At 33.5% G+C, this 68,702-nt stretch overlaps 5 protein-coding genes, 1 long non-coding RNA gene and 1 other non-coding gene across 10 annotated transcripts; 3 read left to right on the top strand and 4 right to left on the bottom strand.

The window, feature by feature from the left end:
- The first annotated feature begins 16,307 nt into the window (after nucleotides 1–16,307).
- LOC7484445 (protein PLANT CADMIUM RESISTANCE 2) lies at nucleotides 16,308–17,963 on the top strand. Its single transcript, XM_024581821.2, has 4 exons — nucleotides 16,308–16,636; nucleotides 16,753–16,824; nucleotides 16,942–17,145; nucleotides 17,625–17,963. The coding sequence occupies exons 1-4, from the start codon at nucleotides 16,447–16,449 to the stop codon at nucleotides 17,702–17,704; spliced, it is 546 nt and encodes a 181-aa protein (XP_024437589.2). The 5' UTR covers nucleotides 16,308–16,446; the 3' UTR covers nucleotides 17,705–17,963.
- Nucleotides 17,964–19,274: 1,311 nt separating this feature from the next.
- Nucleotides 19,275–19,347, top strand: TRNAR-CCU (transfer RNA arginine (anticodon CCU)). The gene has a single exon. It is a non-coding gene; the product is annotated as a tRNA-Arg (tRNA).
- Nucleotides 19,348–19,651: 304 nt separating this feature from the next.
- Nucleotides 19,652–20,481, top strand: LOC127904114 (uncharacterized). The gene is made up of 2 exons (XR_008056991.1): nucleotides 19,652–20,060; nucleotides 20,288–20,481. It is a non-coding gene; the product is annotated as an uncharacterized LOC127904114 (long non-coding RNA).
- A 1,755-nt stretch (nucleotides 20,482–22,236) lies between these two features.
- Nucleotides 22,237–26,975, bottom strand: LOC7484444 (probable UDP-N-acetylglucosamine--peptide N-acetylglucosaminyltransferase SEC). The gene is made up of 10 exons (XM_002318065.4): nucleotides 26,260–26,975; nucleotides 26,082–26,174; nucleotides 25,895–25,996; nucleotides 25,578–25,745; nucleotides 25,406–25,494; nucleotides 24,545–24,666; nucleotides 24,179–24,360; nucleotides 23,612–23,896; nucleotides 22,831–22,978; nucleotides 22,237–22,731 (listed from the first exon to the last, which is right to left on the bottom strand). The coding sequence occupies exons 1-10, from the start codon at nucleotides 26,692–26,694 to the stop codon at nucleotides 22,358–22,360; spliced, it is 1,998 nt and encodes a 665-aa protein (XP_002318101.3). The 5' UTR covers nucleotides 26,695–26,975; the 3' UTR covers nucleotides 22,237–22,357.
- Nucleotides 26,976–30,820: 3,845 nt separating this feature from the next.
- Nucleotides 30,821–35,550, bottom strand: LOC7484443 (MA3 DOMAIN-CONTAINING TRANSLATION REGULATORY FACTOR 1). 4 transcript variants are annotated; one of them, XM_024582150.2, is made up of 4 exons: nucleotides 35,148–35,550; nucleotides 34,695–34,968; nucleotides 33,129–33,223; nucleotides 30,821–32,915 (listed from the first exon to the last, which is right to left on the bottom strand). In XM_024582150.2, the coding sequence occupies exons 2-4, from the start codon at nucleotides 34,933–34,935 to the stop codon at nucleotides 31,098–31,100; spliced, it is 2,154 nt and encodes a 717-aa protein (XP_024437918.2). In that variant the 5' UTR covers nucleotides 34,936–34,968; nucleotides 35,148–35,550; the 3' UTR covers nucleotides 30,821–31,097. The 4 variants fall into 4 exon arrangements, with proteins under 4 accessions (XP_024437918.2, XP_002318100.2, XP_024437916.2 ...); XM_002318064.4 differs by having other exon boundaries at nucleotides 34,695–34,973; nucleotides 35,230–35,550; XM_024582148.2 differs by having other exon boundaries at nucleotides 35,230–35,550.
- Nucleotides 35,551–45,163: 9,613 nt separating this feature from the next.
- Nucleotides 45,164–48,311, bottom strand: LOC7484442 (pentatricopeptide repeat-containing protein At5g50280, chloroplastic). The gene is made up of 2 exons (XM_002318063.4): nucleotides 47,270–48,311; nucleotides 45,164–46,636 (listed from the first exon to the last, which is right to left on the bottom strand). The coding sequence occupies exons 1-2, from the start codon at nucleotides 48,115–48,117 to the stop codon at nucleotides 45,325–45,327; spliced, it is 2,160 nt and encodes a 719-aa protein (XP_002318099.4). The 5' UTR covers nucleotides 48,118–48,311; the 3' UTR covers nucleotides 45,164–45,324.
- A 1,309-nt stretch (nucleotides 48,312–49,620) lies between these two features.
- LOC7484441 (protein STICHEL-like 2) lies at nucleotides 49,621–55,894 on the bottom strand. Its single transcript, XM_002318062.4, has 7 exons — nucleotides 55,324–55,894; nucleotides 53,218–54,893; nucleotides 52,918–53,137; nucleotides 52,203–52,388; nucleotides 51,849–52,067; nucleotides 50,364–51,106; nucleotides 49,621–49,978 (listed from the first exon to the last, which is right to left on the bottom strand). Exons 2-6 carry the CDS (start codon nucleotides 54,793–54,795, stop codon nucleotides 50,412–50,414), a joined length of 2,898 nt encoding a protein of 965 aa, XP_002318098.4. The 5' UTR covers nucleotides 54,796–54,893; nucleotides 55,324–55,894; the 3' UTR covers nucleotides 49,621–49,978; nucleotides 50,364–50,411.
- Between the last annotated feature and the right edge of the window lie 12,808 nt (nucleotides 55,895–68,702).

Below are 68,702 nucleotides of genomic sequence, written 5' to 3'. Positions count from 1 at the left end.
TAATTATATATATTAACAAAAAAAAAATTAACAGATCATGTGTGAGTTGAATAAACCCTACTTGTATTTATCCCAATCAAACTAGGGAAACCACCATTTAATGAGTGATGTTAGGTATATCCTATAGTCAAATAAAATTGTCATCCCTAAAATCTAGCTCTTTGGACCTAATTTTCAATTATTGAGGATAGGCATCTGAGATAGTTTTATTTGCCGTCTAAATGCCCATCGACGCATATTTTGATAGAATAAACATTTTAATTTTTTTTATTGATTTAAATAAAACATTTTTTATGAACATCTAGCAGGACCCACATGATGTAGGTGGTTCATTTGTCATGTTCGTTGACTGCAGAAAATCAACGTGAGAAAGGTCCATTTCCATGACCATGCCTATTTTTGTGTTTATTTTCATATTTTTGCTTCCCAAAAAGATTTATCTCTTTTTATAATTAACTTCAATAATTAAGATAGAAAATTATCTTCTCCAAAAGCCATTAAACTATAAAGAAAAAAAATAAATACTAAAATTAATATAAATACTAATTGATACGACATATTTAAATTTTTTAAAAATATAATACAAAATCAGAGATGTATAAAAAAAAATCCACTTAAACCCAATCACACATGCCATCATAAAAATAATAATACAATATTTGACAACCAGGAGACGCCGCGCAAAGAGCGTGCACCAGCTATTTTTATTTTAATTGATTGAAATAATATATATTAGTATAAAGCATGCAAAGAAACGGCCTTTTATTTTTCCTTTTTAACAAATCGATCAACCTTTATAGAGATGGATGATTTGAAGTTGCACTCTCCTTTTCAGCAGAGATCGATACTGAGGAAGCTACTGTTATGCCAAACCTTGTCCAACAAACTAAACACCATTTACTTAATAATTTATTTATTTTTTATATATATAGAGGTTATTATTTATTTATTTATTTATTATTGGCCAACGCATAGATTTTATAATACTAGCTAGTTGCATGCTAAGTCATTATTTATTAATGCGAGAAGTGAGAAATTACACAGAAGCAGATTCAACAATCATGAGAGAGTACTGTGCCCTCCTCTTTTAAATAAATAACGTGGTATCTCAACATAAATAAATAAATATAAAATACTCCATAAAATCACCATCCAATATATTTTTGTACTACGTTAGATTAGAAGCACATGAAAAGATTGCATGTGTGAAATTAGACAGAATTGTGAAAGGAAAACGAATAAAATGGGGCCTAAATTTCCAGGCAGGCAGTCACCGACCCTTCTCTTTTCTCGTGCCTGCCATTAGATGAACATTTGACCTCCGAATGTGCTAATATTAGTTTACACCAGATAATGGAAGCTCAGGTTTTTTGTTTTTTTTTTTGGGGTCGCAGTGACTTGGGAGGAAAGAGCATGGGGTTAATGAAATCACTAAACTATCAACACATCTGAAATTAGAGTCTCCTTGACATATCACAACATATATACCATGAAAGAATGGAAATACATACCAAGTTTTGCCATGGAAAGTCAGCTGTCAGTGGAATCAGGACAGGCTGCAGAAGGTTCAGGAGAAAATGGACAATGGTCGCTTCCACAGAAACCTGTTAACAATCCAAGATGGGTGAAAGAATATATGAATTTATGTACTGGAAACTGGAACAGAGGATATTGGCAAGAACTGAGGCACGTATTCACGATGTATGAAAGCACTGCATCATCTTCTGTCAAGTGATGAAACCTGGCTTTGCTAATATATCTAGAGAGAATAGTTGCACAGTGAAGTCACTGTCTTGCCAGATAAAGGGAGAGCTGGGAACCCTAGCATTCTTTTATCCCATTTCCTGTCACAATATTAGTATTCTTTTATCCCATTTCCTTCTCCTTTGAAATGATTTCTCTTCCTCTTTCCAACCATTATTTGGGTGCATGTTAACACAGAATCAAGTGTTCGTCTAAGCTTGAAAACTTCAGAAATGGCATGAGGTGATAAGGCAAGCCATGACCCATATCACTGAAAACAAGAAATGTACGAGAAGAAAAAACCATGAAGTTCGATGCTCAATAGAGGTTCCATCTCTTTGGCATGAGTACCCCACCTGCTTTTCCTCACGGGAAGAGCTTGTGTCATCTTTGATCTCTCCAGGGTTTTTTGGTGCACCTTTTGATCCAGCAGCAGGCATCCATACTTCCTATCAAAAATCTTCAGTTAGATTGCTTACTATACACATACTTATCAAAAGTTCATTCAACCTAGGATTAGCATGTGCCTAAAACAAATTGATATGCCATAAATGATATTTAAACTATCATCCACACAAATGAAAGAGACCCACCAGAGAAGAAGAAGATCACTAAATCAATATGAAAATGTAAAGCTCCTTCTCATTAATTCAATTGGAAGAGAGAAAATATTCGTCAGTTTTTTTTTTTTTTTTAATATCACTAGTACTCTTCTCATGGACTTAACCTTTTGTGTCACTATTATGTATAAAAGTACAAAACTTCTCTACCCTCAGGTAACATATGCACACACAATCTCCTTCAATTTCTTTGGATACAAAATAATAGCGTTGTCATTCTTGTTGTCCTTAGAGATTGAGCATTCTTATCCTTAGAGGTTGAGCATGAGCACTAAGAAGATCGCATTTTTCCCTTTCAAGATAAGTTGTACAATCATATTAGAGATATAATCGATCCCTTACAAGGCAAATATACAATCGCACTAAGCACTACCAGAAATTCGCTAAATACCAACGGATTTACCGACGGAATATTTTCTGTCGGTATTTTGAGGTCGAAATTACCGACGGCCACTTTCCGTCCGTAATTCAGTCGGTAACAACCGACGAAAACTTTTCCGTCCGTAATTCAGTCGGTAAATACCGACGGAAAATTTCCGTCGGTATTTACCGACTGAATTACGGACGGAAAAGTTTCCGAATTTAAAAAAAGGCGGGTCACTGACGTGGAGGTTTTGGCGGGTTTTTTTTTTTCCGACGAAATCACCGACGGATTCAAAAAGACTGCCCGTACAGTGCCCGTAAAGTGACGTGACCGGTTCACCGTTTAAATTTCTGACGGACTCACCGAGGGATTTGAAATGGCAGATCCGTACGGTGACATGTCTATGTTTCCGTCAGAATCACCGGCGTAATAACCGACGGAGTGTCCGTCGGTAAAACCGTCGGAAAAAGTTAATATATGACAGCTCTGCCGACCCTCTCATCCCCTATTTCTCCTTCTTCTTCCTCATCCCAACTCTCCCCATCTGCAAACAACCAGCCCCCCCTCCCCAAAAAAAAAAAATCTTCCTCATATCAGCACAACAAGTTATATTTCTTGAAGTTTTGTGGTCACAGCATCCGCGCGTGTTCTGATTTACCGACGAATTTTATCAATTTTTGTAAGTAATTATATCTTTTTAAATTTTAACATTTAATTAAATGTCAATTTTATTGTTTTTTTAGTATATGTATTTTGTTAGTAGATGTACATGTTTTATTGTTATTTCTCAAACAAACTTGTAGTATATGAATGTATAATTTTGTACCTGTTATGGTTTGTTTTAGATTTTGTAAGATTGTATTTGTTTGTAAATTGTTATTTCTTTATGGAATTACCGAATTACATGTGCTATTTTGAAATAATTAATAGCTTGCTTAATGGGCCCGTTTAAAGTTTTATCAATGGTATTGCGGAGTGGTAATTTCTGTAAATTTATATTTTTTAATTCGTATGAACGTTGATAAATGATAATGAATATTTAATATTTATGAGAAGTTGTGATTGGTTTGTTGGATAATCTCGAGTTAAAGTAATATTTGTACAAGTTTATTTACCTAACTTAGTTAATTAATACATGATGTCATCATAATTTTATAGAGGTTCGATATAAGTCATGGATGATCGTTCATGGATGTATCGAGATTCACCCCAAGGATTGCGGAGGATGGATTATTGTAATGGGGTTCAGGGTTTTATTAATTTCGTAACATCTATTCCCAGAAATTTTACTGGAGGCAGTATTAGGTGTCCATGCAAGAAGTGTGAAAATAAAAAGTATCTGCATCCAGATGTTGTAATGATGCATCTTCTACACAAAGGGTTTATGGAGAATTACCAATGTTGGTATGCACATGGAGAAGTATTTGTTAGCGAGAGTGAGAGGAGAATGGAAGAAACGGTGGTTGGGTCTACTTCTAGTGCTAGTAACGTGCATGAAACGGCAAATGACAACACTAATCCTTACAGAAATATGGTTATGGATGCAATGAGAATGAATCAAGGTAATGGCAGTCAATGTCCAATCGTAGAAGAAGAACCTAATGTAGATGCAACTAGGTTTTTTGATTTGTTGAAAGATTCTGACGAACCATTATGGGATGGCTGCACGAACCACAGTAAATTATCGGCCGTAGCACAGGTGTTCACCATCAAGTCAGATCACGGGTTGAGTGAGGCCGGGTATGACAAGATTATTGAATGGGCAAGAAGCATTTTACCTGAAGGGAACAGGCTGAAAGAGAACTTCTATGCTGCGAAGTCCATGATGAAACCCCTCGGTTTAGGATACCAGAAAATTGACATGTGCCCTAACTTCTGCATGTTATACTACCTTGAAAATGCTGAGATGACCGAGTGCATGACATGCGGGCATTCCTGTTACAAACCTAGAACTGGCAGGGGAAAGACTCTAGTGGCATATAAAAAACTTAGATACTTCCCGATCACACCTAGACTGCAGAGGTTATTCATGTCACCAAGGACTGCTGAGCACATGACATGGCACCAAGCACACCATGCGGTTGATGGAGTGATGGTTCATCCTTCTGACGGCGAAGCGTGGAAACGCTTTAACAGTGTTCATCCTCACTTTTCAGCTGAATCAAAGAATGTGCGTCTTGGGTTGTGTACAGACGGATTCAACCCATTTGGGTCATTTGCTACTCCTTATTCTTGTTGGCCAGTCATACTCACAGTTTATAACTTGCCACCGGGAATGTGAATGAGGTCGGAGTTCATGTTTTTATCTACTGTCATACCCGGTCCAAGAAGCCCGGGGCGGAATATAGATGTTTGTCTTCGACCGTTGATTGATGAGTTGGCGCAGTTGTGGTCCTCCGGAGCTCTGACTTATGATATATCGAGGAAACAAAATTTCCTTATGAGGGCGGTATTGATGTGGACTATCAATGATTTTCCAGCTTATGGAATGCTTTCTGGTTGGAGCACGCATGGGAAACTCGCATGTCCATACTGCATGGAAAACAACAAGGCATTCACGCTAGCAAATGGAGGTAAAGCTTCTTTTTTTGACTGTCACCGTCGCTTCTTGCCACTTCATCACAGGTACAGAAAGAACAGAAAAGATTTCTTTGTTGGCAGAGTTGAAAAAGATGTTGCATCCCCGCGTCTTTCTGGTGAAGAATTGCATGATGTTGTCTCAGAGTACGGTGACATTGTGTTTGGCCTTCAATCAGGAAAGCAAAAGTTTCCTGGTTTTGGTTTGACCCATAATTGGGTAAAGCGAAGTATCTTTTTTGAGCTTCCTTATTGGAAGACCAATCTGCTTCGCCATAACCTTGACGTCATGCACATCGAAAAGAACATGTTTGAGAATATTTTCAACACCGTCATGGATGTGAAGGGGAAGACAAAGGACAACATCAAGGCTAGATTGGATATAGCTTTATACTGTAACTGAAAAAATATGGAGTTGGTTTATGATGAGTCACGGGTCGCAAAACCAAGATCAAGCTTCGTGTTAGAGAAAAACGCACAACTGCTAGTCTACAAATGGCTTAAGAGTCTGCGTTTTCCGGATGGACATGCATCGAACATATCAAGGCTGGTTAATATAGAGGACTGCAGATTGTATGGAATGAAGAGTCATGACTGCCACGTGTTTATGCAAACACTCATCCTATTAGCTTTTCGTGATTTGTTGCCAAAGGGATTATGGGATGCACTCACGGAGATCGGTCATTTCTTCAGAGATATATGCTCCAGCAAGTTGAATGTTGATCACATTGAGAGGCTTCAAACGAATATCGTCGAGACACTATGCAAACTTGAGATGATATTCCCTCCATCATTTTTTGACTCAATGGAGCATCTCCCTATACATCTACCGTTCGAGGCAAAAGCTGGAGGACCGGTCCAATATAGATGGATGTACCCATTCGAACGGTTAGATATTACAGTTGCAATGTAATTCATATATAAAAGTATTTTATATGTTTTTCTTAATTGAAAATACTTGATTAATATTTCAATGCAGGTACTTGTTTAATCTCAAGAAAAAGGTTAAGAACAAGGCGCATGTTGAGGCTTCGATATGTGAGGCCTATATTGTTGAGGAGATCTCAACATTTATCTCGTACTATTTCGTACCTCATCTGAGAACGAGAATCAATCGCGTTCCACGGCATGATGATGGCGGTGAAGTGCCTTCCAGTGGGAACTTGTCAATATTCTCCAATACTGGACGACCCACACCTAAAAATGCCGTAAGAGGAAGATATTTGTCGGAAATAGAGTTCAAACAAGCACACAACTATGTTCTATTTAACTGTGATGAGCTGAGACCTTTTATTCAGTAAGTTTATACTAATTAAACTTTGTTAGTAATATACTGTTAATTATATATTGTAATATCATACACTCATTATCACTTGCAGGCAACATTGTCAATATTTGCTCTCCAATAACTCACAGCTGATTGAATCCCAGATCTTTCAATTACAAGATGAGCAGTTTGCCACGTGGTTCAGAACACATGTAAGCACTATCACAAACTCATTCTAACTTGCAAAATTACTGTACGTATGCATGTCATTACGAGATTCTCGTTCATTTACTGTTTATTGATGTACATTACATGCAAGGTTTATCAAATGGGAAGGAGTGCACCTAAGTCATTGTCTTTACTAAGCCTGGGGCCTGAAAGAAAATGTAAGTGCTACAACGGGTATTTTGTCAATGGATATGTTTTCCATACTGAAGAATACGGGCAAGGAAGAAAGACATACAACAACGGTGTTTGTGTTAAGGGATCCACTAGTAGTGAGTTAGAAGTTGACTACTATGGTAGATTAGAAGAGGTCGTCGAACTGCAATATCATAACGAGCAGAATATAGTGTTTTTATTCAAATGCTATTGGTATGACACGACTGACAGAGGAATCAGAGTTGATCCGCACTATGGTCTGGTCGAAATCAACTCAAAAGCTAGACTCCGCAACATAAACGATGTCTTTGTTTTCGCAAAGCAATGTCAACAAGTTTATTACACATACACCCCTTCATTTAGAAAGGATCGATCAAGAGTGGATTGGTTGTCCGTTTTAAAAACGAAACCCCGGGGTCGTGTCGAGGTTGTTCAGGATGAGAACGAAAACACAAGTGTGCGAGATGAAGTCTTTCAAGTTAGTGAGGTGGTTAAACCATATCGAGTTGCTCCTTCAATTGAATTGGAAGAAAATTCAAATTTTCGTGTTTTCGATGATAGTCTTGTTGATGTTGACGCAGATGAGTTAAATTTTGTTTTGAGCTCTAGCGGACAACCAAATATCGATGAAGAAGATGATATTCATATTGAAGATTGCGATGAAGGTGATGACAATTCAATTGATGACGAAGAAGAAGAAAATTCTAACTAACTACCAAAATGAAGCCCTATGTAAAACCCTTTTTTACATGTAATTTAGATTATGAATGATATATATATTTTGAAACACAAAATATTTCTAACTTGAAATAATTAGTTGAAATGCCACAATTATGATGGATGATATATTTTGTGACATGAAATAATTACTTGAAATGCCACCCGATCACCGACGGCTACACCGACGGAATTAGTCTGTCGGCATTTCACAGAGAGTTCGAAAATAATTACTTGAAATGCCACCAGATCACCGACGGCCACACCGACGGCCTTAAGTCCGTCGGCATTTCACAGAGAGTTCGAAAATAATTACTTGAAATGCCACCCAATTACAGACGGCCACACCGACGGAATTAGTCCGTCAGTGTTTCACAGAGAGTTCGAAAATAATTACTTGAAATGCCACCAAATCACCGACGGCCACACCGATGAATTTAAATATGTCGGTAAGTTGTCGGCGGTTCAATTTTACCGACAACATTACCGACGGACTGCGTGAATTTCAAAGGGTTGCGCATTAAATGCGCCTCTGACCGCATAATATTTCCGACGGCATTACCGACGGGCCACGAAAAATATGGAGGGTCATTAAAAATTTTGGTGCGAAATTCAAAATTTGCCGACGGATTTTTAACACATCACCGACGGAATAAATTATAATAATAATTAATTTTATATCCGTCGGTGAATCCGTCGGTAAAACTGCCATATAAGTTCAAGTGACCGCCCGTTCAGTTCATTTTTTCTTCTCCTTCGTTTCTCACCTTAAGCTTTTGATTTTTTTCCTCTCCATTCTTCAAAGCTTTCACCTCCAATCTCTAGCAAGTTTTCTTCATCATCTTCATCAGTTTAAAAGGTTAGTGTTTTCTCTATTTCATTTTACTTTGATAGTTTTTTTTTGCTATTTTTTTGGTTATTTTTTTTGTTTTGGTGTATTTTTTGTAATGTAGATAAAGTCTATAGTTTTTTTTTATTCATTGCTAAAGTATATAGTTTTTTTTTGAATTTTTTGAATATTTTTTATTGTTGTATTGGCATAATTATTATTAGTTAATTTGTTGAATTTTTATTGTTACTGTTGAATTTACCATAAAATTAGTAATTGAATATGTTGGAATAATTATTAATTTTACTTTATTATTGCATGATTTGTGTTTAATTTGTTCCATTTATTTTGATTGTTATTCTAGAGTTTTTTTTTTAATTTATTGTTTTGTTGTATTGGCATAATTATTGAATAATTACTTGAATTGAATTGTAATTGTTAATGTTGAATTTACCGTATAATTAGTAATTGAATATGTTGGAATAATTATTAGTTTTACTCTATTATTGCATGCTTTGTGTTTAATTTTTTCCATTTATTTTGATTGTTATTCTAGAGTTTTTTTTTTATTTATTGTTTTGTTGTATTGGCATAATTATTGAATAATTACTTGAATTGTAATTCTTAATGTTGAATTTACCTTAGAATTAGTAATTGAATATGTTGGAATAATTAGTATAGATTGGGTAAATTGGTTGTGGCTATTGTTAATATGTGCAGGTTTGTGGATTTGGGTAGTATCCGGTATAGGGGAGGTGCTGTCGAATTTTTTTTTTACATTTGAATTTAATTATATAATTATTTGTATCAAATTGTGTAGATGCGTAGAACAAAAACCAGAGCTGGTCGCTCAGGTGCGGTCGCAGCTAGTTCGTCTAGCAGCGAGGATGATATTTCCTTAGGTGCCTCTCAAGAAGAGGCACCTACACCACCTGCGCCATCAACCGATGCTGCCTCTTCCAGCGGTACTTCACAGCGCAGAGGCGGTGTGCCTTCGCAGCGGAATCAATTTACCCGCAAGTACGAGGCACAGTGGAAGGACGACCTTTAAATGTAAGTTTGTTAAGGTTTTAGTTTTTTTTAAAAAAAATTACAACATAATTTATCAAGTAATCACTATTGAATTTATTTCATTTATTTTCAGGTTCACAAACATTGAAGCCGCCCGAGTAATATCATCGGCGTTTAAATCGTCGATGGAGATTCCATTGTTTCAATGGAGTCAGATATCCAAGCATCCTGAATGGATGCCTCAAATCAATGCATGGTTTAACAGGTTTGAGGTTGGTATTAATTTATAATTTTCAGCTTATTAATATAATTGTATTATTTTTATTTAAACTTGTTTATTTATACAAAGCACAAATTCTGCTGGGACATTGAGCATAAAGCTGTTGTGAGGAGGGTGTGGGAAAATCACGCGGCAACTAGGTAAGATCGAAAACAATACAGGATTTTTTTTAGACAAAAATTTATGTTTCGAAATGTAATTTTTGGTTGCGTGATTTTTGGTATGAAGCACAGAAAAAGGCAAAAAAAAACCGCGAGGGATAGGGGTTTCCAAGGCTGGAACGATGTTGCGGTTTGGAGGGATTTCAAACCGATATACATCCCGGAAGATATATGGCCGCACTATCTTGAGCACGTGACGTCTGAGCGGTTCACACGACGCTCACAGTCCGGTGCTGGCAACCGGCATCGGCCAATTCATGGCGGGGTGACAACTCACACTGGCGGCTTCGTTCCGTTTGCTGCACATGCGAAACGGATGGTAAGATTAATTTAAATGAAATATATCGTTAAATTTAGTTGTTGTTAATATATCTTTTTTCATTATAGGCTGCGTCTCTTGGACGTGAGCCGAGCCCGATGGAGCTGTTTGTGGAGACGCACGTGCGGAGTCAAGACCGCCAGAAGGGGGCGCAACAGTTCGTTGATAACCGTGCTCAGCATTTCGTGGTATGTTTGTTCAACCATTTTATTTTGTAAGTTATTATGTTTATTGTATTGAATATGATGATTACTTTTTTTTTTTTTTCAGGAGACCTATAATAATCGGTTGAGGGAGAGATACGGGGACGATACTTTGACCAATCCGGAATTCGATTTGGATTTGTGGATGGAGGTTGGCGCGTCAGGTGGACCAGATAAAAATCGGGTTTACGGGCTCTCCAACACTACGGCCGACAACTTGCGGTCGACCCGTAGTGTTTCAACCGTTGGGAGCTCCCAATCAATAGCGAGCTCCCAATCTAAGGAGTTCGTGGCTTTGCAGCAACTCAACGAGAAATACGACAACCTACAAGCGGAGTATGCACAACTCAAAGCGTCTCATGCACAACAAAGAGCGGAGTCTGAGCAATTCAAAGCGTCTCAAGCACAACAAAAAACGGAGTATGAAGCGGCTCAGGAACAACAAAAAGCGGCTTATGACCAGCTTTATGAAATGATTATGAAATTGTCAAATAACGGAACATGTGCGCCTAATCCTTTTTGGCCGTATAACCACCAGCCTCCGCCAGGATCTCCTCCTCCTCCTCAAGCTCCATCATCTTTATATTAATTTGTAATCAACATTATTTACCTTTAAAACTTCATTTATTATTTTTCTTGAAACATATTCAGTTTGTAATGAATATTATTTAACTTTGTTTTTTTTTTATGTTTAATAAAAATTTTATTTGCATAATTGGTTTGTATAACAATTAATTTATATAGTTTTATATTATATATCCTAAATAAATTTTTAAAAACAAATTAAGAAAAAAACTATTACCAAGGATTTTACCGACGGATGAATTTGGTCGGTATTTTAAACTTTCACCGACAGACGTACCGACGGACTTAATCCGTCGCCATTTAACAGTAGCTTCCACCAGTACCGACGAATTTACAGACGGACATATAACGTCGATATTTTCAATTTCACCGACCGATGTAACGACGGATATTTTCCGTCGGTAATTTCAATTTCACCGATGGAATGGAAATCCGTCGGTAGATTTCAAGCGGGAATCTTTTTTTTTTGGCGCGCACGTTCCGTCTGTAAAACCGTCGGTAAATGATTTTTTTGTTTTTCCGACTGATATACCGACGGAATGAGGAATCACCGACGAAGATAAAGCCGACGGACGTATTCCATCGGTGATGACGTCGGTAAAAAAATCACCGACGAACTTCTAATCACACACCGACGGAATTTTGCTGTCGGTAAAACTGTGAAATCTTGTAGTGAAGGAGACTTGAGCCTATCTTGTCCTTGAGAGGTTGTGAGGCGATTGACCTGGGGAGATGATCTCAATCCCCTTTGATTATGGCATTGTCATTTCTATCCTTGAAGTTTATGCAAAAGCAATAGGGAGATCACATATTTCCTCTCCAAGGTAAGATGTGCAATCGCACTAGGAAGACAATTGATCCCTTACAAGGAGAATATGCAATCGCATGCACTAGGGAGACTTGGGTCTATCTTGTTCTTGAAAGGCTGCAGGGTGATTCCCTAAGGATATGGTCTTAATCCCCATTGCTGATGGCATTGTCATTGTCATTCTCATCCTTGGAGGTTGTGCAGGAGAACTAGGGAGATCACATATGTCCCCTTCAAGGTAAATTATACAATCGCACTAGGAAGACAATCAATCCCTTCCAAGGTAAATGTGCAATCGCACTAGGGAGACTTGGTTTATCTTGTCCTTGAAAGGTTTTAGGGTGATTGCCCCAAGGAGATGGTTTCAATCCCCTTTGCTGATGACATTGTCATTCCCATCATTGGAGGTTGTGTAGAGCACTAGGGAGATCACGTCTTTCACCTTCAAGATAAACTACGCAATCATACAAGGGAGACAATTAATCCCTTCCAAGGAAAATATGCAATCACAATAGAAAGACTTGGTTTATCCCGTCCTTGGAAGGTTGTGGGGCGATTGCCCTAGGAGATGGTTTCAATCATTATAAACCCTGGATAAATTGAAAATAATAATATAATAAAAATTGAGGTCTAATGCAATGAAATAAGAAAAATAAAAGAAAATGAGATAATAAGATAAAAAAGAAGAGTTTTTGGTTGAAAATGCATATTTTTCCAACACCAAAAATGGTTGGACCGTTTTCAAAATGGTCAAACCATTTTGACTATTGTCTCTGATATAACGCGATGGAATGTGCAAGAGGAAAAAAGGGCAAATTCATTTCCTCTTCTGTTCTTCCACCTTGAATGACTAGAAAGTGATGGTTATGAGTAAATAAAGAGTGTTTTGAAAGAGAAAAACACAGTTTACCCTAGAAATTTAGAGAGATCAAGTAAAAGAAAAGCTAAGTTAGAGTAAGATAGTAAAGAGGGAAGAGGAAAAGAGAGAAGCTTGGAAAAAAATCTTGATGGATTGACTTTCAAAATACATTTAGCAACCAGGTAAGGTGTTCGAAACCTTTTCGTATCAATTTGAACAAGTGTTTAATGATTTGATGTAAAATTGGCAATATTTGAATTAGGGTTCTTGAGATGAAATTTGAGAGAAATTGAAATTAGTTGTTAATTATTATTAAAGATAATTAAATGACTAGAGAAAGCAAAAAATTTATTAAATTGAAAAAAAAATGGATGGGTAATGAAACTTAAGGGTCAGTGATGGAGAATCAAAAAGGGATGTTTGATGAACTTGTGTTATTCTTGTAAATTATGTTGAAATTATGATAACCAAACATGTAGGTAATAGTTTAGATGATTAATCCTATTTTTACATAATAAATGTTAATTTTGTTTTAGGATTTCTATGTTTTTGAGAAATTGATGAAATTAGAGTGAATTATATTTATGTAATACTTCTAGTGATGTGGTGAAGGGTTGATTATCGATTTGATGAGGAAATTATGGTTAATTGGACATAAAAACATACCCCCACCTAAAAAGAAGCATTCTATCAATTGAAGAAATTAGGAGTAGTGAGTTGTTTGAATAAGTTAATATTTAAAAAGGGTAGAACTTGCAATGAATTAATCATGGGATGATTAATTGGTAACTGGGTTTTGAGGATTTTAAGTAGAAAACATATCCTTCTCTTTTTGGTATTAACGACCAAAGATAAATGAATGATATTGTAGTAATAATTATTTATGTATTGATTTGTGTATAAAATGAAGTTAATACAAAGATATGAGACATTTAACATTGAGCTATTAAAATTGAAAAAGAGATTGTACAAGGGGTACCAAGACGGGATCTCACACATAGAGCTCATACATCAAGTAGGTGCTCGACACCTTATTAATTTGGCTCAGTTTAAAATTATTATAAATATCGAAGTAGATTCCTTAGTATTCATATTTCATATTAATATCTAATATGAGATTGTTGCCTTATTCTGGGCTGGATAATTGGTTCCTTCGTTTAAGGATTAATGCCTTATTCTGGGTTGGATGACTAGTTCTTGGTTTAAGAACTAGTGCCCTGCTCTGGGCTGGATAATTGGTTTCTTAGTTTAAGAATTAATGCTTTGTTCTAGGGTAGATGATAAGTTCTTGGTTTAAGAACTAGTGTCATGTTCTAAGCTGGATAATTAGTTTATTGGTTTAAGGATTAGTGTCTTGTTTAGGATTGTGAAACTGAATATCCTGGATGAGGGTTTATTACCCGAGTCCGGGTTAAGGAGCAAATCTTTTGGATATATAGGGGATTGATAAAATTAATAAGAATATGAATTAAGTTATTTATTAACCTAATTGTTAATGGAAATGTATACCTTAGTTACTTAGTAAATTCATTAAATTGTATATAAAAAAAATGTTATGTTATATTAATTAATTAATTAATTAATTGTGATATAAAATAATTTCGGGGTCGTCACAGCTTTGTCGGGATTAGTAGATTATAGAGCCCTTATTGTATCTTATAAGAACTTAACCGATGTTGCATATTTTGTGTAATTTTGGGATGATAACATATATGTTAAATATTTAATGTAATTATTATTATGCTAGGAATTTTATGAGATGTTGAACTTAAATATTAGTTAAATATATGATTACCTTAAGCAGAATTTTTCCTTGATAATGTTTGTATTAACTCTAGACATAATAGTTAAATGATACTCAATTTAAATTATATGTTATCATATTCTGATTATTTTTGTGGATGAATCTTAATTTAATTCATGTAGTAGTTAAATGTGTGATACAAAATATAATTGATGTGATGAAATGAATTGTTATGTGATAAGTCCAAGAAGATTGGATAATGATTGGAACGTGAATTGATTGTTTGTTGAAGAATAACAAGTTTAGTTGATAACTTAGGATATTTCGGTATAGAAAAGATTCTGCTAAAAATTTCAGTAGATTCTCAAATAAAAAAAATTCACAATGTTTTCAAATTTATTACATAAAAATTGTACCTAAATAACTAGGGATGTTACAACCCCTTTTATTGATGTTGTCATTCCTATCTTTAAAGGTTACGGAGGAGCATTAGGGAAATCATGTTTGTCTTCTCCCCTCCAAGGTAAGTTATGCAATCACACTAAGAAAACAATCGATCCATTCCAAGAAAAATATGCAATTGCACCAGAAAAAGTAAATCATTTCTATCTTTGGAAGATTTGGGAGGCTTACGCTCTGGAAAGATTATATTTATCCCCATTATTGATGCAATGTGTATTTCATCATTTGTGAAAGTGTAATCACAACTTTTTTTCTGTTATTAAACTTGGCTCTGCTTGGCCTATGAGTTGATCCGCCCTTAACATGGGCTAGGTGTCAAAAAAAAGTCAAATTAGAGTTGACCTAATTTGACTTAATCAATATGACAGGTCAACTTGTGAATCGATCAAAACCCGTTTCAATTTTTTATTTTTTTTGCAAAATGATATGGCCTCCCATGACTGCCCATGTACATTTATTATTTTTATTTTTTTATAAATAAATACTAGCAATATTTATCTAAGTTTTAAATGTGGTTGTAGAGGGAGGAAAAAAAAAAGGATAGACAGAGTCTAAGAAAAGAAGTAACCAATGGCCTAACTTAATTATTTGCAAATAATAAACCTTGAATTTTGTAGTGTCTAGATATCAGTTTAAAAAGTCTTATGATCAATGATTTGTTTTTAAATTTAGGTTCTAAATCAGGATTCCAATTTCCAACCTAAATCCCAATCCCTCTAGTCTTGTAATAAGAGGCAGTATCAAGCACAACTATTAGGTGCAATAATAATTTAAAGGACAAAGAAAAAATTTATCGACTCATTTTATCAAGGCAATTCAAATAATTGTTGGGCTGCTGCATTTCTCTTGCTTTGATTCAGAATAAAAAATATTTTTATATATCAATCAAGATTAAAATTCTTTCAAAGGTAAAGAAGAGAGTATACTTCTTCAACTAAGATGCTAGTCCATTGGAATTGACTCTGCTGCATTAGTCAATGTCTTGTCAGAAACCTAACCCTATGTCTGCTACTGGCTGGTTGCCATCAGAATCATTTCCAGGTGATGAAGGAGAAGGCTCATGTTTATTTCTCCTACCGCAACAACACGTAATATATCAATATTCAATCATGAAGCAAGAACAATATGATAAAGAAAAGTCTTGGTCAGCTTAAAAACATTCATGGACTAATCTTCCAAGCAGCTAAACAAGTAGACATCGTACAGGAATTTGGATTGATGAAGATAAAATAAATGCTTGAGTCATCACTCAGAAATTAGATAGATTATAAGGAAATGAGGGTAGAGATCATTATACAGTTTCCTGAAAGTTAAAAGAGCAAGGGGTTATGGTTTTTATTTTTTGCTGTAGGATTTAAAAATGGACAGTTGGTTGGCAAGTTGTGTATTAATTAAATATTATAAGGAAATCCTCAGGAAAAAAGAAAAAAAAACTATTACAAGGACTTGTTCCTGACAGATATAAGACAGGGATCTGAAGTTCCATTTCCCAACTTTACTTGATTTCATAAACAAAATGTATCCTCCAGTAAATGACCAGCCAAGATATCCAGTAGATGTTCATCAAGGCCCAATGCTTGTTTCAGGAGCTCCTACTCCCAATCCTATGTACACTTATGCTCTGCATATGGCCGTGGGGCATGCTCCTGGTGTGGCAAGGAAGTGGTCTACTGGTCTCTGCCATTGCTGTGATGATCCTGCAAATTGTGAGCATGTGAAAACTTAACTACAAACACAACTTTTTTCTAGCTAAGACGATCAATTACTCTCACTTGTATTTTTTTCTTTAGTTAATAACTAGCATTTTATTTCATTTTATTAGGTTTGATCACTTGCTTTTGTCCTTGCATCACATTTGGACAGATTGCTGAAATTGTGAATAGGGGATCTACAAGTAAGCCAAGAAAATCAATCAGCTGGTTTTAATTCTTCAAATATTTTCATTTTTTCCCTCTTTCTGTTGTAATATCATTCATCTCATAAACTACATGTTTACTGGGAGGAATTGCAGCTTGTTTTATTAGTGGAGCAGTATATGCGCTATTGCTGGGTTTTGCATGCTTGTACTCCTGTTGCTATCGCTCAAAATTGAGGGGCCAATATGACTTGGAGGAGGCCCCTTGTGTGGATTGCCTAGTGCACTTCTGCTGTGAGACTTGCGCGTTGAGTCAAGAGTATAGAGAGCTCAAGAATCGTGGATTTGATATGGGGATAGGTACTATGTTCATACCTGTTCAGACATTTACAGGCTTTCTGTTTCATCAACCTTTCAAAAACTAGGAGCATATAAATTTGACTGGAAAACTCTTGCCCTAATGAGCCCTTCCTTCCATCTTGGCCATATGCAAGAAATATTGAGTCCCAGGTCACATTGGAATATTCTGACCTTTAGTTTACGATAGCCCAGAGCTACCAGATGTTCACCGACAGAGTGTTGGATAGCAAAATGTTGAATACGTGAAATGATATTTTAGCTGATGATAAACTTGGTCTACATTTACTGGTGTTTGTGTTCATAAACGTCACCAGTTAAGTTTGTCGAGAGAATTATACAAATTAAGCCCTCGTTTAGGTATCCTGAAAGGCATGGATGCACGCATCTGCATTTTTTTACTCATTGGCTTTCTGGTTTTCTTTCATTAAATCTGATCTTGAGTTTCTTTGTTGGATGGAAATTATGGGACCAAAATGAAGGCTGGGAAGCCAATATGGCTAGATTTCAACAGCGTGGAATCACAATGGCTCCAATTGCGCCCCCAGGCATGACAAGATGACAGAGACCCTCCAGTTCAGTTCAGTTCTGTTTTTTTCTCCCACAGCAACAACTGATGCCAATGCTGCTGCCTATCTGCTTCTGCTATCGCGCTTGTTCTTGCAACATTTATGTCTTGTATATCGGTTTGCTTATTTGGGCTCTAGAGTGTTTACTTGCATATATCATTTTCACATCGGCTACAAGAATTGTGAAAGTTGTGTCATCATATTATCCAGGAAAGGAAAATCTCCCATGATAAAGCTGGTGATTGTTCTTCAGCGAGTGCATAGAAATTAGCAAGTGTTTATGATCATGGATCAACCAAATAATGCTCTACAAAATCTTCAATTTAACTAGATTCACCTAATAATTCCCGAAATTCTCAATTGATTAAGAACAAGAACACAAAGTAGGATGATAAGGGTCAAATGAAGTTGTAAGAACAAAAATAAAGATTGACAGAGGCTGAAGCTAAGAGTCGACATTGACACCAACCAATGAAGAAGAGATTTTTGTAAATATCTGGCACGGCTTACTTCTGGTGAAAAGCTCCTTCACTGAAAATGCTTAGCATGCCTTACCCAATCCAATCAATTAAGCTCCTTCTTTCTGTTTTTTTTATGCAGGCTCATTTTTTTTATATTTCGTGTGTATATATACACACGAAATATTTAGCAAGATAGTTGCAGATGATCCAAATAAAAAATGACCTAAAATTTGAAGGACCTATAGACGTACTGTCGTATCCCTTCGTAGTTCATCAATGGGAGATGACGTTGATGAATGTAATTCATGACAAGCAAGGAACTGGTGGAAAGACATGGCACCTTGCATGTCCTTGAACATGAGCTCAAGAGCTCACCACCACCACCACCACCACCACCTTTCTTTCCATTTATTTTTCCACCAGTTTCTTGTAAGGTTTGCTGTGGGATGTCCCATGCATATTTTCATATTCTACCGTCTCATTTTCTCCATTTGTAGTTCATGTAAAAAAAACGTTGCTAACATGAACAAATTCTACTGTCTCGCTTTCTCCATTTATTCCTGGACTCCCGATGCTTCAAAAGAAAAGAGAATCAAATAGTAAAATTTAGCAAAGAGCATCTGGCACATAATTATATCTTCTCTTTAGATGAAAAGTTAATTCATCACGAATTTAGTTTCATAAATATTTAAAACGAGGAACATGAAAACTAGCTGGCAAACATAAGTAATAAAATAAATAAATAAATAAAACAACCTGGATATCATCATCAGTGTCTCCGTCTCCAACAGTTCCATATATAATCAATCACATTATATTATAAACTCGATTACAGCTTCGTGAACTTCGAGATTGAGTTGACGTAGCCCCAAGAAGCATGTGCTATCTGGCCATGTTTATTATTATTTAATCAACTAATTACTAACAATGACAAAGAAAACAAAATTAATATGATTTGAACCTATATACACTCATTTATTTCCTGGGGCATCGTGATATGAATAAAATAATCCAGAACTCACAAGAATATTGTCATTTTTATATTAATTTTTTTATTTATACTCTATTGATATAAATACTTGTAGCATTTCAGTAACAACTAGCGCCTGTAGCTCAGTGGATAGAGCGTCTGTTTCCTAAGCAGAAAGTCATAGGTTCGACCCCTATCTGGCGCGTACTTCCTTTTTGCAGATTTCGGGTTTAACTAGTCGAAGACTTTAATTTATTTTATTATTTTTTAAAAAATCATTTTATATCTATCTAATATGTGATTTATGTGTTTTATTTTTTAATGAGATTTCGGCGGAAAAATAAATAAAAAAAGGAACCAGGCTGTGGTTATAAATTATTAAATTATTTTACTGCTCACATCAAAAATAAATTTTAAAAATAAAAAATTATTATTTTAATATATTTTTAAATAATAAATATTTTAAAAAATAATCCTCGTTACCAAACATCTTTTATCCCGGAATACATTTAGTGGCGCAATGAAGGGTAAGTTCGGTACCAGAAACCGTTAAAAGGACAAACTGTTTTGCAAAGAAAAAGAAACGTAAATGGCATCATCATCAACTACAATCTCTCTTTCCCTGGCTATATTTTCTTCTACTACTGCCACTACTCCTTCCTCAACAACTCAAACTAAGACTTCCTCCATTTGCAGCTTCAGATCCCATGAAAGGAACTACTTATCTTCTTTCCCTCCTGGGCACAAGCATGTGTCAGTTACAAGACAGCAAGAACAAAAGCAGTGAGCAAGAGAAGCAGTTCAAATGGGCTCACTTGCTTAGCTTCATCTTCTGTTCTTCCATCAGCTCTTCTTTTTTATTGTGATGGCGTGCTTGTTGATACTGAAGAAGATGGCCACAGGATTTCTTTCCATGAAGTACTCTCCATTCTCTTTGATTAGTCTAATAATTCACTAGTGTAGGTAAATTTGAGTTAGTCTTTTCGGATTCTTTCAAGTGGGGGCTTTGGTTTTGGGTGGGGATTCTTGAATTGTTGGTTTGTGGTTGCTTAGTTTGTGTTGTATACTATACTAACAAGATACTCAGGAAAACAATGGGTTTGATGCGCTGCTGCTTGCTAAGTTGTCCTTATTCTTCCAAACAGGCCATGTATACATTAGCAGCCACCACTCTGGGTGTTGATCCTTCAAGGTACCATCATAGCATATGTTTCATGTCAATACAGGCGATAAAGTCATGTTTCTCTCAAGCTATATACTCATTGACTTTGGGAAGGATCAGTTCCTGTAAGCTACAATCAATTATTTGATAAGATCAACTTCATAATGCTTTTTTCAAGCTTTCTCTTGCTATGTTCTGCTTCTTGAATTGACAGGGGAATTTATGCATGTTCTTGTTATATGATGCCTAGTTTCCTAAAGCTTGCATTCATTAAGCGAGTTAGAAAGTTATCATCTCTTAAGAAATGGAGATGTACAGTAGCCTTCAAACTAAGGGATGATTTCACTATGAGGGTTTTCCCAGAACCTCTTTTTTTATTCCCAAAACCTTTCAAAATCTCAAAACAATCATGATCTGATTTATTCCCTATGAGGGTTCCTAATGCTACTGCAGCAAATTACTTAAAATTAAGGGATGCCGGAGCATATGTTGAGGCTTCGGAAGGACACTACAATACTGTTAACAAACAATTGAATTCAATTCATCGTATGATCTAGCGTTGATCAAACTCTCTTTGTTTTTTTTGTTTCCGGGTGTTATCAAACTTTATTTGTTCATTGATATTGCAGGCATGTTGTATTTTTCAATTTATGTCACAGTATTTATATCTTTTTTAGTGACTTCCCCCATGTTTTTTTAGTAGCTTCAAGTCAGGGCGTACCGTCAAGGAGCATTGGAATGAAAGGTGCTTTGTTCATGAATGATGGGTGACAGTTTTAGTCTCAAGACACCTCTTCGGAATTTCTTTGTTTTTCTTTTCTTTTCCTCTTTGTGAAGAAAGCATTTTAGATAGTGAGAAAACAAATAATAAGAAACCACACACACTTGTACTTTTTATTAATTGAATAATCTATTATTGTCTTTTTTATAAAAGTGCAAGGTCTTTTATTTATAGCTTTTACATCCTGTCTGGATTCTGGATTTTGATCGAGTTATTGAGTTTTGACCGAATTACTAGATTGTTCGGGTTAAATTTTTTTTAAAAAAAATCAAAACAACATAGTAAAAAAAAATAAAAATCAATGAGTTGTAACCAGGTCTTGCCGGATCATACCGGGTTTTTTCTTTCCTTATTTTTTCTTCAACCCAGCCCGGTTCCAGCCCCGGATCAGTCGGGTCCCGTGCCAAGCTAGGTTTTAAAACTATGCTTCCATGAGTTTATTACAAATATATTAATTTTAATTCAAGCCTTTAGTTTTTTATAATCTTACTTCAATCAAACTAATTTAGGAGGTTATCTCTGGGAATCTAGATTAGATTGGATTTCAATAAAAATAGAGATAATTAATTTAGTGTGATCCAGTTAAAAACCTAAATTAATTTGTAAACCTATCAGCCTAAAAAAACTCTGTCAACAACAATTAATTTTTTTCTATGTTATATATATATATATATATATATATATATATATATATATATATATATATATATATATATTAGATTGACATCAAAATCAGCCTCCTTAACTCAGACTTAGATTTAAAAATCATGCTAAAAGGATGAAAGAAATTAATGCATTACAATTTTTTTAGAAAAAAAAAAAAACTGTAGTCTAACGCCAAACAATACTAGACTTGCAACAACTCTTTTTTTTTTTTCATGATGGGAAAGGTCTTCCATCTATTTTTGATATATTTTTTTTTTTTACAATCTTATTGACATGTAACTAATATATGAATGAATCTCTTCAAAAATTCTGAAACGAACAAAAAAAAACTCCCTAGAATTGTTGTATTCCCCACAGGAACGGGCAGGCAAATCAACTAGTTCCCTGCTGATAGAAATTCGGAGGATATGAGAGGACAATGAAGATCTAATCTCTTAATTCTTTTTTTCCCTTGTTAATCACTAAACACTCGTTGACAATTGGAGTTGTATGAAACCAAACTGGGTTTATTATAGAGACACGTGTGCAATCATCCAACATCATTTCTGGAATTACATTTTCACAGCCATATCATCAAGCTGTTGCAATTTTGTCCTTGCTTAACTACTAATCCTGACAGCGACACGAGGACAACCCTGCACTCAATCTAGATACAGACTCTGCTTTGATCATGTTGGACTTGGCAGCATCCAGTAAAGAGTCTGCCTCGAGGGCCTTGTTGAAGCAGTACTTGGCCTCCTCCCACCGACCCTCAGCTACAAATACCAGACCAAGATTGTTAAATGCAGGAGCATAGCCAGGCTGGAGTTCAAGAGCCTTTGTAAACATAGCCTTGGCACGGTCATATTGCTTTTGCTGCCGGTAGAGATTTCCCAGGTTGGAGAATATTGTGTGTGCTTGTTCAGGTGTTGCCCGTGCCAATGCTTCCTTATAGACGGCTTCCGCTTGTGAGGGTTCTTCTGATAATTGTAGTGAGATACCTAGTGACCATACCATTTAATTGTAAGCCCATCTTGTGAAAGAAACACGATTTGAACTACAAGAAATATAGAAATAAATAATCATAAATCTGCTTGTACCCAGATTTGACCACATGTAGCAGCATTCTCTAGAGCGGGAAGCTGCAACCTTGAGATACTTCTCTGCTGCTTTAAATTGTCGGGAACAGAGATAATGCAGACCGAGTTGGTGCCACTGCACCCCATCATCAGGATCCTCAGCAATTGCCTAATTAATATAACAGTGAATAATTGAGAATTTTTATTTTAGATAAGAATTAAAAGGTATATTTTATGTAAAAGATCATGACAGGAATGATAAATATCCAATTTTTTAGTCCCGACATGTTAGATCCTGCATGAAACCTAAATCCATCCAGAAGATGGCAAGATATTCTTTCTCCGCTGCTAAAAAGTTAAGTCAGGTGCCATTGTTCATCATTTCATATTCGTTTATGGATCATAATTTTTTCTTCGCCAGGGGACAATTGTAAGCTGAAAAGGTAATACAAATGAAGAGAATGTGATCATAAATGATTTTGCAAGTATTCATAATCACTAAATAGCAAGATTAGGATGAAGCATCCTTCTTTCTTTTTTTTCTTGTTTTTTTTAAAAAATACTCCTTGTTCTGCTCTATAATTTATCAGTTCAGAGAGCATGGACCATATTACTTTTCTAAGATTAATAAGAATTCAAGTCATCATATAAAAGCACAAACTTCAGGAAAGATCAAAATGTGCATAAATTTAGTGTTCTGTGAAAGAAAGTAGAAGTTTTAAATTGTTAGTGAGAGTTACCATACTTATTTGATAGTTTCCAAATATAAGATGAATGAATTATGCAATAGGAAAAAAGGTACCTGCTTCAAGCTGAAGAGAGCACGCTCTTCCACCTCCATCAACTCATTTGATTCTGTATCAAATGCTGCAGCAATCTCGTGTTGCGCCTTGTGAACCATGCCAAGTCCAGCCCATGCAATGGGAAGATCAATTGGAACAGAATCTCCCTCTCTTAATATTGAAGCCATTTCATTTCCTGCCAAGGAAAGTTGTTCACTAGGATCTTGAGACCTTTCTGCATCCTTTATTCGGTGAACTGCCACAGCATATCGAGTAGACATACAGTTGGGCTCCAGTTTTGCTGCCTGGAAAGCAACAAGTATATCAACAAAGTAATAACTTCAGCTCCATGATTTTAACACAAAAATTGAGAAGGGAAAGAAATGTTGACATATGAATGCATCAGCAACCAGAAGAGTAGTTAATTATCTCATTTAGAAGATATTAAACATGGACGAAGCTATCCAATTGTTCATGATCAGAACTTTTATCTCTTTTTTTCCCCTGGTTTATCATAATATCAAGGAAACCAATGAACAACCTCAACAATGAAGCAATAAATGACAGTAGCAATGAGCCACTAGCACCTTCTCCAAGCACTTGCTGGCACTTCTGTGGTCACCAATCATGAAATATGCATTAGCAAGATTAGCCCAAATATGTGCTGCTTTTGGTTCCAGTTTAAGTGCAGCTAGTAAACACTCCTTTGCAACATTGATAGCTTCAGCCTGATCTACAGAAGCACCTACTCCAGCATTTGCCCCAGCACCTGAGAAGTTAGGAAGAGGGAGCAGGAGCTGTAGTCATGTGAGTTACATCAACCATATATGAATAACAAATGAAGTAGAAGTCGATTGAACTATTCAGTACATCTTAATATTCAAAGCAAGAAATTAACATAAAAAGTCAACAAAGGTCAAGATACATGAAGCTAAAACTCGATTGAAATATACCTGCAACAACCGAACCATATTTAGAAAGAAGAACGGCAGCATAGTTCACAAGGGACGAAGGATGGTTTTGATCTTTAAGGATCAAATCTTGAAAACATTTTGCTGATAGTTCCAAATTTCCACTGCAAGCAAATCAACGGATGAGAAAGATCCAATATCTTACAGAAACCATAACCATATATAGGTGTTCAATTGTACATCTCAATAAATCAAGTGATGATATTAGAGCAACCAGAAAGAGCATTCAATGAGTGAACCCAACAGTACCCAAGCAAATTAATTGATTTCAACACCATTGTAAAGCAAATGAAGATAACTAAAACGAAGAAGAGAATTTTAGGATGCCCATTCCTCATCATCGCTCACGTAAGAGATAAATGTAGAAGTTTCAAAATTCTGTCAACCATCCTTTGCAGAAAGCAACTTAGTGATACCTATAATAACTGGGATAAGATTGAAAAAAATGCCATGCTAAAAGCACATTTCAGAACCTTCAAAAAGCTTTCAAAGGAAATAAATGTGCTTTGAATCCTCTCGACAAAACTGAGATAAAGTGGTCAAGATTGCTCAGAAATGATCATAAACAGCAGATATTTTATACTCATGGCTAAAGATACCTTGCTGGATGACTTTCATCTAATTTATATAAATTATATGCTGCATTTTATGGTCTATTAGATCAAGATACCTATGATTTCTAGTCCCAGCCATTTCAAATTATTGCTGCATATTCTCAAAATATTCCTTGTTCTTTGGCTTCATCATTGAACCAATGCTGCCATTTATCTATTATCAGCAGCCAATGTTAAAACAATCGAGGTTGAGTGGATAACCAAAAGAGCATAAACAGCAATTTCTTACCTTTGCAGGAATGCAATCCCCAAGTTTGCAAGGCAATCGTAGTTGTTAGGATCAACAGCCATCAACGCAGACAAAACTGAAACAGCACTCTGAAAAGAAATGATGCAGCATACCAAGATCATGAAACATCAACTCTCATCACAAACAACAAAAAGATCATTAGTGATAATACCTGCACACGGCCAGATTTAAGAAGTATCAAACCTAGGGTGTTCCAAACAGCTACTTGTCTAATATCCGATTGCATCGACTCCTTCAATTTAAACAGAACGTCCTCAAGCTCTTGCCCTTCAAGTTCCTTCTCCAAGCTATTATCGCCACTAGTTTCAAGCAAAATACACTACAGTACACGCATTCAACAATAAGAATCACATACTTTATCGAAATAATAAATAAATAAACACAAACCTGAGCGTGGTGAATTTGAACTAACGAAAGCAATTTCACACAACAAGAAAAAACAAAATGCACTGCAAAATATAACCAAACCTGGGCGTGGTGAATTTGAACTAAGGAAAGCAAATCCGGCCGAGCTACCTCAGCCTCGCAACGAAGCAATATCTCTTCGGCCTTCTCATAAGCCAAAATCGCCTAAAAATAAAACAAAGTTAACTAACATGAAACAAATCGAATCAATCAGAGAACAAAACGAATTAATTGTGCTCCGAAAACTAACCTTTTGAGGCTGGCTTAATCTTTGGTACATTAATCCAAGTATAAAATGCGCATGTGCATTCTTCGGCATCTTCTTCGCAACATGTAACAATCCCTAAAGAAACCCAATAAAATAATTAACCAAAATTCTAACAATTCATTAAATAAAAATAAAAGGAAAATAAAAAAAGGAAACTCACCGTTTTGAGACTGCTAACTCTCTCTTCACGATAGGAAGAAGGACCTTGGTTAGGCTGGTCATTATCATTATCAGGTCCGTAATCGAGAGGGTTGTCTAATTTACTGTTACGCGAACGTGATTTACCTAATTTACTGCTTGATTTTTTGCCTTCAGTAACTTCTACGGCGGCGTTGTTATCTGCTTCTTTGGATGTTAAGTTAGGTTTGTTATCCTGTGCTTCGTCCTTTAATTTCGTGAGGTCAGATGGTGACAAATGGAGGGAATCGGTGGTGTCGGATTCAGGGGGGTTGGCGTTGAGGTCGGCTAAAATGACGAGTTTGTGAGGAGGTTGGGGAATTTTTGAGGTGGTTTCTGTGGAGTTGGCGTCTACGGTTACGAGTTCTGGTTTTATTGATTGCTGAAGGGCCCGCGCCCAGGGTTGCGGTTGCGACATTTTGCGTCGGAGGTTGGTGCGGAGGAGGAAGACGGAGGCTCTATTTTAGGTTAGAGAGAAATGTTTGGTTAGTTTGGGTACAGATATATACGTATGCAATTGGGTGTGTCCACTAGGCTGCGTTTGGACTCAACTTTGACTTTATTGAATTCAATTTGAAGATGTTCATTGAAATTTTTAAATTAAAGGTAAGGTAAGGTAAGGTGGGTATTTTACAAAAAAATAAATGACCAAAAACTTGTAAGATACTTTGACCATTTAGTTTAGTCTCTAACTAGTTACGTGATATTTTTATTTTAAAATAAAAATTGTATATAAAAGTTTTTTCAATGTATATATAGTTTAGAAAGTCTAAGTTGACATTAAAACTTTTATATATATATATATATATATATATATATATATATATATATATATATATATATATATAATTAAATAAATCGATAATTATATATGTGAATAAAAAAATAAAAATTCATTAACAATATCTAAAAATAAAACTTTAAAAATCAAAAAATAGGTATATATCAATATATTTAATTTCGAAAGACTGAATATTTACCTAGATGTGTTTGCTAAATTTGTTTATTAAAATAATTTTTTATTTAAGAAAATGATAATAGAAATAGAAACACTAATTAAATTGATCGAATAAAATAAAAGAAAAAAATAACATCATGCAAGGCTGTACATATTAGAAATATTATCTGAAAATATTTTTTATTCTAAAAAATAAAATTTATCCGTACAAAAGATTAAAAAAAAATATATGAATCAGAAAAATTCTTCATATTTAAATGTATAACTAAAACAATAATCATCATTTAAAAGAAGCTCTTCAAACAAAAACAAAATGAAAGAGAAAAGGGATACTAATTTAAATATAAATTAAACAAGTTACAGAAAAAACCATAAAAAATCATTAATTTAAAACAATAATTAGAAAAAAAAACATTAATTTAAAAATACTATCCAAAAATAAATATTTTTATTTTTTAAAATAAATTTCAATTATGCAAAACATAAAAAAAATATAGATGAATTAGAATAATCTCTTAAAAAATTAAATACATACAAAATAATTAAAAAAACCACTATTTTAAAAAAAACTAATTACAAAAAATAAAAAATTAGAGAGAAAGGGTATTAATTTAATTATAAGTTATAAAATTATTTAACAAAACACATATAAAAACAACATCATTTTTTTAAAAAGAAAAAATTGTTTGTGTGTGTGTGTGTAAAAGGCCAGACTTATGCTTGACTGCATCGACGATATGTCGTCTGCCCCAATATCTTCTAAGATGAAAAATTCCAGACAATGAGTTGTATGGTTCTTTTCAGATTACAGCCACTATGGTATTTGTAAAAATAGAGTTTGTGTTTTTTTACCCAAAAACTTTTTTTTAACCCATTTGCTTTTACCCAAAACATCTTGACAAACCAATAAATAGCCTTAAAAACCAAAAAAACTACACAAAACACTAAGATCGACCTGAAACCAAAAATCATCTCGAGTTTAGATGTGGTTTTTTAGGAAATCTTAAGGTGTAAAAACAGTTATGTGGAACTCCTCTCATCAAATGGAGCTATTTGTCACCAAGATCAACCATTTTGGTGGTTAAAATTAGTGTCGATGCTAATTTTCTCTCTCTACTATCGAAATTTGACAATCTCTCTCTATTCTCTCAAAGCAAAGATTAAAAAATAACAAAAATAAACTTTTATACCAAAAGTAAATTGCAAAACTATTGAGGAACCAGATAAATATAATTTGTAATGTTTGAGGACTGAAGTAATTTTTTGTGATAACTTTGAAACTATCACTTATTTATGATGTCTTTTCTACTTTGGTCCTTTGTTTTTCAATTTCATCATTGTCAACAAATTTGATTCAATTTTCTTTTAATTTGGCCCAAAAAGGATGCAATCGTGTAAAAAAAATTCAAAGACTAAAATAAAAAAATAAAAATTTTCAACTGCGAACCCATAATAAAATGTGAAAAGGTGACCAAAGCATGAGTGTATAGTGTTTTGGCCGCACAATATAGAGTTTTCTATAATACTTATAACTAGCCAATTGCACGTGTAAACGTGTTACACGAGAACTGAGATTCTAAGTTATTTTTTAACACAAGAAAATAATATGCTAGTATTATGAACACATTTTCTTAGATCATGAAAAACAATTAAGTGAGAAGTGAGAAGTTGATGCATGCATAATATAGATTAATAAATCATACAAATATTTATTAATGGTCACTAAAAACTAAATTGTTAAGATAAAAGATAGATATATAGGATGATATTTAATCTCATGATACGGGAAGTTCTTGAACTCTTTCTTTAATCTAATTATATAAAAATAAAAATGTATTTTCATCCCAAATGCAATAGATTAAATTTTGTAGGAAAAAAATATAATTAAATATAAATTGTTATTTTTTATTAATGTATCTTTCTTAACAAAACATACATCTTCCTTTAGCTATTTTTATTGCATAGAAACATTAATAAACTGAAATACAAAACAAATGTAGATCTATAACCAAAACCTCTGTCCTTTATCAACAAGTTGTTCTTCTTTTTTTTGACAAAATATTTATTTTATCAGAAGCTTTATTTTTTAAACAAAAGCTTATTGTAATCTAAAAAGCAAGTTTAAATAATAAAATGATGAATTGATAATTTTAACACGAATGTATTAAAAAATTATAACAATAATAATGTTGAGAAAAAATATATAAAAATGTAAGATAAAAATTTTAAAAATAGATATTTCATATGCATTTAGAAAATTATGCGTATTAAATTGATATACAACTATTCAAAAAGTAATATTTTAATATTATCATGAAAAACGTTAATATCATTTTAAAATAATTACATAATTGGATCATCATTTAGACAAATTTATTTTAAAATAATTCAATTTAAAAACATGAAAAGAAGAAAAAACAATGGGATTAAAAAAACAAAGATCCAGGCACGCATGGGCTAGATATATACACCTGGGCCCCATGAAACCCAAGCCCACTCCTTCAATCTCTTTTTTTTTTTTTTAATGGATGAATGACATGCCATTTATTTTTTATTTTAATTTGGTGAACAACTAGTCACCTGCTTGCCATCTTCTTATCACGAGATATAGCTTTAATGACTAAAAAATTGGGGTCGAAATTTTTCAACCATTTTCATCTAAAAATATATAAAAATATATACATTTTATACCTCTATAATCTCATCTCTAACTACAAAATACATTATAATTGACCTAAAAAACTCTTAATCAAATCAAACAACACATCACAAACATCAATCTACTTTTTCCAGCAATGATTGATGGTGAAAAAACCAGCCACCTAAAAGATCTCTCCTCAAAGTTTTTTGGGGACTACCCTCCCTCATCTATCATGACACGGGAACTGATACATAAAACAAAGAAGATTGGGATCGAAATGAAAATTTAAAAAGGGATCAAATTAGGAAAGAAATAAATTGAGGGACTAGAGTGTAGATTTATTTGCCTTTTGAACATTAAACATAAAAAAAGGTTGCTACTTATTGGCAATGTCCTTGTTCTTTTAATGGGCACGTGCAAACATGCAATCTAAAAAGAGAGAAAAAAAATCAAGGACAATAATAAAAAGGAACTTTTACCTTACCAAATTGAAAAAAAGAAAAACAACCTTAAAGGTATAATAAGAAAATTAGCCAATGCTATAGTGCTTATGAATAGGAAAAACGAGATAGGATAACCGTAGCTTGAAGATCAAAGATTAAGTGTCCAATAAAAAAGATTAATCAACGCTATGATGATTATGAATAAGAAAATGTGAAAGGATAAATAGTAATGCTACAATAAAAAGCTAATCTCTTTTAATTTTATATCAAAAGCAGGTGAAGTGCATTTCCTAGCAATGCCATTGGCCCTATTAAATTTCAATCAAAAATAAATTTTAAAATATAAAAAAATATTTTAAAAAACAATTCTCTGCCTAACTAAGAAATTATCATCAGCAAAACCATCCTAAAATGAGAACTAGGAACATGAGAATTATTGTGCTTCAGGGAAATCAGAGGAAGGGAAGGAAACAAGTAATCCTAACCATCATCACAGAGCATGTACAGCAACATCACAGGGAATTTATTTCCCCTCTTTTTTAACATACTCTTTTGGATGCAAGATGCGCCTAAAGCTAGGTCGTCAATAACACAAAGAAATAACCAACTTTACACACTGACTGGGATCATGAGAATCTCCATCGGATAAGCACAAAAAAGAGAGACATCAGACGGAATCTAAACATATCCTATATCTATACCTATCCACCTTTCAGCAGTACAGAGAGGCAATAGGTAACAACATACATGAGAATGACGAGAGGAAATATGCTTTCTTCTCAAGTACCTGCCATGGCGTTTGAGGAGCCGACCGCAACAGATGACCCCAAAGGTGCAAGCAGCCAACCCTTTTTCTGGGCATACTCTACATAGAAGCTAAATTTCTCCTCTGCATTCGGAATGTCAAGAGCCAGATCATCCATTCCATCCTTGATACGGTTGAAGCCTTTGGTCATCTGATTGATAGTGATCAGGCCTTCATTGAAACACACTTGGAGCAGATCCAGCATCCTGTCATTCTTCTTCTCCATTGCCATGACCAATGCCTTCTTCACCACCTCATGGTTAAAGAAAGGCATACCAAGATCACGAATACATTGGCAGGCTTCGCCAACAACACCCCCACTTTCATACTCCTCCAGTAGCTTTAAGATCTTGTCCTTTGCATCTTCCACAGCCCAGCCAGTTCCTCCTCCCCAACACCTCAAGAGCCTCTCGCCAGCATGGCGGGCAGCAATAAGTGATCGAGCCATGCGCACCGTCTCACTTCCACTGCAGTTTGGTGGCAACTTGCTGCCTATCTCCTCTAGATTCAAAGGAGCCAAGACGTCATCAATTACAGCCCTAGCTAGAAAGAGTGCAAGCTCGTTTGAAGCATCCAGAATGTCCAGCGCTGTATCTTCTGCAGATTCCAGAAGCATGACGAAACCGTTAACTATGTCATCAGTTGAAAATATCTCAATGTGAAGAGCTGACAGTAGCACAGATGCCATTTCCTTCTCCCTGTTCTTCCTGTCCATGGCAAGGGTGATGAGCTTTTTCAGGAAGATTGGGTTACACTCAGGCATTCCAAGATCTTCAAGACTTCGAATCAATTCAGGGATGTCATCTGAGAGAAAATACTCATGAATTATTGTCACAACCTCCTCCTTAAACCGCTTAACCTTTTCATATTCAGCTTGTACTTGTCCATCTTCACCTGAAGATTTCATGAATGAAGCATCAAGCCATCCTTCAGCAATAGCTTTGGGGATGAGGGATTGAAACAAGGATTTGGCAGATGGAATATCAAGAGCAAGGTCATCAAGGCTCTCTGTCAATCGAGCAAAACCCTTTGCCATTTGACTGGAACTTATCAGGCCTTCTTCGGAAGCTTCTTTCAACAGCTTCAATATAAGTGGTTCTGCAGTTCGGATCTCCATGGCAAGAACCAAAGCCCTCTTGACAACCTCATGATGAAAGAATGAAACTCCCAACTCCCTTATGCACCTGCAGGCTTCAACAGCATCTCCACTCTCCACATATTCCCTCAACAGATCCGCAATTTTTTTCTTCACTTCCTCAACAGTGATGTGGGTGCTTCCACCCCACTTCCTCTCCACAAGTTCTGCATGGTGTGGAGCTGAAAGATAGCTCTTTTCAGCAGTTTGGAGAACTTGAAATCCTTTCGAGGATTCAGGTAAGGTCTTCTTTGCTCTGGTGAGGAAAGCAGGAGGAAGGATATCATCAACCACAGCACGAGCTATGAATAAAGCAAGGATGTCAACTGCATCCAGTATGTCCACTGCAAGATCATCAGCAGACTCTAGAAGTATGACAAACCCATCTCTGATCTGGGATGGGCTGATGACATCAGCATACAGCGCAGAAAGCAAAACTGAAGCCATTTCCTTCTCCTTATCATGCCTGTCCATGGCCATGGAAACAAGTCGCTTGATAAAGTACAGATGATATTCGCTAGACCCAAGTTCTCTGAGGTCAGATGCAGCCACTTCCACATCACCAGTGCTAAAGTACTCCTCTATTATTGAAACAACAGCCTTCTTGTAGTCATCTAAGGGATCTGAGATGGTTGCCCCAACAAGCTGATACGGCTCCTGTACAATGGTAGGACAGAAGAGAGCAATCTATAAGTCATGACAGGAGAATTGACCCAAATTGTTCAGAGGTGAAGCAAACAAGAAAAAAAAAATATAGTAGCCCTACAAAACTAAGCTGCAGGCATATACATTTACCCAAAAGCCTCGACAAACCCAAAATGATTCAAAATGACTGGGGATGAATGAATCACATTTCAGGTAGAGACTTACCTCTCCACTGTCATAATTTGGATCACTCCGATCAATATGGGATTCGCCACCAGTGTCCAGCAGTTTTCCCCATGTTCCCTTACCACCAGCACCATCTTAAACCATAAAAAAAGAAGACAAACACTAATCAGCATAAAGATGTCCTGATAATCTTCTATAAAACAATGTGTGCAAGTCAAAATAATACATTTTTTTTTATCTATTATTGGCCATACTTGCAGGATTGTGTAAACAAACTAATCTAAAATGCACTAATTGGTTCTCTCTTCATTATAAGTTGGTTATTCAATGTAAACTAAAGATTAGTTTGCATTATCCAAACAGTGAGGCCTTGCTGTTCAAGAGAGTTTTACACTACAGTGGCACCAAATTGCAACACAAAAATGCATAGAGCAGTTTTTCCAGGTTCTGAATCCCAAAGGAACCATTGTCTCTCTACAGACTAGACTCCCCCCAACCCAAAAAACCCAGTTTTCCAGAGTGAAGATACTTGTATATCATCAAATATGTAGTATTTAGTTTTCTTCAATCAGCATCATCAGCGTATAACAAATATTAGACTACTCTAGAATTAATGCCCCCTTTAGAATTACCACTGCTTAGCTTTCAATTTGCCTCTAACCATCAAATGAAATGTTAACAATGAAACAAGTATTATGGCCCTTGACTAGCCTAGTGAAAGTTATATCCAGGTCATTCGCTCTGTGAAGGTTATTCGAGATCATTCAGAATAAATATTTCACGTGCTATGCTGATCAGTGTAGGCAATGAAGACAAATTAATTAATGTATCAGCACTTACTAACTCAGATCTTATAACTATCCATGCACTAAGAAGAAAACAAGACATCTCCTCAGCCAGAAATTATGGTTCTTATCATCCATAATATCCAAAAAAAGTACAGAAAATAGATGCAAAAATAAAATTATCACAGATATAAAGATAATTAATCTTCTAAATGTAGATAAAATGCTTCCAAGACACGCATAAAAAAGCTAAATTATAAAGGGGAAATCCAAAGGAAACATTCTCATCATCAAACATTCGAATGAATATTCTCACTTCAGTAAAGTGTCAAAGACCTAACAAGCTTAAACTATGTGATAATGATTATTAAATTCACTAAAGTAAGCTGCAGTGAGTCGTTTCACACTTTCTCAAACAAGAAGCTCGCTGTTTGTAGGTATTCAATCAGTTATCATATTATCTCCCAGTCATTCCATTTCACGACTATTTGCTTTTTTGATCTATCCAAACATACTTTTTCTGGAATCTAGAAAGCTAATTAAGCCATGTTCTAACCTCCATCCAACATATCCCCTTCCAATCCCTCAAATATATTTAAAATAATCTATAAAAATGTCATCCCAAAATACCATGGTATGACCACACTGGATCTTCAGACATGACCATATACAAGTATCATATAATGCTACATCCAATTTTAGATTAAACTCAAAACAAAGGAAACTACACCGCCATTAATAATATTCGAAGCTATTACTCACAAGTCATAATACAAAAATAACAATCACACAAAAAACAAGCATTCCATTTCCAACCCACCTTTCTTAACACGCACAAGCTTCCCCGAGTGCGATCTCCTGACATGCCTCACAGCAATCCCAGCATTAGTTGCTTTCCCGGCAGCAGGAACTTTTAAGTGATGTTCAGAAAACAATTGTGATGGGGATTTAGGCGACGAAGACAAACCCTTGGGAGACGATGACAAATTCTCTGCATTTTGGCTGGCTATTTTCAGCATTTTCCTCTGCTCACCCGTCAGAAATCCCTCACCCGTCGCCATTTACACTTGTTCAATTCTATACAATCCTCAAATCTAAACTACAAATCAACAAAAATAAATAAATAAATAGTAAGTAAATCTGGTAAACAATCTTATCTTATCTTCTTCTAAATGATTTTAAAAACTCATTGAATAAAAAAAATCAGTTTTTTTATATTTTATTAATATAAAAAATGATGGAAACTTAAGATTCAAAATGCTCAGTTTCTTACACTTTCCCTCCTTTTCTCAGTAACCAAACACCACTCAAAGAAAACAAGAACTGACAAAATCAGAGAGGGAGAGAGATTGAACCTTTGTACACTTGAAGAGAAAGAAGATAAAATATAAGAACCCGAGCCCGATACTTCTGTACTTGGCCCGGATCTCGAGCCAAGACAGACAGGAGAAGCAATCGGATCTCCAAACCGGACAACCTCCGATTCGAAGAATCCAAAAAAAAAAGAGCAAGAATATAATTGAATTGAAAAGTAAACCCCAGATGAAACGAAACGGGGCTCCGAAATTAGTGGATCCTGGAGGCTACGGTTATTTATAGGTCGAGCAGTAAGAGCAACGCATGTCTCAATCTGAAAGAGAGACAGGGAAGGAAATGGATGAGAACAAAGGAAAGGGAAGAGCGCAAGTGTCTGTTATTTATAGGGAGGCTACGGTTAAGGGTACACGTCACCGGGATTTTCTGGGTATATTATCGCTTTGATTATCCACGTGGCGTTATGTCAACAGGCTGTTCTCTGTCTTTTGTGTCCACTCGGCGGAATTGGAACCTCTTTAGGGTTTTTTCAGCAACGTCAGTTACTAAACTGCCCCTCTAGGGATTCCATAGTCCATCCATAGTTTTTTTTTTTTTTTTTGGAATTTTTTTTGAAGAAAATAAGAATGGATAAATGGAATCTTGCATGACAAGAAAAAATGGAAGGAATAATTGGCAAGGTTGTGTTTTTGGAAAGTATAATTAATGTTTTCTTTTAGGGTAAGGAATTGGGTTTGAAAATGATGGGGATAATATTAAAAGAATGTTATAATCAAATTAATTAATTAATTAGCTTCAAGAAATTGTTTGAGTGGAAGATTGTGCAACATTGAATGTGTGATTTTGAGATTTACTTGCATTGAAAGAATCTTTTTAATCTCAAAAGCAAAGTTGTCAATTCCGTTTTGGTAGGTGTTTTGTTTTTTCAATTAGAATGGAATGTTTCAGTTTCAGAGTGTTTCGGCATGCCATTTCGAAGTTGTACTGTTGAATATATATATATATTCAATAAACATAATTCAAATTCAAGATAAATTAATTATAAATTATGCAATACAAACACAATGCCAAACAAATATAATTTTAAAATTTAAAATATTTCTAAATTGTCAAGATTAAATAGATCTTTAACTTAAAGTAATTCAACTTAAACAAAATATCAAAATATTATGAAAATAAAATGTTTTAACACAAATATTTTAAATATAAAATTAGGTCAATGTTATCAAGGCTAATAGAATCTAAAACATCCATTATTTTGCTCAAATTCCTATAAAGTATAAATATGAAAAAAACAACATGAATATAAATCATATATATTAGTGATAAATCTAATTTTAAAAAATTAATATCATTGTTAATGAAAATAGTAACAATAATTTTCAATATTATTATTAATATCATTGTTATTAAAAATAGTAATGAAAAATAGTTTTTTATAATTGGGTGGTTTAATTAATTAAATTGAACAAGGTTCAATTTGATTCAATGGCTTTTCAAGAGCAGAACGGAACATGTGGAATGAAACTGGAACATTCTGGGCGGAATTTAGCCGAAAAATCCGGAACGGATCGAGATTTAAAATGAGATGAAATTTGTTCCGTTTTGTTCCGTTTTTTGAATTAGCATGGAATGTTTCGGTCATTCCGGGAGAAACGGAACAGAATTGACAACCTTGCTCAAAAGTGGTGTGTTTGTTAAAATGAAAATATAATTTGTTTTTATTTTATTTCTTTCTAGTTCCAACTTTATTTTGATTGTCATGAAAATTAATGATGCAAATAAGAATAATATAATTATTTTATTCAGGTTTTAATGATACAAACATTAGACACAACACCGATATATAAAAAAAATAATAAATATAAAATCTATCAAACAACCATTTCAATTTAAGATGACGTTTATAAAGCAATTTTGTATTGCTTTCTAATATATTCTCTCAAGTGGTAGCTTTTTTATCTTTAAAACTTACACATGTTCATTACCGCCTAAAAATTATGAATGGTAAGATTTTAACTTGTGATCTCTGGGTGATAAAACTCTGATATTATTCTGTTTTTAAATATTATTTTTGGGAGGATCTTGGCACTAAGTCTTCATTGTCACAAGTCTTATTATGATATATATTTTTTTATCTTATGTAATGTATTAAGCTTCATCTTTTTCTTGATTCACTTCATTTGAAAAAACTTTCTTCAAATTGATGATGTTTTAGATGAAGGAGAAAGGGATGCTTTTTACTTGTTTAAACAATCCAGCAATAAAATGAAAAGGAAAGCAATCCCTGTTGACGAATGCTAAAAGACAAGTAAAGTTCATATAAAAGTAACAAAAGCCGGTTTATCCATCCATAAAAAGTATCACCTAAATAAATAATTAAAAGATTCCTAGATTCTACTAGTTTATCCCCCCCTCGTTTTCACTATTTTTCACTATGAGTTGAGCAAATTTCTTGAAACTTAAAAAAAATACATATTTACATTGTTAAATTTTTGTTGGTGTTAGTAAACTTGGTATAATAGTTTAAATGAAAACAAATTATACTTAATTCTTTTTTTTTTAGTTTTTTAGTTTAATGTAGGTGTCCGGGTCAGCTTGCGCGCACCTCGACTAATCCCACGGGCCCTGAAGTTAACGACCATATAAGCCTCCAGTAGCCATCATATGAGCAACCACATGGCTCGAACCTGAGACCACAGAGTCAGAGGGAGCAAACCTCTTTGTCCCAAGCTTTTACCACTGAGCCACCACTTAGATGATTATTATACTTAATTCTTTGATTGATATTTAAATAGCTTATCAACCACGTGATTTTAATTATGAACTCTATCATATCGAAATAATTTATATTTTATTCTATATAGAAAATATAAATATTAATTTATCACCAGCCCTATACTAAATAATAAAATTTAATAAAAAAACCCACAATAAATAATGTAATTGACAACAAAAAAAACCATATAAAAATGCTAAAAAATCTTAATTTGACTATTTGATTAGTATTTAGTTAAATCTATGATTTAGATTATAAATTATATCTGATTAATTTATTTTTATTTATTATATGATAAAAATATAAAAAAACAATTTATAATTAACTGATGGACTTGAAGAAAGAAAAGATTAAAATCATTATGTTTATTTTAAATCAAATAACACTCTACTTTAACTTGCATGTGCCTCGCATGCTTCAAACAAAAGTTCCTTTATTTATTTGAGACAAAGTCCCCTTTGGCAAAAAACATAAAAATAAAAAACTGGATTAACAACCTCAGTTGATTGATAGGCTGGTTTGTTTTTGTATTTTAAAAATATTTTTGAAAATAATTATTTTTTATTTAGTTTTTAGATTATTTTGATATGTTAATGTCAAAAATAATTTCTAAAAAATAAAAAATTATCATTTTAATGTATTTTTGAGCGAAAAACATTTTAAAAAACAACTATTATCACACTCTCAAATACCGTCTAAACCCGACACACTGAGATAGTGTTTGCTATTATTTTTTAAAATATTTATGTATTAAAATGATATTTTTAAAAATTATTTTTTATATCAGTATATCAAGACAATCTAAAAATATATAAAAATATTTTTAAGTAGAATTTTTTTTAAAATCACAAAAGTTCCTTTATTTATTTGAGACAAAGTCCCCTTTGAAGGATAAAAAAGAAAAAGAAAAAAAAAAGAGGTGTTAAACCTGTCGATGACAGAATCACCAGCCCTTGGGCAAAAAATAAAAAAAAATAAAAAACTGGATTAACAGCCTCAGTTGATTGCTCTGAGCATAATAAGCAAATTAAAATTAGATTATGTTTGGTAGGGCTGTGATAATTGTTTTTAAAGTATTTTTTATTTAGAAATAAATAAAAATAATATTTTTTATTTTTTAAAAATTATTTTTAATACTATCACATTAAAACAATAAAAAAATACTAAAAAAAATTAATTTTAAATTAAAAATTCAAAAATCACGAATATGTGTTCACCAAAAAATAGTGTGAATGCAAGGCAATTAAGGTAGCATTTGGAAACGTGAGCCAGCCGGTGTTTCTAAAAAATTCATTTTTTTTTTATTTTTATTAAAAAATAATTTTTTTATATATTTTGAATTATTTTGATATGTTGATCTCAAAAATAATTTTTTTAAAAAAACATTATTTTAATACATTTCGAATTAAAAAACACTTTAAAATATAACCGCAACCACACTCTCAAACAGGCTCCAAACTTGACAAGAGTAAACCTGTTCTGCAACTATCAAATAATCTGCAACCATAAATGGATCTAATTCTCCAAGATCGGCAACTAGAGGTTCTGAATTATCGTCATCTTCTGCTTCAAAGTAGGTTGGGAATGGAAGTATCTGAATATCAGGTTTCTTGAAAACAAAATCTTTTATGAACACAAAGTTTTAATTATATGATTCTAACAATTTTTTGCTTACAAAAATAAATATCTTGATAAACAAATTGTCAAAAAAAAATAAATCATGTTAATTGGATAAAAAGATTTTAATTAAAGAAATGTCTTTTTCTCATTTTCTCAGTTCGGTTATACTTCTAATCATTGTTACTTTCAGAAGTACATTGTTAAAAAAAAAACTATATTTTCTGGTTGAGGAAAATAGAATAATAGAAAAATAAAAGAAGGTTTATACTTACAAATTATTTTTTTTCAATAGAATTTAAAGTATTATTTTTCTTATAAAAAAATTACTGATATATAATTAAATAAAAAAATCAAATAACTCGCAACATGAAAGTAAATATCTTAATTTATATTTATCTCTCAACTTTATTATTTAATTTTTAATTTGTGTCATTGTCTCTTTCTAATATATAATTTTTTATATGTTTGATTAAAAACACTAGTTAGTTTCTTGGTTCACAATAAAATGTTCTTTACAAGCTAAAAACTGTATTAAGAGAAGAAAAGAAGAGCTTAATTGGAGATTAAGGTGGTTAATTGAATAGAAAAACAATGGGCAGAAGCTAGCTTTCTAGAACAAACAAAAGTACGAAAACCGCACAACTAGTTTTATATATGTGCATTAGCGAGAGAGTACGACGAAACAAAATAATAAAAAATTGTATACTTTTTACATTTTAAAAATATTATATATATATATATATATATATATATTTTTTTTTTTTTTAAAAATTAATTTTTTAATATTTTAAATCGTTTTAATGTATTAATATCAAAATTAATTTAAAAAATATTATTTTAATATGTTTTTAAATAAAAAAAATTAAAAAAATAATTACTATTATATTTTCAAACACCCTCTAATTTTAAGTATTGAGAATTTTGAGGGGTGTAACTTAAGTAGTCAGGTCCTAGATTTGCTTCTTAGAGGTTATTAATTCGAGTCTCACAAATCTAAGGGTCACTGGAGGTTTACATAATCGTTAATTTCAGGACTAGTTGAATTAATCAAGATGTATACAAGCTCATCTAAATATCCGTATTAATTAAAAAAAAAAAAAAGAGTATTGGTGCTCTAAACTTCTAAGATATGACAGGAAACATGGTTTGTCTTTCAATTCTAATTCGATAATTTTTGGTGTGCATCCAATAAACAAAAGAAAGAAAGAAATTAAGCCGATGGTGTCACATCAATTATCTTCATCATGCTGCAACTTGCAGCACACCCACAGAAACACAAGGGCTCATAAAGGCTGACGAATATGGTGAACAAGGTAATCAATTTTGACGATGCCTTACTTTTAGAAAACTGGATTTTTTAGGGTTTTCATTTTTTACTGGAAAAGATATTTTGGGATATTTTGAAATATCAAAATCAAGTTCCTTTCTTATTATATTTCAAGAGGGTCATTCACATTCCAAATCATTGAATATTTGCCCTGGGCCCTTGCTTTGAGCAGATATGTTTTGTTTTTGAAAATATCAAATATCATATCTTGCAAATTCAGAAAATATATCATTTTTAAAAGAATTAATATAAAAGTCCCCAAATTAATTCCCATCATTATATAATCCTAACTAATCAATTTCATAAAACCATCTGAAATTAATTAATTACCAAACGAAATAACTCAAAACCTTAAAAATAATGAGAGAAAAAAAGATTTATTTTATCACTTAACAATAAGTCAATATTGAATATCATTAATAAGCATAAACATGCATATTATTAATATAAAATCAACTATACTATCCTAAAAAAACAAAAAAAACGAAGGAAATCTTTTGAAAATATACAGTTAGAAGCATTCACGATGGGGTTGGGCACTGTTTCCTGTTTTTGTAGAGCCTGGCTACTGGGAATATATATATATGACTGTTAATAAAATGAAGGCGTTCTTTCCTCGTCACTAGAAGGAGCTCCAGATTCCCAGGAGGTTTCCAGATAACTTGGAGGACCAGGCAACTACCAGGAGTTTCGGAGTAAGTTTAAGGTAGCTGTTTGTTTGCTGTCAAGTTCCTTGGCATGTCGGTAAGGAAATGGTTCCAAGTAAGAATCCTGATTGTTAGGAGGTGTGTAATAATTATCAGACGGGAAGGTTTTTCTGCATTTGTTATTCTTGGAAGATGTGTGGATAATAATGGTTGTCAGCAGAGTGATCTGGTTCTTCTCTTTGAAACCCTAAAACCCTCACAAGCAATTATAAAGCCTGAATTAAAAATCATGATCAACTGTAACAGACTGTGATCCCATGGAGGAGACATTAATGGCCGTTCGTGGAACTGATGTGAAAACCTAGGAGGATGGTCCCTGTCAATGTGCAAAATCATAGTTTGGCTTCGAATGCTTTGAAGCTAGTGTGTTACATGTGAGTGAGGTTGCAGATATTTGAATTTCATGTTTCATGTGTTCTTCCTATAGAATTTATCCATTTAACTTCTATATCAATTATTATTATTATTTCAGGAAATTACATTTAACATCCAGTATTTGTTGTGAATTACAATTTATCTCTATAGTTTGAAGAATTACACTTTGACTCCCATAATTAATAGGTTTAAGGATATTTTCCTTCTCAATGAGAATGAAGCAAGCATTTTTTTTAACACCCAAATTGCATAAATGCACAAATGCATTAATCTATGCATTTACTTTCAACAAAGTTATCATATGTTTTATCAGCCAATGGTTTGAGACTAATGATCGATGGTATCAGGACGGAACTATAACATAAGTTGTAAGTGCCATGATATCTCTAAGTTTTCTAATTGCTTTGATTTATTCTTTTGTACTAAAAGAGGAAAGCTATACTCTTCATTTTCTTAACAAATACATAATCAAACAAGAATTTAAGAGGTAATTCTAATTTTTGGTGTTTGGAATCTTATATTTCCACTTTTTTTTTTTTTGCATTTGGGGTTTTAATGGATTTTTATGAATTATATATAATTGAATTTCTTAGGACTTTTGATTACTTGAATGTTTAATGATACCAATTAAATAAACAAGTATCATGTATTCATCGTGGATATCTCAAAACTGGTTCATTTCAATCTATGCTTTTAGAGTATCCTTTATTAAAAGATGAAAATCACCATCGTTGAATTTAAGCCTTTTAGTTTAAAGCATTTTCGAGTTGGCTAGAGTATTCAAATGTTGTGAATGCTTTATTTTGTCTACCCTACTGCCTTTTGGTAAAATAACAAGAAAGTCGAGATCATATGCTTTTGTATCCAATGGCTTTGTTAATTAGAGGAAGGTAAATGATGGTATTCATTATTCTTTGTTGGGTCATGTTGGGAAGGAAAATCCACCACATAGAATTGTAGTGAAATGTTGTGAAGATTTAATGAATCAATCACATGATATTCTCAACTTAGTAGATAAACAAGCATCACAAGAATTTGAGAATAGTCGTCCATGCTTCAAAGCTATAATTGATATTGTTTGATGGCTAGCTTTCCAATCATATGCCTTTAGAAGCCATGATGAAATTCATGGTTTAAAATATCAAGGTAATTTTATTAAACTCCTAAAGCTAATAAGAAGTCATAATAATAAACTTTATGGGTTTATTCTAAAAAATACTCCTTGTCAAAATGTTCAATACACTTCTCATAGAATTCAAAAGGAAAGTTAGATTATCTTTGCTAGCAATGTGCAAATGGTGATTCATTATGGATTGAGCATTAAAATTATTATTGTTGAAGAAGCTAGAGATGAAGCAAAAAAGGAACAAATAACAATTATATTGTGGTTTTTTTTGACAATGATGGTTTCATTTCATAGCTTTTTTCCATATTGTGCATGTAAAAGATATTACATTGACTCTAAAACAAGAGATGTGCAATGTTCTATCTCTTTATAATCTTCTTGTAGAACATATTTGAGGTCAATGATATGATGATGCAAATAATATGCGAGGTGAGTAAGATGGTCTTCAAGTTTTTAAATTTGAGAATTGAACTTTTTGACTGAGTTAGGTTTAAGATTTCACGGGTTGTGAAATTGAGAGATTGACATAGGTTTAAGAGATTTGCTCGAGTTTGTTTATTCTTTTACCTTTAACATTTATTTAATTGGAGTTCGGGCTTTATTATTTTTTATATTTGATTTTTTATTGATTTTTAAAATGATCTAGGTTATATTACCCTTCAACATAGGGTTGTTTGATAATTAACCTTCATAATTTTTTTAATTTGCTTTTTATGAGATTACCTTGGTATCACAACTATATTGAGGATTTTTCATGCTGGTCCGAGTGGACTCAGATTAAGTATTTTTGATCTTTGTTGGGTTGTATTTTTTTAATTTTATTCTTCAATATTTTGTTTGCTAAAAATTAAGTTTCAATTTTTTTTTCATTTTACTTTCTATGAGATTATCACGTTCTCGTTTAATTTTTTCTTCATTATCATATAAGACCCTTCAATATTTTTTTTAAATAATTTTTTATTTAAATTTGATCATTTAGCTTTTAATTGATTGAGAATTGATATTCATATTTTTTTTGTTTTCTTTCTATGGATTTATCTCAATTATATACTTATAATCACAAGAATAGCGGGTTAACTTGATTTGACTCAGGTTTTTTTGTTATTTTTTTCTAAAAAAATATATCTATATTTTTTAATTTTGTCTTTTAGTGTTGGTTGTTTGACGAATGAGTTTGATGATTTCATTCCATTTGCTTGTTGGGGTGAACGCAGACCACCTATCATGAGGAGGGCTGTTTTTTCCCCTCTTGTTTTAAGGAAATGGACTCTTCTAGTGAACCCAAGTCAATGACGAGTGAATTTAGACACGATCTAGAGAGGAGCAATATTGAGGAAGATGGTTCCACTCCTCTCTTTTGTCCAAGCTCAATGTATCAAAAGTCAAAGGTTAATAAGAAATAAACAGGGAATATGGACGCAAGAATCATGCTTCTTCACTTAATGAACAAGCCATAGACCATGTGAACCTTTAAATTGCAAGTAGATACTGTTAGTTGCTTTTCAGTTGTCTACCACTGCTTCTAACTATGACTTGTATTTACTGCTCCTATTTATTGACATGGTATCTTCATCATGAACAGACTGCTGCGTTTTTTACAAGCTCATTCCAATTCTGGTGCACTTGTTCATTGTTTCTCTTCCTTTTTTGCAGTGTACAGGTGATTTATCATGAAATGGAAGCTGCGACTGAGCCCTTCAAAATGAGCAACGTGCACTCTTGTTTTCACTTAATTTTGTCTTGCGGTGTTTTTCATCCACATCTCATCTAAAATGAAACTACTTGCTGTCTCCACAAAGGCAGAAGCTGATGCAAAATCAAAATTGGATACGTTCCAATGAAAAAGAAATTAATCTACCATCTTACTGAAGATACAAGAGGCGACATAGAAGCATGAACACTACTACGTCAGGAGGGACCTAACATCATGATCGTTACCATGTTCTGGATATATAAACGGATTATATGACTCCTGGTGATGATTATGTTCATGACGATCTTTGTCATGCCAATTCCTTTTTTCTGCAGATAGTACTAAATATTGTTCCAACAAAAACATCACAATAAATATTCAAAATCCCAACTTTTTTTGGAGGAAAGCCTGTAATTACGACAAATAGAAGATATATCATCTCTACAAAAAGGCCAACGTAGGTCAACTTAGCTTTACTTATGTTACAAAGCCCCCATGAATTGCTGTCATTATTTATCATGGGAAACATTAGGAGCCCTCACATGCCTTTTCTTGTTCTTCCAGAACTCATCTTTCTTCCTTTTCTTCTTAACTTTCAACATACCCATTTGGCTATTAATTATACCAAGTATAGCACTCTTGTCCCTCCTGTTCTTTATTGCAGCTTTTACATCCAATATTGCCCTAAGCTTTTGGTAGGACTTGGCATCTGGTACCTTACCACTTTTCACCATCATCTTGTGATAAAAGAATGCCCTCCTAAAATCACGAACTCGGACATATGCATAGATCATGGTCGTATAAGTGATGGAATCAGGTTCTAGTTTGAGAGTGGCCATTTCTTTCAACAGCTGAGGCAACTTTGAGTCTTGACCTCCCCGTGCATATGCGTTCATCAGCATGTTATATGTCATCACTGTTGGATGCAAGCCAAACTTCTTGAATTCATTTATCACATCCCTAGCTTCCATGTAGTGACCTTGTTTGGCAAACCCATCAAGAAGAATGTTGAATGTCACCCGTGTCCCTTCAACTTTTTCCCTCATCATCAATTTCCAAATGTCCATTAATGTTTTTGTATCACCAGCACGCCTGAATGCATCAAGAAGGGTTGTGTAAGTTTCAATTGATGGTTTGATTCCTTCTCTTTGCATATTCTCAAACGTTATATAAGCTTTTTCATGCCAGCCACTAACTGAATAAGCATGGATAAGAGCAGTATATGAATATGAAGTAGGTTTTATCCCAGCTTTCTTCATCCTCAAGAACGCATCTGCAGCCATGTCACTCATTTTCTTCTGCCTTCCATACGCACTAATTAGGCATGTATAGGATTTAGCATTAGGTGCTAGTCCTGCATCCTGCATTTCCAGCAGCAGTTTCTCAATTATATCAGGCTGCATTCTTCTGCTGTATGCATCCATAAGAATGTTAAAGGTAGCAGATGTGGGCTTCAGGCCTTTTGCCTGCATCTCAGAATAAAGACCTTCAGCTTCTTCAATTTGGTTGGATTTGCTGTAGGAGTCCATCAATGTGTTGTAGATGATAGCATTTGAAGAAATACCTCTTCTCTCCATTTCTGTCTGGATAATAAGGGCTTCCTTCTTCAGTCCCTCGTCACAGAATGATTTTATTAGAGCACCCAGAACTTCTGGACTCCATTTGACTCCTTTCCTGGTCATTCTCTCAAAGAATTCCCATGCCTCTTTTGCAGTACAGCCCTTTTTCCTCATGACTGTAATCATTATACAACATGTCACGTGATCTGGAGAAACATTATATGCTTCCATTGCCTCATACACCTCGTAAGCGTCATTATACCTGATACAAGATGGTAGACATTAAAAATAAAGCTCTTGCAGCAAAACAAAATCAAATTTCTGTTTTCACATGGAAAACCGAACCAGATGCAGAGTTGCATTGGCAACAGTTAAGCCTGGATATTAATGAGATTGGGGCGCAATGAGATTGATGAAATAATTCCAGAGCTACATGCAAGGAAAAGCATGGTCTGAAAAACAAACTATTCAAGCTGACTGTCAATACTCAAGGCAGCTTATGATTGGTCATCCGGCTATAAGTAGGCAAACATTAAAGAGTTAACAAAACCTAGAAGGCACTACACAAAAATAAGATTCACTTTCAGAAAAGCAGACGCTAACAAGATATTATCCCGGTTATTTTATACACATGCGCAACAGGGGGGGAAGCATGGTTGTGCAACGTGTAAAAACTACATATCCCAAACACCAAACAAAGCAAAAAGTCTTTGTATTTGGCAGCAGACACAAGACATCTGGAACTTTCGATTGTGAAATCAATAAATATTAACCACATTACTCAACTTACGCAAAGAACAGTTCATTATCAACACCCTAAATTAACATATACAAAAGCACATGAATGAGACTAAAAGCCAAAGCAACAAACACAAGAGAACCACACTTTACATACCTTCCACAGCAGAGAAGACCAGATATAGCGGAATTATAAACATGAACATCTAGAAACTCCTTCTGTTGAGGCAAATTCCTTAAAAAAATCACCAACTTATCACCCATTCCAGCTCTACCCAATATCGGAAACAAAATAGTACAAGCACGAGCAGTAACTAAAGACGGTTCTTGCAACCCCATCCACTCATAAAAATACAAACAACCCATTAACAAACCCTCCTCTCCCATCAACCCCAATATTTCCACACTCTCTTTTGCACTAACCCTCCCTTCATAACCACCCAATATCTCTCCCAGAGTCATATTCTTTGGTAACTCCCTTGCAAGTTTCAATATTTCTCCTACAACTCTATCAGGTAGCCTGGAAACAGAATTTGAAGTAACTATTTGTGGGCTTTCTTCATTTAGAGTGTCTGAATCAAACTGAGGAGCTAGGCGCCATGAGGAGCGTCTGTTTTTCTTGAGAGAGAATTTGCCCTGTCGAGGAGGGTCATGTGTTGTTGAAGTCTGGGACTTGAAGAATCTTAAAATTGGGTCAACAGAGTCCTCCTCCTCCTCCTCCCCTTCTTCAACACCATCTTTGTCCTCTACATTAGCATCATCACCGTCACCATCTTGTTGTGTTTGTGCTGTGCTTAGGTGTTCAACTTCTTGTTTTTCATGTTCAAGAAAAAGAAGGAAAATGGCAGGTGAAGAGTGAGAAGTTGCTAAGAGAGAAAATGATTGTCTTGAGGGTTTAGAGAGAATGGAAAGATGAGATTTTGAGTAGTTTGGATTAGGGTGAGGATTGTTAAACAAGAGAGGAGACGAGAGGGAGGCCTGATTTGTGAGAGCAGCAGCAGCCATGGCATGGCCTTTTCTTTTTGGTTGGATTAGGCAGGATGCTGCTTCAGCTTTCCCTCTCCATATACACAAGCTACAAGTAGTTCCTTCCAGGCGGCCAAACGACAACTACACATGGTTTTCTTTTTCTTCTCTGTTTTCTCCCCCTCAAAACAGACACGTCGTTTGAGTTTCATAAAAAATGCAAGATTGTTTATCATTTTGCTACTGTATCATTTGAAACTCTATTAGGTGAATTTGACTGATTCTAAAAAAACAACGAAAATATAAAAAAATTCCAGTTAATTTTTTTCATTTTAAAAGTAATTTTATATGTTTTAAAAAAGAAAAAAGTGAAACAACTTAAGTTTTGATTAAATAATTTTTACTTAATCATTTTATTGTGCTCAAAACCACAAAAGCATTAAAAAGACTGAATTATTTCACATCAATATAATAACAACTAATGAATTGAATACAAAATTCTATTTTACCCTATAGATAATTAATTAATTTTTAAAATTTAAAAAAGAAAATAATATCTAAAAATTCTTATAAAAATTTAAATATCATCTAACGATCAGATCAAAAATTATAGCTCTTTTGAATTATTATTGACCAGACTTCTTCTCGAATCTAGATTTATCCTACTAATCCATGCATATGCTAAATCATTTATATAATCTGTTTGGGATAAATCATCATCTAGTTATAGTAGAAACAAAAGCTAACTATTGTGTGAAGAATAATTTTTTAAAATTTTAATTGAAATCTATTTTTGATTTTTCAAGTTAGAAAAAGAAGTAAATTTTAACTCATAAAATATATTTAGAAAAAAAATCATAAAATTATAATTTTTATATGAAACGATCAGTTAGTTCATACAATTAGATCAACCGACCAACTGATAGAGCTAGAAAATTGACAATAAAGCTATATGTTAAGTTGTCAGGCATCAAAAACATAACATGTTTAAATATCACTATTCAGAAGCACAACAACATAATTATTACACTTAAAAATAACAATATTTAGTAAATATTATACTTTAAAAGCCAAGATAAAAATATATCATTTCCCGAAATCTTTTTCAATTTGTGTTTTTTCTCCAAAACTTTTAATTTGCCATGATACTTTTACGAAAAATCCGAAAAATAGACAGAGGCCGCTACTGGGAATCCCGATATGTAAATGTTTAAAAGGGCCTGATATTATCATAGAAATATGTGAAGTTAGTGCATTAGAGACAAAAAAAAAAAAAAAAAAATTGAAAAATAGGAAAGGGAAACAAACACGACGGTTAGATATAAAAAATTAAAAATTGGAACCCAGCCGTTTGGGCCAGGCCCAAACTGTTGGGCTCCCCCCTCCTCTCTTTCTTCTCTCCTCTTTCTTTCCTTCTTTCACTATTTGCCATGCAAACAGTGAAATTTGAAATTTGATGGCATGTTCCCAAGCTTTCACAATTCCAGCCATATCTAGCAACCTTATGGAACTATGTGATGGCAGCATGTCACACACAACTGATCAGCCAAGAATAGATTGCTACCTGTGCTTGTCATAGCTGACCTTTAAATCTGGAATTAACAACACACTGAAACTACTTAAAATTGAAAGAACTATGATATACTTCACTGCAGAATCCATAGCTTTGAGCATATATGTGTGTTTCGTTCATTTCACAGGGAGAACTGACATGCACGACATTCTGTAACATATATGTATGCATCCAAAAAAGTGCAATGCACAAAGCATATTTGAAGCTCCTTGCAGTGAACAAAAGTACCGTCATCTTCCCTGGATAGCAGAGCTACTTGGCGGCGTTACTGGGAAGAACCCGGCTAACCAAAGCTGATTCTTGTTGCCGATGAGCTAGCTCCCAAACCTGCAACATTGACACACCTTTACTCACTAAGCGAACATTCAAACCAACGTAGAATACGGTGTGCCACCAATATTTCGGTAACTCAGTCATGTTTCTAGCTTCAAGTTAGATATTCACAGTGATTCGTGGCAAGCAAATTCATGATAACTAAATACAAGAACAAAACAGATTGTCGTTTAGGAAATGGATCTTCCGGGGAATGTTTGGAATAAAACTTCCATTATTTAAGAAATGGAGAATCCCTTGCCAGTTCCCCAAATTTATATATTCTCAGTCTTTTTGCCAAAACTTGCTTTGCTTGGCCTTGGATACTCATGCACACATTGCATTCAATAGCTAACTACTGTAAAGTCCATATGTGATTGGATGCTATGTGAGCTCTTACCCATTCTCAATTGTGGAGTTGTAGTTGTTGCCACTTAATAAATATGAATCACTGGCAATGGTGCATGTTTTCAACAGATTCCTTCCCAGGGATAGACAATGCCAGCTTGTTTTCTTGATGAGTACAAATACGAACCACTTTAGTAGTCTCTGAAGAACGTGACTTCTTTGGCAGCCTAAGACTTTTAGGAAAGCAGTTCGGCTGATCCTCGGCCTCTTGACCAGAGAAAATTGTATAGTCATGGTCGCTTTCTCCAGCCTTTGAAGAAGGAAACCCATACCCAGGTGTTTTAGATGTATCATTAGGCAGTGATCTGTGAGATGAGGTTGGCCCTATGCTCAGCACATTACCTTCACTATTTCTTAAAGCCTTCCCTACTTCCACTCTGTGATAACAGCTGTGTGGTATTTGAGATCCACAATCAGAGGGACAGGCTGAAATAGCTTTCTCCCTTATCATAGGCTTCTCAGAGATGTGATCAGAGTAGTCGGAGTCACTTCCACATCCACATTCCATGGGTGGATGTGACTTGTGCCGTGTTATCCGAGAACAACCAAACAAACTAAAAGATAGCCTCCTTAGTTTGGCACACTTTGACACAGGAGCACAAACTACAAGATTGATCCGGATTTCAACGTTACAACCCAGAACTGTTTGCAGTGAACTTGCAATAAACTTCCATGACTTTTCAGCCTTGGATGCATAGTTTGGATGATGGAATTCCAATTCAGCTACTGCCAGACCTAAAGTGCAATATGGCTCAGTCATCAATTGCAAGATAGAGAAACACATTCCATGCTTTCAAACAAATTTATAAGTAAGCAAGCTGCTAACGAGAACCCTTTGAGCAAAAAATGAGACATTCTACCAACATCTACAGGGTTGATGGAGGAAGAAAGCAATCAATATGGCAATGACGCCATTGAAACTTTCAAAACTTGCAAATATAAGCAACTGACGCACTGAAATTTTTTGCAACAGCTAATGTTCTGAAACCCAGCCCAGGTCAATGGGTCCTGGTCATCCTGGAGACCCGTTTCCTTTTGGACTGGCTATGCAATTACCTTGGGAAACCAGTCAAACTAGTGGGTCAACCTGTAACCCAAGTGAGACCCTGTCAACTTTTTTTTTTTGTTAAAAAAAAACATTGTTTCACTTCTTTTTTTCCAAAACAAAATAAAAAAAATAAATGACAAGTTCAACTCGTGACTAAGGCCTTGGGCAAGTTTCAGAACTTCAGTAATAGCAAGTCAATTAACCTGTTTATTTAATAGCAAGAGATCATTTGGATAATCGTCCCCTTCCTTCCTATGGTGTAATCTACTATTTATATGGTTTTGACATTATGGTTGCTTATGAATCCATTGTTTGGAAGTCGACTAGTGATAGAAAATCACATGGAGGGCCATTCCTTCATTTTCTATATGACAAAAGTATGGTAAGGGTGGATGCAGAAGCTTGAAAAAGAAAACCACATGCATGTACCTTTATCAAAATGAAGAGACGATAGTTTCCCTTGTTTCCTAAGAAAATTCCTGAGTGAATTTGATTTGCATAATTCACTAGCTCTCTTCCATATGGAATCCAATGTCACTTTACAATCCCCTTGTACTTGCAATCTTTCCGACTTCCTGTCTTCACATGAATGCAGGACAAGATGCTTCAAGCTCTCCCCGGTGGATGGCGTGCTCGAAAAGTCCCCATCTGTATCCACAAGAATTAACTTTACATGAAAAATTTATTCCAGTAAACAGTTGGGACTTTCTCAACCATGAGAGAGTGAGGGAGAATACACTTAGATGAATGGAATGCTAAAAAAGGCCGTGGTAAACATCTGACCTCGGTCATGTCCATTTCTCATTGAAGACTTTGAATCATTCACATCCATGGGAGAGGCTTCCAGCGAGCTCAACTGCAGAAGAGCTACTGTTAACCATGTACTTTGGTTTTTTGACATCCTCAGTTGCTTCTCACTTTCAGATAGTATTTTCAATGCATGACTCAGTCTCTGCATGTCTCCTTCAGCTGTAAGAAGAAAACTTGCAACTTTCAGCATATAATAAAGATATGCAAATGCATATAGTGACAAATAAAGCAGATGATACAGCTAAAAATAAAAGGAGAATATGTTCATCTTGAAGTTGAAAACAACACAATTTAAACAGGCATCATGTGCTAGATAGTCAAGCAGTAATATGCTAATCATCTTCATATGGGCGAAAAATCAGTATGGCACTAGCCAATGTAATGCCATGTGTGGGGCCATGCATGCCCATTGTCTGTACACATTGTCACTAGTCACTGATGAGTAAACTGGTGCCAGGCAGTTATGTGGGACACTAATTGAACTGCTAAACTAAAATTAGCGCAATTCAGCATGCCATACCAGTGGCTTTGGCTTTAGCCAACAAAGACAATATGCAAAGTCAGAAAGAATGCAAAACTAAATGAGGGCTTAAATAACCGTTGGCAAAGCATTCAAATCGATGTTACTAAAAATGATAATTTTCTCCAAAGCAAGACAGCACAGATATTTGAACTATACAAAACTTACAAGCATGCTTCCTTGAAAACTTTCTTCTGACTTCAGAACTATTATCTTGGCATTTTCCAGCAAGAACATCCATTATGAGATTTGCCAGCTGTGATACAAGTCGCATAGGATCAATCCTGGACCTCATCAATTCCCTGGCTCTTATGACAGTGCTTGACGTGTCAGATGACAAAGCCAGATCCAGCAAATCAAACAATTCATCATCAGAAACCACTCCAATCTGACAATAACATGATCACTTCTATTAATTCGATGAGAAGAAACATTCAGTAAATATTCACAAGAAAAGAGAGCACTCACAAGCTCATGGGCCAAGGACATTGTAATTCGTTTACCAAGCAAACTCAACTGATCAAGCATAATTTCAGCATCCCTAAGGGAACCACTTGACTTAGCAGCAATGAAGTCTAAAGCAACCTGATCAAAGTCAAGATCTTCTTCAACACAGATATTCCTCAATCTGCTGGCTATATCAGCATCTTTTATCTTTGGAAAATGATATTTTTGAGACCGAGAGACTGCACTTCTCGGTAGCATATCAAGTTCAGGAGTGATCATCACAAAGACAACATTTTGCGACAGGTTCTCTAGGCTATTCAAAACAGTTCCCCATGTCTCTCCATGCAACAAATGACACTCGTCAACAATGAAAACTTTGAAACGTGATGAAATTGGTGGCATTGATGCATTCTTTATAAGAGATCTAATCCCTTTGGCCCGATTAATTCTCATGGAGTCAACTTCTTTCACATCCCGGCTCCTCCCAGAAAAGAACGCAACACATTCTCGGCAGACACCACATGGTTTGTACTCATGTGAGAGGCAATTCAGGGCAGCAGCAAATATCCTCGAGGCAGAGGTCTTGCCTGTGCCACGAGGACCATGGAAGAGATATAAAGAGGTTATCCTTCCTTTAGAAATGGCACCCAAAAGAGATCTTACCACTACATTTTGTCCCACCAATTCATCAAAAGATTTTGGCCTAAATTTCTGACTCAAACTCCTAGGAGTTTCATTTGTAGTGTGCTTCCAGCTCCTCTTCCCACGAGTTGTCTCAGCTACATCTCTGGACAATAATGGATTGCCTTCTGCATCGGAATATGGATTTGAATCTCTGAGTCTTGGGGTTTTTGTCCAGCAGCAGCTTATCCCACATCCACGGTCATTTTGAACCATGAAATCAGTCTCTTCATTAGCAAACAATGACGTGCTATGGCTGGACAAAGCATCACTGACAGATAAGCATGGACTACCTGCACGACTCAAAACGTCACCCACCCCACTGTATGACTTGACTTGATTTTTGGATCGAGGTTTTTGTCTTGGAACAGAGTGGTCACTTCCTAGTGGAGATCCTGTAATGGGTCCACTAGTTGAATCCCGGTCCACCAGTTGATTGCTCAAAGGTGTGGTGCATACCAAATCCAACACTTTGTTCCTATGACTGCCATAATATTCTTCACTCAACAACTTAGTTCCACTAGCCTCTCTCTCATAATTATCCCCTTCAACCTTTTCGGCCGTAAGAGGAGCATCCATACTTTTCACTCCACCAGAACTCTCACGGAAAATTAACTCGGACCTTCCCATATCATATTGCGAATCAAAATTATCAACTTGTTCCTCCCGGTGTTCATCAAGACCTAAATTTTTCCATCCTGAAAGACCAGTGTGATTCAAGCGACCTTCTTTGGAAACATCGGCAAACTGTATAGATATTTCTTTGGTGGAATTTGTTTCCCAGGTGGCATTTTCCAGCAAAGCAGAGAATTTGCTCATAGAATTGGTTGATGGATCCCGTAGTGACCTCACTCTCCTGAGGGCTATGAGGGTTCTTGTTATGGGAATATCGACTGAATGTCGCCTCCCGTCAGCCATCTTCCAAAATCAAATAGTACGAATAAGAAATAAACTCCTTTGGCCCACTCCAGAATCAAATTTCAGGATCCACCACCATAGAGAGATGTAATCTCATCCTGATAGAACAAAAATCCAGACATCCTAGATAAGAAACACACCTTCATATCTTATCTATATCCAAAACCCATCATCGCATGGACATTATGAAGCCTATATTAATTATTTTTTTAAAAAAAGAAAAAAGTAAGGGTGACTGGTGATGGAGGGGGGGACCTCAAAATATTTCAAAGACCAAACGCGACAATCATACCCTTTATCTTCTGTGCACTCTATAAACCCATAGCCACATAGACCGGAAAAACGCAGAAAGTCAAAAGATATTCTAAATAAATTTAATTATCATCAATAAGCATCAGCATGAACAAATGTGAGAAAAGAGAATGGAGAAAACAAGTTCGAATCGCATAATAATTAAAAACGGCATGCAAAAACTCATCACATTCTATCCACAAACCACGTCAAAAGCAAGAGAATAAAAAAGGGTACCTTTAACCTCCAAAAAGAAGCGCAACAGAGAAGAGAATCAAGATGAAGAAGACAGCCAGGAGAGCATGCACAAACGTTAAGCCAATCCCATTGCTCTTCTAAACAGAGATAATAGCAGGACTTGAAGTAAAAAAGATCGACCTAGGTTATTATTTTTTTAAAAAAAAGGAAAGAAAGACGAGATTGAATCCAAGAATTCAGAGGGCATTTCAAACAAGGAAGAAATAAAATAAAGAACAAGTAAGAAAACAAAAAAAGAACACGACAAAGTTTGAGAAAACCAAAACAAACCTGGAAAATAAATTAAATGGAAACGTAATTCTTGCTACTACTACGTCCATGGAAATTATTCAAACATCGAAGTTAGCAAATGCTTGAATAATAGCGTAAAAGGCGGAATACCGAAGAGCCCACAACAAAACAGGTCGTCTTGGTTTTGACAGGCGATGTCTTTGAAGAAGATATAACGTAGCAGTTCAACTGTACAGGAACCCTGTTGATTTTTCTGTGAGGAGTAGATGGCATTGATGATAGATGTTGATGAGGTGATGGCAACTGGTTGGTAAGAAGTGGTGAGTGTAATTAATGAGACTACGGGGGCTGATATTGATTTTAAAGAAGAGAATAAATAAGCTTTCCTTTCTTTTCTTTTTATATAGTTTTTCAAGTTCTATTCTGCAATTATATTATTATATTTCTTCTGTCTATCTTGGCAAATGGCACGCAGAAGCCAGAGGTAGCAGACGGGGGTGGGGGGAGACTGGCTGTCTCTTCTCTAGTCTCTCTGGTCTCCTGTGGTCTGTGTATCTCGAAAAGAGAGCTTCGTTGGACTAGAAGGGTGGTTTAGTAATTTCACTCTATAGCATATCGTGTCCGTTTCAGTTAGTTTTGGTGGTTGGTGCCAAAAAGGCTGCATCTGTGGTCCGAGTGTCAGTGTGGGTAAAATAAATCAGCTTCTTCTGGTTTCGGACACTGTTGTTTTGCACTTGTTTTTTGTTTTTTAAAGTTATTTTTATTTAAAAATATATTAAAATATTTATTTATTTATTTTTTACATTAACTTATTAAAAAATTAAAAATATAAAAAAGTAATTCCAAAATACAATTTTTAATTTTATTTTTTATATGATAAAGTTATTTAAAAAAAAATAGTATTATTTTAATTTTATTCTATTGAATTTCATGAAATATTATTTGGGTTAAATTTGGTTGAGTTGATATTTTTTTAATTTAAATTATAACTTGAAATATGCATGCACTACCGGGAAGTAATTACGGTTGTGGTAGCTTTTTTAATTTAAAAATAAATTAAAATTATATTTATTTTTTATATTAATATATTAAAATAATTTAAAATACAAAAACAATTAATTTAAAACAAAAATAACCACACCAATCTTATATTTTTGTTGTTTATTTGTTTAATTTATAAAAAGATAAAATTAATTTTTTTATTACAATAAAAATAGAAATTCAACTCAATTTTTGTTGTTTATTTATTTAATTTATCAAAAGACACCTATATGATAATGTTGAATGACCTTCTTTTTAAATTACCTTTTTATTCACTAGCCTACAACTTTTAACTATTGCTATACGTGGAGAATTTATCTTACTTCAAATAAACACTTTAATACAAACAAAAGAAAACATCTAAAGTAATTTATTAATTTCTTTTAATTATTTGAATGTGTAGTGTTACTTCTTTAAACCATTAAAAAAAACTTATTTTTATTTTTAAAAGTTCATACCTTACAGTTCAAAATACTTTTTACTAAAAAATATATTAAAATAATATATTTTTTTATTTTTAAAAAATTATTTTTAACATTAACACATCAAAATAATATAAAAACATAAAAAATTAATTTAAAATAAAAAAATTTAAAATTTTTTAAAACACAATTTCAACTTAGATATGTGTTTGTGAGTGGGTTTGTGGTTGCTTTTTAAAGTGTTTTTCATTTAGAAATGTATTAAAATAATATTGTTTTTTATTTTTTAAAATTATTTTTTATATTAGCGCGTTAAAATGATTTAAAAATACCAAAAAAATATTAATTTAAAGCAAAAAAAATTAATATTTTTTAATTTTTTTTAAAATATTTTTAAAATACAAAAACAAACAGATAAAAAAGTATCTTCATCAGTTTCTTCTTATTCATTCAGTTTCTTTTTATTCATTGAATTTCGGGTTTCTCTGGACATTAAAAAATGAATAGATTTTCAAGGTTTTGAAAAGGAACTTGAACAGTTTCCTGCTTTCAAGATGCTTAACATGGAAAATTGCTGAGACGTTGAATTTTTTATTGTTTTAATGTGTTAATATTAAATATAAATTTTTTAAAAAGAAAATAAATATTATTTTAATAAATTTATAAATAAAAAAATAATTTGAAAAATCAACCGTTATCGTGTTATTAAAGACCACATGAAGCTCAACGGCAAAGCGCAAGTAAATACAACCAAGAAAAAGGCATTAAAAATTCATGAGGGCTAAAAGGCTGATAATACAGGCTATAGGGCTAGAAATTAGAATATCATTTGACAAAGAAATTGTGAATATCTCTACAAGGCGAGGCGTTGCTTCCGACAAGAAAGTAGTCCTAGCCTAGTAAATAAATAACATTGTTGTCAGAGCCATTTACAACGAGGCAGGAAATAGGGAATCCTTGACACGTGTTACCCTATATTGACCCTGCAAGAAAATAAAAAGGATAAATTTCACAATTAGCAACCCTAAATATAATTAAATAAAAATAAACACAAGATAATTATTTTTTTAAAATAGTACAGTTTAAAAATATTATAATTTAGAAACGTGAAATTTTTAAATTACAATATTTGATGACTGTGATATTCTTAAGAAAAATGTTTTGAGAAGCGAGTGGATATTTAAAAAAATAATTAGATATTCATAATATTTAACATTCAGTTAATATCATGTTTTAAAAATATAATATTTAATAAATATAAATGTAATAAAATCAAACTATATATATATATATATATAAATAGCAAAAGAACAAAAAGGACGTAGGAGGGAAGCCTATGTAGGAAATTATGGGACTGTGTGTATAGTCTGTGATCCGCCGTTTACCTCTGCCTTCGATGGCGACATTTCCGTGACGTGACGTCGTCTCTTTTATCATCTTGTCTTTTGCCTTTTTATGTGGCAGAGGCCCTAGAAATTCTTGCCGTTCCCGTTTTCTAGTTAATTAAATACAATAAACACAAGTCAACTAATCCAATCGAGCCCATTAATCCTCGGACGGTTCCGGCCCATGAGCCCATCTAATTACAATTTGTCAACAAGCTATTATTAATCTTTCTTAATATACCTATATCCCTCACCCCTTCGAGTATTCAAGCCTATAATTTAAACCTACGAAGGTTGGAAGCAAACCTTGCTAGATTTTGGTATTTTAATTATAGGTAATTAGCTCTAGAGTAGAAGAAGAATTGCAATGAAGGCTCCTAAATACATGCAAAACAAGTCTTTTACGAGGATAAAAGGGAACTCTTCAATACTAAAAATATAGTTTTAAAAGCAATGAACATTGTGTTGTAGAAATAATTGAAAATAATAATAAATGCATGAAAATAATAATAAATATACTTAAAAAACACATGAACTTACATGGAGTGGGGGGTATATGAGAGAAGATATTATTTGACCAAGTTTAGAGATAATTATATGAGATAATAAACTTTTGTGATTATATTATTAATTGAGAAATGATATTATTAGATCATACTCTAACACATTTATACCTTAACACCATTTATATAAGGCTAACTATGATAAGGTCACCTTAACATTTGATACTCATAACCAATTACATAAAAGATAGGTATGAAAAATTGATTTTGAGCATTCTACATCAAGGTAAGAGAACATTGGGTTTGAAATTACCCTAACAAGGATATCCAAGTTAAGTTTCAAGTAAAATCAGAGAAGATATTGATTTAATGAAATCTAATTGACTCAATATGATTTTTAATGATTCAATTGAAATGATCGAGTAAACACTAAGAACTTTTATTTTTTTAAAAAAAAGATGATGAACCGAGATCTTACAATTATGCTTTTAGGTTCCTAAACTCAAAGGAGGGGTTAAATCTTATTTGCGATAAGTCGTGCCTTGATAAGACATGTGACCCGCCAAGCCTAGGGTTGGCAATCTTGGTGACCATCGCTTCATGTCTTGTGTCAAGGCCCAATGATAGATGGGGCAAATCCCAGGCTCTTTCATAGCCCTTCTTGAGAGCAATTATGGATCCATTATTGGTGCACTTAGTTTGGGTAAAAACAAATAGAGGCATTAAGCTCGAGTTTTTATTTTTCAAGTTAATATGTTATTTTTTATTTTTAGTGACCTTATAAAGTTGATTGAGTTAATATCAAGGTATTTTTTAATATAAAAATAAGTAAAATAACAAGTTAGGTCTGACAACTATGCTTCTAGGTGCCTAAATCCAAAGGAGGTCAAGTCCTACCCCGAGTAGAGGGTGTTTGAGAGTGTGGTAACGGTTGTTTTTTAAGTGTTTTTCTCTTGGAAATGGATCAAAATAATATTTTTTAAAAAAATTATTTTTGATATCAATATATCAAAATAATTCAAAAATAAAATATAAAAAATTAATTTTAAATAAAAAATTTCAAAATTTATCCAAACCCCATTTAAAATGCAATACTAGAAAAAGGCACAAGGCATGCTTGGATGATATTGGTGACCCACGAAGCTTTGGGTTGGTAAACTTGATGGGCGTTGTCTCTTGTCTCGTGTCTAGTGTCAAGGTTTAGTGATAGATTGGGCAAATCCCGGATCCATTCATGATTATCCATTATTGATGTCATTGAACTTGAGCTCATATTTTAATATTAATATCCTGTCATCATTATTTAAGTTTATTTTTTCTTCATAAATGCATTCTTTTGGATATATTGACTCATTTAAAATCTGATTAAGAAATAATTTAATCTTAGCATGTAAAAGCTATTCATATATATTATAACCGCGAGGGGAAAAAAAAGTTGTGAGTTGCTAAATCATTATTGTTTTTTGGGCGGTTTGGATTCCATTTTAAATAGTAATTCATGAAAATTTAATTTTTTTTAAATTATTTTTTATACATATATTCTTTAACTGTTTTAATGTATTTTTTTAAAAAATATTGCAAGTTGCTAAATAATTATTGCTTTCACCGTGATTTGGATTTGCATTCCAAACAATATTTTATAAAAAATTTATTTTTTTTAAAATTATTATATATATATATATATATATTTAGATCGTTTTGATGTGTTGATGTAAAAAATAATATTTAAAAAATAAAATATATATTATTTTTATGTATTTTCAAATAAAAAATACCTTAAAAAACAACCATTATCATACTCCTAAACAACCATCATCTATCTATTATTTGTCTAGAAAAAATATCATCTTCTTTTTGTTAAATTATATCCATATTTTTGCAAAAGTGCACTATTATGCTTAAATTTTAGCACCTATCTTTAATTGTTGATCAAAAATATTTTTGGTCAACTCGTGTTTTTAAAAAATTTAATATTTTTTTATGAAAAATTAATTTTTTTATATATATTTTGAATTCTTTTGATATGCTAATTTAAAAAAATAAAAAATATTATTTTAATTTATTTAACATAAAAAATATTTTAAAAAATAATTCCAACAATACTTCCAAAACATGCCCCAAACCGATAGAGAAAATCTGAGGTGGGTGGGTGGCTGTTTAAGTTTTCGTTACTTTTATTGACCTCTGATAATTTAGTCCACTTTCCTTTTTTGGATAGTTGAATTTGGAGTGTGACAGATCAATTTGTCTTTGTTTTGTCATAATAATTAATTCCTCTCTTTTCCTCAAAACACGCATATTTTTTTAAGGCATAATGGCTTTCCGTTGCGGATCTATGTTTATTATAATGGTGTTTTCGAGTATGGTTGTATTATTTTTTAAATTATTTTTTACTTAAAAATATATAAGAGTAATGTTTTTTTATTTTTTTAAATTATCATATTAAAATAATTTGAAAAAATAAAAAAATTAATTTTAATTAAAAAAATTAATTTTTTAAAAAACACAATCCCATTTCCAAACATTACCTCAACCTGCAAGAGAAATGATGTCTCTTGATATTCAATAAAATGTTTAAAAATGTGGCAGTGATTGTTTTTTTACTTAAAAATATATTAAAATAATATATATTTTTAAAAATTATTATTTTAATATCAGCATATCAAAACAATCTAAAAAATAAAAAAAATTTATTTTAATTATAAAAATTTATTTTTTAAAAAACACAACCGCGTTTTCAAACACTACCTATATCCTATCAAGTCTTTTTTATGCACACCTGTTTCTTTTGCTGTAAATTTCACCTACATATTTCATATGAACGAGAGCAAGGTAATATTTGTTTTTCTAGTGACACTGTGTTTTTTTAAAATAGATTTTTTTTATTTTAAATTAATTTTTTTAATATTTTTAGATTGTTTTGATGTATTGGTGTTAAAAAATAAATTTTAAAAATTAAAAAAAATATTATTTTAATATATTTAAAATAAAAAATATTTAAAAAAATAATTACTACTAAGATACCAAATACTGTAGAAGAGAAAAACAACCAAATTAAAACAGGGGGCGGGAACAAAGATTAATGAAACAAAATATTTAGGGATTAGCGAATCTCATAAACCGAATATTTAAAGTTAATTCAGAAATTATTTTTCCTTAATTACTAAGAACACAATGCTAATTCTACATAATGATTTTGTCTCGAATTACAGGGGACAGGACCTGTTAGTGGCTCAATGCCACATTATTGTTCTTATTCTCTCTCATTTTCTCTTTGGTAAACCAGCTAAGATCCCTAACAATTCCAATAACTGTCAACATTAATTCCAAGAAATTAACTTCACTTTTCTTATGTATATATTCATCAATCTGTTTCTATTACTTCAATTGCTTTCAATTTTATCTTTAATATATTTGCATGTAAGATGTTTTCACTAAAACTAACATAAATACCCTCATATTTAGGGGCGAACAAAAAAACCAAAAAACTGAATCGTGAAAAAAAACCGATTAAAATTTTAAAAAAATCAACCGGTTCGGTTTCGGTTTTATAAGCCTAAAATCGAAAAAACCAAACCGAACCGAACCCAAACCGAAAAAAACCCGGAAAAAAAACCGAGCCAAACCGTTTTTGTCCTAAAAAACCGAACCGAAACCGGCAGGTTTGAACCGGTTATGGTTTTTTTTTAAAAAATTCGGTTTGGTTACTTTTTTTTGATAAAAACTGAACCAAACCGAAAATGACCACTCCTACTCATACTACTAAAACCTAATATATTTTTTTTTAAAATAATCACAACAAAATGAATTTTAATACAATATGGTAATCCTTTTGTTTTCAAATTTATATTTTTAAATCAATAATGTGAGGTTTGAGTTTCTTAAATTATGGTGTTTCCATAATTAGCATAGAATGAATTAAAATAAAAGATAAACTTGGACCGATCAAGATTAGAGGCTAAACTTAATATATATATATATATATAATTAATTAATTGAACAACTTACTCAAAAGTAATTTTTATCTTATCCCATTATTGTGATCGAAAAAGACACCAGAATTACATTAACGCATTTAGGTAGGATGTGTTAGCAATATATCATCATGAATTTTATTAAACAAAAAGTGGAAGCTCGAGAAAAAATACCACAAAAACATATGTTCATGTTGTCAGTTGATTCCAGGGCTGCAATTTAAGCCAAAAATGCTCTTTATTTGTTCCCTCTCTGAATCACTTCTTAGGCTTTGTTTCAAATTGAACTTGTCACATTTGACAATAGATGTAACGCTAGAAGAAAAATTCTTTATACAAAATCTTTTCAAAACGTTATTGATATAGCCTTCTTGAGATAATTCTAATGTCCCTCTGGTCTATCTCCCTTAATCTTTATACTTATGCCATTAGAAACTTTACTCATATTTTTCATATCGAATTGCGTAGAAAGAAATTGCTTTACCTTATAAAGCAAACTCAAATCACTTGAAGCACGTAAAATATCATCTATATATATATATATAATTAAGAAAAATATTTTTTTTCACTATCCTTATGGTATATACATTGATCCTACACATTGTTAGTAAAACTAAATAAAGAAATGATACTATAAAATTTTAAATACCATTGCTATGAGGCTTGTTTTAGCCCATATATAGATTTCTTAAGTGTTAAAGAACCATCTCAACCCAATAGCTTAAGCTATTAGGTAAGGTCTCAAGATATAATTCATATTATTCTCTAACATACTTCCTCAAATAAAAGTCATTTGAGCTTGAAACTTACACATGCCCACATTGTCTCGTGCTTAATTTTTATCAAATAAATGAGGATGGTGAGATTCGAACTCGTGACCGCTTGGTCATCAAGGCTCTAATATCATGTTAAAGAACCATCTCAATCAAATAACTTAAGCTATTAGGTAATGTTTTAAGATATGATTTATATTATTCTCTAACATTAAGCTTATAAACTAAGTTATTATTTCTTCTAAAATGAAACATTCTAGTTTGTTTTATGTAAATGTCTTCCTCAAGGTCTTTATTAAGGAATGTTACTTTCACATCTATTTAATGCAACTCCATATAAAAAAAATAAGATACTAATGCCATAATTATTTGAAATGAATCATTATTTGAAATAGAAAAAAAGGTATCGTGATAATCAATTTCTTCTTTTGGAGTGAATCCTTTGGCTTCAAATCTTGTCTTATATCTTTCAATATTGCCTAAAAAGTGTATTTTGGTTTTAAAAACCCAATTAAAACTAGTGGTTTTTCCCTTAATAAGCAATTCAACAAGATTCTATACTTGGTTATTAGCCATTGAATCGAACTCATCCTTCATGGTATTATAATAGAATATGGATTTATTTTCGATCATAACTTGTGAAAACATAATAGGTTCATCTTCATCATCAATGTTCATGTCAGATTCTTATAGGTACATAACAAAATATGAAAACATTATAGGTTTCCTAACTCTTAAATATCTTCTAAATGTTACATCAACATCTTCAGCTTATAGGTACATAACAAAATATGAAAACATTATAGGTTTCCTAACTCTTAAATATCTTCTAAATGTTACATCAACATCTTCAGCTTGAGAATATTGAGTAATTGGATTTATAAAAATATCCTCGTGATGATGTGGTTCTTCAATGATTGGTTGTTCTTGAGTTATTAAATCCTGATAGTTATCATGAAACATAACTAATTTACGTAAAGATGTAGGAACATGTTCAAAACTACTACCCTCCTAAAAAAAAGTTTCAAGGTTGGCCACTCCCACTAATATCATCATTCTTAAAGAACCTTGCATTCTTATATTTCACAATTCTCGTCACATTAGATGGACAATAGAATCTGCATCCCTTAGATTTTTTTGCATAACCAATGAATTATCCATTGACTATTCTTGAGTCTAATTTTATTTCATGTGGATAGTTGACTCCAACTTTAGTTAGGCAACACAATACATATCTATGTTTTAAATTATATTTCCAACATTTTCATAATTCAAATGATGTTTTATGAACCACCATGTTTGGAACCTTATTTAGTCCATATACCATAGATTTTAGAGCTTCACTCCGTAAATACAACGAGGGATCAGAGTTGCCAATCATACTCCTCACCATGTTCATTAATATTAGATTTCTCATTTCAACCATACCATTTTAAGAAGATGAGCTTGGAATTGTGTATTATGCCACCATTTCTTGTTTCTAAAAAAAACCTTGCAAATGGAAATGGTAATTGTCCATTTTCAATGTACATTCCATAATATTTACCACCTTTATTTGACCTTATAATCTTAATTTATTTTCCTAATTGTTTCTCTATTTTTGCTTTATAAACCTTAATACCATTCAATGCTTTTACTTTTATCATAAAATAAATAGAGATACATATATAATGTATAATCAGTCATTAATAAAGGTAATGAAAGATTTATAGCTTAAACTGTTAGGTGAGGTCCCAAGATATGATTTATATTATTCTCTAACACACCCCCTCAAGTGAAAGCCCTTTGGGCTTGAAACTTGCACAAGCCCACTTTACCTTGTGCTTAATTTTTATCAAATAAATAGGGATGGTGAGATTCGAACTCGTGACCGCTTGGTCATCAAGGCTCTGATACCATGTCAAAGAACCATCTCAACCCAATAGCTTAAACTGTTAGGTGAGGTCCCAAGATATGATTTATATTATTCTCTAACACAATCCATCTAAGTACTAAGATTAGTAAAGTCAAGAGCCTCAAGGACTTTGTGATTTACAAACTCTTAATTCTATAAACGAAGATATGACCTAATCTCTTATATCACAATATGAAAGATCTTTCATTTTCAACACCATGCAATATGACAACATTATTACATTGTATAGTCATAAGGCTATAATCAAGGGTACAATTTAAAAATTATGTGTTAACCTAATTTAACTCGAGTTGATTTTTTATATCCTTTTCTAATTTAATTTTCTTGAAATTTCATCATTTAATATTGAGTTGATTGAAAATTGAGTTTTATAATTTGTTTTGAATTGCTTTCTGTGAGGTAATCCCAGTTTCATGACCCAAGTCACAGGTTTGATAGGTTAACTTGTGTTGATTTGGGTCCTTTTATAAGTCTTTTTTTATTTTTTTTTCAATTTCATCATTCGATATTGAGTTAATTGAAAATTAGATTTTATAATTTGTTTTGATCTTATAACAATAGTTGTAGATTTGATAGATTAACCCAGACTGAATCAGGTCGATCCGATATGTTGCTATTTCAATAATAAAAAAATATTGTCTTCAATTTATTTTAGTCAAACTATGCTTTTAACTATCATCCAAGTTATTTTTGTTTCTTCTAAGTTGATCAGATTATAGTTAATCCTCGTAAAATTTAATTTTTATTCGTGCTAGATAAATATTAGCAACATAGCACAAAAAAATTATCTACCACCAACTAAAAAGGATAGAAGTGATTCCACCATAAAATTTTAGACGTTAGAACTCATCCACAGTCGATAACATGCAGACAAGTATATGTGCAATCTTTCTATTATAAAGGATCAACAATTTAAAATGTAAGCCTCATGGCAGATGCATCCTTGAATTGAAGTATTTAAGAGTAGCAAAATGAAATGGAAGAAAATTCAAGAAACTATGCTATGTGCTTTCAGCTTCAGAAACCAGCAATCAGAGGGAAATGCTGTTTAAAACGGTGTAAAGGTGTCGGACCGCACGCAAAATGGTACAAACAACGAATAAGATCTAAGAATCAAACATAGAAGCAAATGACTATCAGTTGAAATAACAAAACAAAATGATGCGTATTGTTATAAAAAATAAACAACTATCGACTTCTTCAAGCTCTGCCCATTTCTTTAACAGCAGCTTTCCCTCTCTCCCAATTTCAACACCTGGCATTTCCTAATTCAACAAACGCTTGTGACAAAATCAACACTCCAAAAGCAAAAAACAAATCAGAAAAAAAAACAGAGAGAGAGAGATCAGAAATTTAAAAACTGATCTACCAATCAATATTAATCTCAACCCATCACTCACCCTACACCATTTTGAATGGAAAAAGAGAAAAAAAAATGGGATAAAGAAAGGAGAGAGTTGGTGGTAGTGGCAATGACGATTGTTTTTCAAAATAATAATAATAAAAAACCTAATTTCAAATGAAGAAAAAAATGGTGGAATAGAGGGGATTTTTTTCTCATGGTAGAAAAAAATGTCTATCAACTTCAACATGCTTAGTTCTATCATGTTGGACAGGGTTAGGAGCAATGTCCCATGCCGCTTTGCTATCACAATATAATCTCATAGGACTTGTCTGCTCAACCTGTAATTCCTGCATCAAATTTTTTATCCATAATAATTCACATATCGCTTTGGCCATTCCCCTGTATTCAGCTTCGGCTGAGGATCTAGCTACTACTTCTTGTTTCTTACTTCGCCAGGTGATCAAGTTTCCACCCACAAATGTGAAATATCCCGATGTAGATCTTCGATCCTGTATTGACCCTGCCCAATCAGTATCGGTATATCCATCAATCTTCAAGTTGTCCCCTTTTTTAAATAGAATTCCTTTACCTGGAGATGATTTCAAGTAGCGCAAGATACGGGTGACAACTTTCATATGTTCTTCACTAGGGGAGTGCATAAACTGACTGATTACACTTAAAGCATAAGCTAAATCAGGTCTGGTATGTGCAAGATACATTAATCTTCCCACTAGTCTCTGATAACGTTCTTTATTAGTGTGGATTTGTTGCGGATGTATACTCAGTTTCAGGTTTTCTTCTATAGGAGTGCTGACAGGACTACAAGCTGTCATACCTGTTTCTTTTAACAAATCTAGGGCATACTTTCGTTGAGACAAAAAAATTCCTTCTTTCGATCTTGATACTTCAATACCAAGAAAGTATTTTAAGTGACCTAGAGATTTCATTTCAAATTCCTGGGCAAGACGATTCTGCAATGCTTTCTGCTCTCCAGGATTATTTCCGGTTACTATCATATCATCCACGTATACGATCAGAGCTGTGACTTCTCCCTTTTTTGTTTTCAGGAATAACGTATGGTTTGAGTTGCTTTGCTTGTATCCAATGGATTTCATGAAATTAGTGAACCTCCCAAACCATGCTCTTGAAGATTGCTTTAACCCGTATAAGGATTTCTTTAACCTGCATACCTTTGTGCTTCCTTTGATTTGCATAATACATCCAGGAGGTAATTCCATATATACTTCTTCTTGGAGATCCCCATGTAAAAATGCGTTTTTTTATGTCAAGTTGATATAGGGGCCAGTCAAGGTTCACGGCCAGAGATAGGAGGATACAAACAATATTTATCTTGGCCACCGGTGCAAATGTTTCCATATAATCAATCCCATAAGTTTGAGTATACCCTTTGGCGACAAGCCTTGCTTTAAACCTTTCAATGGTGCCATTCGCTTTGTGTTTAATGGTAAACACCCACCGGCATCCAACCGGTACCTTTCCTGCAGGAAGTTCAACCACTTCTCATGTGCAATTTTTTTTGAAGGGATCTCATTTCTTCATTTATGGCCTCTTTCCATCTTGAATCTGTTATGGCTTCATGCACACTGTTAGGAATAGATATAGCAGATATTTGATTCATAAAAGTTTCATTTTCCTTTGATAATCTATGGTAGGACACAAAATTACTCATAGGATAATGAGGTTAGAGGTGAGAAGTGGTTCATACGCAGTTTTAGGTTTTCCTCTTGTGGTTCTGTGGGGTAGAATCT

Source organism: Populus trichocarpa, chromosome 12 (assembly GCF_000002775.5).
Source record: "Populus trichocarpa isolate Nisqually-1 chromosome 12, P.trichocarpa_v4.1, whole genome shotgun sequence".
Lineage (NCBI taxonomy): Eukaryota > Viridiplantae > Streptophyta > Magnoliopsida > Malpighiales > Salicaceae > Populus > Populus trichocarpa.
This window is presented reverse-complemented; position numbering and strand designations above follow the sequence as displayed.

What these genes read in the sequence shown, in the direction of transcription:
- LOC7484443 (XM_024582150.2), bottom strand. Translation starts at nt 34,935, where the DNA reads ATGGCGACGGGTGAGGGATTTCTGACGGGTGAGCAGAGGAAAATGCTG. An exon ending in GCTTGTGCGTGTTAAGAAAG is followed by an intron (nt 33,224 to 34,694) that starts GTGGGTTGGAAA and finishes TTATGGTTTAAG; the next exon opens with ATGGTGCTGGTGGTAAGGGA. An exon ending in CAAATTATGACAGTGGAGAG is followed by an intron (nt 32,916 to 33,128) that starts GTAAGTCTCTAC and finishes ACCATTGTACAG; the next exon opens with GAGCCGTATCAGCTTGTTGG.
- LOC7484441 (XM_002318062.4), bottom strand. Translation starts at nt 54,795, where the DNA reads ATGGCTGACGGGAGGCGACATTCAGTCGATATTCCCATAACAAGAACC. An exon ending in TGTCCTTGGCCCATGAGCTT is followed by an intron (nt 53,138 to 53,217) that starts GTGAGTGCTCTC and finishes TGTTATTGTCAG; the next exon opens with ATTGGAGTGGTTTCTGATGA. An exon ending in GTCTCTTCATTTTGATAAAG is followed by an intron (nt 51,107 to 51,848) that starts GTACATGCATGT and finishes ATTGCACTTTAG; the next exon opens with GTCTGGCAGTAGCTGAATTG.
- LOC7484442 (XM_002318063.4), bottom strand. Translation starts at nt 48,117, where the DNA reads ATGGCTGCTGCTGCTCTCACAAATCAGGCCTCCCTCTCGTCTCCTCTC. An exon ending in GGTCTTCTCTGCTGTGGAAG is followed by an intron (nt 46,637 to 47,269) that starts GTATGTAAAGTG and finishes ATCTTGTATCAG; the next exon opens with GTATAATGACGCTTACGAGG.
- LOC7484445 (XM_024581821.2), top strand. Translation starts at nt 16,447, where the DNA reads ATGTATCCTCCAGTAAATGACCAGCCAAGATATCCAGTAGATGTTCAT. An exon ending in CTGTGATGATCCTGCAAATT is followed by an intron (nt 16,637 to 16,752) that starts GTGAGCATGTGA and finishes TCATTTTATTAG; the next exon opens with GTTTGATCACTTGCTTTTGT. An exon ending in TGTGAATAGGGGATCTACAA is followed by an intron (nt 16,825 to 16,941) that starts GTAAGCCAAGAA and finishes GAGGAATTGCAG; the next exon opens with CTTGTTTTATTAGTGGAGCA.
- LOC7484444 (XM_002318065.4), bottom strand. Translation starts at nt 26,694, where the DNA reads ATGTCGCAACCGCAACCCTGGGCGCGGGCCCTTCAGCAATCAATAAAA. An exon ending in GATTAAGCCAGCCTCAAAAG is followed by an intron (nt 25,997 to 26,081) that starts GTTAGTTTTCGG and finishes TTTTATTTTTAG; the next exon opens with GCGATTTTGGCTTATGAGAA. An exon ending in CTCTCTTCAGCTTGAAGCAG is followed by an intron (nt 22,979 to 23,611) that starts GTACCTTTTTTC and finishes TATATTAATTAG; the next exon opens with GCAATTGCTGAGGATCCTGA.